This window comes from Catharus ustulatus, chromosome 3, assembly GCF_009819885.2.
Source record: "Catharus ustulatus isolate bCatUst1 chromosome 3, bCatUst1.pri.v2, whole genome shotgun sequence".
NCBI lineage: Eukaryota > Metazoa > Chordata > Aves > Passeriformes > Turdidae > Catharus > Catharus ustulatus.
In genome coordinates, this window is record NC_046223.1 from 93,655,376 (window position 1) to 93,727,464 (window position 72,089).

General features: G+C 38.3%; 1 protein-coding gene across 1 annotated transcript; it reads right to left on the reverse strand.

Moving 5' to 3' along the window:
• Positions 1-542: 542 nt before the first annotated feature.
• On the reverse strand, positions 543-50,379 carry FAM83B (family with sequence similarity 83 member B). The gene is made up of 5 exons (XM_033055561.1): positions 50,233-50,379; positions 45,185-45,688; positions 13,686-13,850; positions 5,136-5,260; positions 543-3,085 (listed from the first exon to the last, which is right to left on the reverse strand). The coding sequence occupies exons 2-5, from the start codon at positions 45,626-45,628 to the stop codon at positions 721-723; spliced, it is 3,099 nt and encodes a 1,032-aa protein (XP_032911452.1). The 5' UTR covers positions 45,629-45,688; positions 50,233-50,379; the 3' UTR covers positions 543-720.
• Positions 50,380-72,089: the final 21,710 nt, after the last annotated feature.

Sequence of the window (72,089 nt, forward strand, 5' to 3'; positions counted from 1 at the left end):
TATAAATAGTTTTTTAATGTTCATTCTACATTCACACTAGTTTAACCATGTAAACAAGTCCGTGAAAAGTCAGATTAAGGTAACTTTCAAATCTGTATGCCAAATACTTCAGAAAGATATCATGTTACACAAAAACTCAATAAAGTAAGATAGATCCATCTGCTGCCCAAACAGTTCAATAGATACTACGGGGCAAATTTTTAACAGGATGAAACCTAAAATAGGTTTCCAAAAATTAAAGATAAGTAATATGCAATGCATTAACATTTGTGTTTACCATTTGAAAGTGTACATAAATGCTGAAAAAATATTATTTACTATTCCTAGTGCTATCCTATTCTTGAAGGGAAAATCTTTGGAAACAGTATTATCTGAAGTTTAAAAACATCCCCCATCTCTTTCACCCCATGTTTATTAATCTTACAGTAAGCTAGTATGTATTTTCTTCACAAGGAAAACGTATAAAATTAATCTTACAATATCAACACTATAGACAACTTCCTTGAGACATCTTCTGGACACAGAATTTCTGTAAAGATTTAAGTACAACAATTCTGGAATAATTATTTTTAAAAATATGTACATTCATTCCAATGTCCTAGACCCAAGAAGAAATCCAAGTAAACTCTACAAAAGTTAGCCAGAGTCTTTGTCCAGTTAAGATTACGTCCAGCTTTGCAAGTTGTGCTGCGTTTCAATACAATTAACAAAATTATAAGGTTACTTGTTTTTGTGTAGGAAGTTCCCAAACTTCTGCATAAATCCTCTCAGCTTGTTTTCATTAGGCTGCAATGGGTGGTAAGCAGTAGAGCTGTAGCTGACCATATGATTACTCCTGCCATAATTATTCGCTAAGGTCTTGCTTTTGATATCTGATAGATGTGAACTGCTGTTGGCTGCATTTCCTGCAGGTTGGCTGGCATTTTCTATCTTACAGAATGGCTCAAAGCGACTATAAACACGTCTTTCACTCAAACGAGATCTCAGCTCTTCTTGGTGCTTTGAGCTTGTCAGCTGTGGTGTCACTGAACTTGCTCTTTGGAGAGCAGAAACAGGAGCACTTTCTGAAGTAGCATTTGTGGAGATTTCCTTTGCATCTTGATACTGAATCTGTTCTGTATTAAATCTTGGAGTAGATGGATCTCCTGCAGTTTCTATGAACTTACTTTCAAGGGGGCACAAGAGAGGACATTTTTTAGTGCCCTCATCAGATGGAGGTTTTGGAGATTTTGGTGACTTTGGTGACTTTGGAGACTTTGGAGACTTTGTTGGACTGCTGGTGACATCTTCTTTACTTCTGTTCAAACTACCTTGAGAATTTGATGATGAATTTCTTTTTCTCCTTGGGGAGGAATCTGTTTTATTTTCAGAAATCTTTGGTTTTTGATTCTCATCTTCAGAAACCAATGTGTCAGAACTACTACACATTCTGTAAAAGGCAGGACCTTTGTTTTTTGACAAGTTCTCCTTCTTGTCTGGTGTGAGATTAAGAAGTGACCGCAGTTTCTGGGATCCTTTCTTCAGAAAACTTGGGGAACTCTTACTTTCCTTCTTCGATGTGCCATCCTTACTAGACTCCTCCCTGCTAGTTTCAGTGAGAGCTGCCATGGAGACTGCCTTGCTGGTAGTTGGGCTCTTTAGCTCTCCTTTCAGGTCCTTTTCCTCCTGTGGTGAGTGGTTGGTCACACTATGCAAACTTTTAGCACTCTTCAGCATGTCTTCTGGAAGTTTTGGACTAATTGGCTGCTTAAGTCTATTCCTAGTCAATGTGCTGTAAACATAATTGGATGCATGTTTGTTGGTACCAGGATCCAGTATGGACTTGGAATTAAACATGGGAAAACTTCTCCTTTTGAGCATATTTTCATTTTGAAGGCTCTTCAAATTTTCTGCATGTTTGTCTGTACACAGTGTTGTATACAAATACAGTGATGAGTCACCAGCTGCACTTGAATTCACACTAGGTTTTGTGGTGTCTGCACTCTGAATTCTGTGGGCTTTTGCTGCCTCTGATTTAAGAGGAAAGTGTGTGCTAAGCTCCTCTGAAATATGACCTGTCCCATTTTCCACACTTGGAGCATGGTTAGATGTCCCTTTAGGTGTTGCACTTCCCTCTGACCCAATTATAGTAGAATTTGAAGAACTTGCACAGCTGCTTACTTCCTGCTGTTCCGGTAAAGTAGGCTGAAACACCAATGATGATCGCAAGCGAGAATGAGAGTACAGTGCATGAGCTTTAATATTTTCAGGTGCGTCATAGCTATCATATCTGTCACCCAAGGCTGACCCATTTGACTCTACTGGATAATCTGTCTGATCATTCAAATAGGACTTTATTCGCCAGTTCCGTAGGAATGATTTTGTTGTGTGCTCCAGGGTCGGCATCCTCTGCTGCAGATGGCGGATATGATTATCTGTCCCATTAAAAGACCTCCGCACAATTGAATTTCTCTCCGCAAGATTTACCTTTGGTCGCGAGAACTGATCAGCAAAACTCTGCTGGGGAATACTGTAGTTATTTGCATATCCTCCTTGTAATGATGACACAATACTAAGGCTATCAGATGGCATTTTCCAAGTATTTGGTTGATTGTTTGCTCTGTTAATAGCCCTGTTGAGCAATAGGTAAGGTGTCCTCTCTGGCTTCTCCCCAGCATAACTATGTCTTTTCCAGTGCTCATTTTTTTCACTAGGCTGATACTGCTGGAGTGGATTTTGAACATTAAAACCTGGATTAAATGGTTGCTTATTATAGGCTTGATTTCTCAAGACATAATTATCTATTTCGTTTACTGCATATCTTCCACGAGATTTCCAAACAGGATCTATCTTGAGAATATTGTCTTGCCTACCAAAAAGGTTTCTTTGGCTAGAAACTGAAGCCAAGGAAGACACTGAATGTTGGTATGTATCATTATCCCAGAGTGTTTTGTGACTGTTTACCCGCACCAATTCTGGGGCAAATGAGCTAGGAACAGAAGAACGGGCATACAGTGTCCTGAACTCTTCATCAAAGGATTCCACAAGCTGTCCTGTGATAACTTGAACCATACTGAGGTTGGTTTTTTCAAATGACCACATAAAGCTGAAAGAAGAACAAATAACTGTTAGATAGAGTTCTTTTGAGCTAAAGTATTACACTAATCTTTCTTGATAAGAAAGTTTTTATACAAACTTTGGGTTTGTAAAAATACCGTCTAAATTAATAAGTTGAGGACATGATTCACATAATTTGGACTCAGAAGGTCTCATCTAACACCAGGTAAATTCAGATGGAGATTTTCCATTGATTCCAGTGGAAGCAGAAATGAGTCTATAATTACCCTTATAACTGCCCTTACAAAAAGTATTCTAAAAAAGGATTCACAAATGCCAAACAGTAAAGTACAAATATCTAATGGAAAAAAATCACTTCTACAAAGTCTATGGCAGGACTAACCTATATCCACTGTATTGACTCATCAGTCAGAGAATGTTACTGTGTGATTATGCTTGAAAAAAATACATCTGAGATAACATGCAGGACTGCTTCAGCAATTTTGAATGTACTTCACTTTAAACATTTAAAAAAAATGCATCTAAGAATTTGAAAAAAGTTTACATTTTCTAATATGCACACTGCATTGGATATGAAAAGTTCTTTCAATTGCAATGAAAATGCTTTGATAATTTTTTTTCTCTTTTCTGCTGTAGAAGACTGAATACATGCTCAAAGATAAGTAGCTATAATTAATTTACAGCTACAAAATGAAACAAAATCAATTAACATGTACATTAAGGATGCTGCACAAGACTAATATCATGGAATAAAAACCACTATTTGTAGGTTACAATAAAGAAAAAATTTGTTTTGAAATCCTATTTTAATGGAAAAATGAAATATTAATTATTTACTTGCATTGTTTTCTAGGTGTTAGAAAATAGGTTAGTTTTGTTCATAAAAAAGGTTACTGATTAAGTTTTTTTGCTCTCTTTGTATTTTTCCAGAAGTTATCGTGCATCAAGACAAAATCAAATCATGCTGTGTTTTTTTCCCCTATTACTTCTCACAATTAATAATAACATATAACATTTGAAAAAACCCCTGAACCTTAAATTGAGTTCAGTGACAGAGTTCAGAAAGACTTGTTTTTCCTGTTACAAATCACTAGATTCTTTTACAAAGAAGGCCTAATTTCTAGAGAAATTGATGACTCCAGCCCTGTGGTGCAAGGTGTACAAGCAGTGCTGTTTTCCAAATTGGAATGACAAAACCTATCTCATTCTCACACACTATGACACTGTGTTTAGATGTCAAAGCATGCAGGCTCTCCCTGCAGTCTCTTACTCAGTAATTTATGAACTTGTTACTTACCTCACTACCATTTATACATGTCAAGTCTGAATTTGGGGCTGGCTGAGTCTTGGAGGAAATAAAAGATCAGATTTTCAAAAGCTTACAGTAGTGGAAATATGAAAGGCAGTGGTTGTGGATCTGGAACCCAGGCACTATGCTGGCAGAATCTAACTCACTTGGGAAAAGCACGAAAGTGTAGCATAAAGAGAAGGAAATATTTAATAATGTGTGAGTTAAGACTGCCTCCGCTTTAATTTAGGTTTTTTCCAGCTCTGCAAGGCTGTAAGTTCTTCAGCCTGTTTTGCACACATACACCAGAAATACAAAGGAAAACAGAACACAGAAACTCAACCAAACATATAGAGAGACATGGGCAAGTTTGAATTTGACCATCATATACTAGAGAGCCACAGAATCAGTTTCTAATGTTAGCTTTAGAAGATTACTACATGGAGGGACTATCTAAGATAGCTTATGAAATAATTTTGATACTCACTTTTCTGGAGTAAATGTTAAACAAGAATAATTGAGATAACGTAAGACAAATCAGGATTACTTTTTTTTCTCCAGCTGTAGCACAACCTACACCTTTATTTCTGATTTGTGAAAAATGAACAGAGGATCTCTTAAGCCAGTTAGTAATAAGTATTTATGAAAACTTGTTAATACAGGAAACATAATCAAATTTACCCATGTGATTCCCTAGAATAATTTTTACAAATACAAACCCCCTAAATTTGCTATAGCAGTAGTAATGAGATGACAAGTTTGCTACAAGCATTTCAGTGATTGATCTTACCTGTAAGAACCATATATGACTTTCTTACAGTCAACAAGAATAAATTTTTGTTCCATTTTTCCATGGAATTTTGCTCCTGTTTTAGAATAGTAATCTTGTCCTCTCACTGTCCGCACCCTCATATTCTGAAAAAGACAATCAAAACACTTTACTTCATCTCCTATAGTCCTTTTTTAGTGTCCAGGGGGCAAAAATTCAGAGGAACAGTAGGGGAAAAGTTACATTATTGCATATTAATAAATTCTGCAGGGAATCAAATGATGATGAAATTTATTGCCTAGGGACCCAAAATGGCCCGTTACTGTTTTGTCTTCAAGACTGATGAGATTCCCTAGGCCACAGAAAATGAAATTCCAGCTTTCCATAGCCACCACTTCAGAAAAGAGGTTTTGGCAGAAGATGTCTTCAACAAGAGAAAGAGGTATTGTACTGTAAAAAAATTTCTTTCCATCAGCTGATACACATGTTTGTATGATTTCCAAGTATCTCAGCTAATCATATAGATCATTTAAAAGAGCCAGGATCACTTTCATTTTAATTGAACAAAGCTGTTGTGTCCACAAATACATATACCCTACTCTGAGATAATCTACTGAATGATAACACTTGGTGCCAGAATCCCTTGCAGTTTTACCACCAATAAAATTTATCTATCAGCTTTGCACCATGAGATCAATCACATTTTTAATTCAGAGACACTAACACAACATGCATAGGTAGCACGAACTCAATGCAGCAGTTAATTTTGAATTCTATTAAGCTTTATTTTTTATTAATGCAAACTCAGTAAGTGGCACTTGGGAAATTTTCCACACTGATCTCAAAAATGTGGTCAATTTTTATCCCAGACTACTGATGAAACTGGTTCAGCTAAGTCAGCATCTTGAAATTTTTCTCTCTCTACTGCCACTTGTTTTTTTATGCTTACAGAAATAGAAAATTTGAAAAAGGTTGTTACTATACGTTCTAGACTACTAATAATTATTTTCAAAAAGTTCTTATGGGGATGTAGAAAAAAAGGCATTTAACAGAAATTGTGACACAAAAGGTGTTTACTTACAGAAAAACTAAGATTTATATTCAATGAAAACCAACCTACAAGCATCTACCTCATGTAACTATGAGACACAAAATGTTTCAAAAGACATAAAAGTAGCTTGGAATATAACTGTGAATGATCACAATATTTACTGTAGTTTCTGGCCTTGGAATAGTTTTCTTAGTAACCCTAAGTTTTCCAGTGGCAGTAAAATCCACAATTTAGCATTGGTAGTAAAAAACAAGAATCTACATGATTATTACATACTCTGTACATATGGAAATGGTGGAATGTAAAATCTAGGAATACACAGGGATGTGATGCTTCACAGGACTGCTACAAGGGCAGGCTGCAGATCATGGCAGATGTGCTCTGTAATGGTCAGCTCCAGGTAGGCGGGCTGTTCATGCAGCAAATGGAAATGACTGTCTACATGGCAAATCCAGCAAAATCAGGAGGATTAAATAAATAGGAAAGGATGGGATGAGATGGGATGGGATGGGATGGGATGGGATGGGATGGGATGGGATAGGATAGGACTATTTCAGATGGAAAAAATGTACAGTGATCATCTAGCCCAACTACCTGACAAATTCAGGACTGACCAGAAGTTAAAGTAAATTATTAAGGGCATTGTCTAAATGCCTCTCATGTACTGACAGGCTTAGGGCATCAACCACTTTCCTAGGAAGCCTGCTCCACTGTTTAACAACTCCCTCAGTAAAGAAATGCTTCCTGATGTCCAGTCTAAACCTCCTGTGGTGGGATGACCCATTCCCGTGCATCCTGGATACCAGAGGGAAGAGACCAACATCACCTTCTTCACTTCCCATCCTCAGGAAGCTGTAGAGATGTTCAAACTTACAAACTCATTTAAAATTCCAGTCTATAATGTATGACTGAGTTTGCAACACAGTGACATAAGCCTTCATTATCTATGGGAGTACTTCTACATTTGCCTAAAACATATGACGTTCTAGTTGATAGAGACTGTAGGAGTTTCAAGTTTCATATCTACTACAATCCAATGAACTTTATCTATCCAAACAGAAAATTCAAAAACTTAGGAAAAATACCCATGACATGAAAGCACATTTCCAAATAACACACGCTTTCTAAATCAGTGTATATTTCAGTTATCTTGAAACTTTTATCAAATGAAAAATCAAACCACAGAAGCAAGAGTTACACTTAAAAGCTGCTGAGCTGGAAAATTAGGGTTTAACTCAAGCTATCCAAGTTCTTTAAACTTCATTCACCATTAGGTGAGTTTTTGCTTTGCACTTTTGTCAAGCTTTGAATACAAATTCAACCCAGTTAAAATGTACAAAGCATTTGTGAGCTACATGTCTAGTAAATATAAAACATCTAGGAAATATGAAGTTTATCTCTTAATTAGATAAATAAAACAAGTATTATCTAGAAGTGCTGTAAAATTTTAAACAGTAAAAATTTTAAAAGCAAAAATACAGGTGGATACTTAGGTCTATTTTCAGAAAAAGCTACAAAAGAATGAATAACAACCCAATTTGCATTACTGAATGCCAGGTTAACATAAATTTGCATCTCTAACTGCTAATTACTTTTGCCAATCTAACATTCCGTCTTATTCTGCATCTCAATTAGAAGTTTTCTTATTGATGAAAGTCAATTTTCATGCTTTTCCAAAGTGATTTTGTTGAACTTGGAATAAGCCCATTCAAGAAAATAATTTTTTCACCAGCAGCTTTTCAATCTTTAACTAATTATATTAAATGCTTTTATTTGAAAGTAAAATGCTAGAAATAGTAATTCCTGAAAAAGAAGAAAATACTGAAATTTACGCATTCTAAAGATAACCATAATAATAACCCCTTATTTTAATAAAATCTGTGAATTAGTAATGAAATTTGCATTTACTTTGATGACTGTTTTACCCAGTTCTATATACCACATAATTGTAGGTGTATTTCAGACTTATATTTAATTATATTTAATTGTATTTATGTCATTATAATTTGAAAAAGGTAACTTGAGAGCAGCTTATACATTCTCAGGTACCCATAACAAGTAATGTTGGCCTAAAGATATGCCAGTTGAACACATTAAATCTTACTTAGATAAGGTCTGATCGGTATTGGACAGGATATCATTTAGGAATCCATGCTGGAGGCGCAACCAAGTCTAATGGTTTGCAAATTACCATACTACACAAAAAAAAAAAGCTTTGCCTTAGGTATATGTAAGTTGAAATATAACTTTTAAGTAGGCTTATGTAAAAAGGAATAGAATTATTTACATTAAATTCCTGGGGGGATTTAAAAAAAAAGTAGGCACTGTAGTCACTCTGTTCTCCCTTCTGTTTACCTTCTCTTCAGTATTCTTCCTCCTGTAACTTTTCCATCCCTATTCCCTTATTCTGAACTGTTTTCCACCCTTGGCAGGTCATCCATTACCAGATGGGAACATGACAAGTGGCAGAGATCATGCTCAGCCTTCTCACATAACACTTCCTCTTCCTGCACAGTTCATCCAGCATTCTTCACCAGCTTCAAGCCCTCAAATTAAGGTGTCAGGATTGCACCCTTTTAATAATCACTGAAAATCCCAAATCACCCAAACCATATTTGAGGATATATAGCAACAATACATTCCACTTGGTATTAAAAGCAGTAAACATACACATTCTGAATTACAAGCCCCATCTGACAGTATGACATGCTGGGCTTCACCCTCCTGCCTGCTTTCATCCTCAGGCTATAGGACTGTCCTAACAGCAGTGTGCCACTCATCACAGCATCACTGTGGCTAAAGCAATCATTCATTTATGAATGGAGAGTTTTGAAGCCAGAGGATCTTCTCTCTTGTCCATGAATTTAGGACATTCAGGAACATTTAAAATATCCAGTGGCTGCAGTTTAAGGATAGCCATCAGTGCTATCCAGTTAAATGACACCCAGTGATGAACAACAAAACAAGTTCTAACCTCTTTTTATGCACATTTTCTGTACGTTTTTATTCCAGGGAGTGCCACATAACCATGATTTAAAATTTTGAAGTATTATTCCCCACTACACCTTTATTTTCCTTAGTAAAATCTCTCCAATATGATAGCTAAGTACAGTGAGTATACCAGTCTCAAACATTTCATTTCAGCACTTTTTCTTTGTAGGCACTTCCTTCTATCAGTGTTCCACTACTTGGCCCAATCTTGCTGTCAAGAACATGCACAAAGAAGAAAATGGGTGTCTACCTAATATTTAGCCTAACAGTTTTAAAGACAGAACAGGTTATAGGATGATAGAATACCAGACTGGAAAGGACCTCAAGGATCATCTGATCCATCCATTCTTTGCAAAAGTACAGTCTGGTCAAGGTGGCCCAGCACCTGCCCACTTTAGTCTCAAAAGTGTCCAGTGTTGAAGAATCCACCACTACCCCAGGGAAATTATTTCAATGGCTGATTGTCCTCATTGTGACAAAGTTTTGTCTTGGAATCTCTCCAGGAGTAACTTGCTCCCAAGACCCTTCATCTGTTCCATGTGACAGGTAAAAAATAAGTCTCCATCCTCTCTGTAGCCTCTCTTTCCATGCTGGAAAACAGAGACAAGGTCTCTCTTTCTCTTCTCAAAACTGGAAAAAACTCAATTCTCTCAGCCTTTCCTCATATGGCAGTCTCCCAGTCCTTGGATCATCTATGTGGTCCTTCTCTGGACCTTCTCCAGCCTGTACACATCTTCTTTAAGCAGTGGGGATGAAAACTAAACACACTACTCCAAGTGTGTCCTGGTAAGTGTTGAGCAGAGTGGGACAATGACTTGTTAATCTCTGCTGGTGATGCCATTGCTGTGCTGATGAACCCAGTACACTGTTGGCTTTCCTGGCAGAAGCAGCATGCTGCTTCTTACATTGAGGTTGTTAACAGCAGAACCCCAGCTGGTTATATCCCAGCCTGTGCTGCAATCCTGGATTATGCTTTCCCAGGTGCAAGACTTTACCCTTGTCCTTCCCGAACTTCATAAGGGTCTTGTTAGCCCCTACAGCTAATCCAGGTCCTGCTGCAGGGTGGCTCTCCCTTCCAAAGTGCTCATTTACTCACTCACCAGCAAACTTTGTCAGAGTACACTTGATCCTCTCATCCAGATCACTTATGAGGGTATTAAACAGCTTTGGGCCCAGAATTGATCCCTGGATGACTCCACTTGTGACAGACTATCAGTTTAAAAAGTAGCTATTGACCATATATGTGCTGTACAAATGCCAAGTAGTTTTCAAGTTCGCTTCTATTCTGACTTTGAACATGACTCAATGACCACTCAAGACTTGACTGGAGTCTGGTCCTTATCACAGAAGCTTGCCCACGGATATAACATCATGCTGTGAGCGGCTATTCAATAACCAAAATTGCTTTAGATGTGGAAGTACTGGAAAACTTTTGATGATTTTGGTAACACTGATGAGAAAAAACAGGCTGCAAGCAGGTCTCAAGAGCAGCTCCTGCTGTGTATTTAAACATGCATATCTGGGAGTAGACTTCACAGAAGGAAAGTAAAATTAATTAGTGGTTACATTTTCCCCTTCCCACAATTCATTAAAAATGTTGATGGCATTATCAGGTAATAAACAGGTCCTGCCAAATTGCTTTCAGTATCGTCCTGTAGCAAAATGATTCTTTTCTTCATTATTAGCAGAAGAGTAAAAAAGAGGTTTCTCCAGAGCACAGAACCTCCACCATGTCTCACCTCATATCAAATAAAATACTTGCCAGTAGCAGAAAAAAAAGTAAAAAAAATTACCTATTAGTTTCTGAAAAATCACCTGGAAAAAAAAGAAGTTTGAATCTGTAGCAACTCTTCATCTCTCTATGCAAAGAAATTGATGACCAAGCAAGTCAGACCAGTGACAAAGTTAATCAAAGAAGCTTAGGTAGAGAAAAAAAAAAACACATTAATTACTGAGGACAAATGTAGCACAGTCAGAAAACTAATGAAATTGGAAAAGAGAAATTGGGTAGCACATGAAAGGAATTATTTGAGCTCCACTGATGGATGTGATGCCAAGATGAATATTAAGCAAAAAATCTACATGAAAAGATGCTGCAGGAAAGACTAAAAATAATCCTAATAACCCCCTGATTTCATAATTTCCTATAGGGAAATCACAAAAATAACAATAGAATATATGGTCCATCAATTGTTTCAGTTCTATGTTTCAAATAAAGAAGTAAACATGCCCTAAATTTGGAGTCAGTCTACAGATGAGAAAAACTGTCTGCACAGACATTTAATGAAGATTTATGAACAAAATCGTCTTTCTGTTCCATACAGAAAACTACTTAGTTGTAAATCTGAATTAAAAAATACCGTTTTGTTCATCACTGCATCTTGGTTTTTTTACCGATTCAAAGGGAGACAAAAAGAGACAGAGATGTTGAGTCTGAAAAGCTTTGCACCAAACTCATCACCAAGACTAAGACATCTGTACTCCAACAAGACTGAACCAAATCATGGCAGTCAATAACAAAACCAATGCTGCTGGTGCTACATCTTCTGGAAAAGTAATAGACCCATACAAGTCTGTTCCCTTCTTGCCTTCACTGAACAGAGGGGCAAGACCAGAAGCCAAGAGTATAAAAAGTTGAAGAAGTTTAACTTTTCTCTGAACCTCGAGTGATATGAAAAAGGGAAAGGGAGAAAACATCTTCAAAATACTGGCAGCTCCTTCACAGTCACCTGCATTCCCTTTTTATGCTCTGAAAAGGCACAGGAGTTAATGCAGGAGTAATAAACTGCTATTCTCAGAGCAACAGTCACTGGGAGTAGCCCACGGATGAGAAGACCATTAATTTGAACAGCTTTATTACAAGCTGAACTGGAAACTCAGTGCACAACAGGATTACTGCTTAGCTCTCTGGCATATATTTTTTTATTTTCTGATAAAACTCAAAATATTTTAAGTCAACCTTGCAGATTAAAGATGTATTTTATTTCTCCCACAAAAAACAGAAATGTATAAAACATAGTGTCATTGAAGAGGCTCCATACAAACCTCTCCAATCCACACTAGTTCATACAAAATCCACTCTAATCTCTGTATATTAATTCTTTCAACCACAGTATAAATACCTAGAAGTCTATAGAACTGCCTTGGAAAGAAAGCCTTGAATCCAAAGAAGGTTAAGCTTTTGAAAACAGCTCTGGATACACACTGCATGGAATTAATTTGAAAATGTATATGGCATTTTTGAGACATCACTTGAAAGGCACAGTCCTAATTTTTTTTATTTTAGAAGGACAAAGACCATTTCATATATAGACATAGACCATTTCTGGCAACCTCTACGGCATAATTAACCCAAGTAACCAGCAAATGATGGTATCTCAAGTTCTAGAGTATGCAAGTATTGCCAAATAATGACTTCATGAAGGCAATCACTACCAGTGTTTATAAAACACCATAGTTTTGGTATTTTTTTCCAGAAGTTGCCACAGCTCTGTCTATTAGGCCACCAGAGAGCAACCCCACACTCATACACAAGAAACGAGTATGGAAAGTAGAGTGGGAATACCTCTGAGGACATAAGTCAACACTCCAGAATAAAAATGGGTATAAAATAGAGTTTGCTCCAAACACCTACTAAAAAGTCTGCGTTATCCTCACAAATACACTGCATCTCTATCCGATTCCTGGACTGGGTTCTTAAAATAGGTGCTGCTAAAAAGAGCTTTTATAATACTTCTGACTGGCATGAACATAGATTAACTAGTTACAGAGGCAAAGAATTTCAAATGGAACTATGAGCTAAGGCAGTGCTCAGAACTTTGCAAGGAGACTCTGACAACATCCTTGGAACTTCCTTAGTACTGCCAGCAGTAGAGTTAATCTAGAAGTATTTATGAAGCACTTATGTCAGCTCAGTGCAGCTCATGGTTTATATTCTAATCCCTGATAAACATTTGGGCAGAGCAGGACACCTCGCAAAAATGTAAACGTCATGTTGTTATCTCTCTTACAGGATAAAATTACGTATTTAATGTGTAAAAGCAATAGGACGAAGCAAAGACATGAAAATATGGATCTTCAGGAAAACACTAATAAAATAGAATCTTGGGCCTACTAAAGTATTTTAACACATAACCTCAAAGAAGAAATCATAAAATGAAGTACACAACTTATTAATTTATCTCAGTTTTATGACTTTATTTGCAGGCAACTATAAGAGACAGAAAAAAAACCCTTAGTTTTTCAAACATGCAGTATTCCTAAATATACAATAATGGAAAATTATTTTATAAATTATATATGAAAATTATGTCATTCTATGAAATGCTCTTGTTTTGACACTTAAAAAAGATTCTTTTAAAAATATAAATCTGTAGAGAAATTTCTGCTGAGAGTTTACTTATTTACACCTGGTTGCTAATTTGAAAAATCAGTATTCAATAACCATTTTTTCAATACTAGTCACTTTTCAGTGGGCTGTGGAGGAGTAAGTAGTAAATGTTCATGCAAAAGAAGAAAGGATGCCTTACCCTGAGCCTCTGAACTTGACAGCCTTGTTTCTCTGTCATCTTCAGAAAATGGCTGAAGTTTGATTCATCAAGCAGGATATACACTGCAATCCCTCTAGCAGAGGCTTCCACGATTTCTCTAAAAATATCCACATCTGTAAACATATCCATAACAATGGCAATGACCTGAATGAAACAGGAAAGACACAAATTATTGTCTTGTATAAACTCAGTTGTATGCAGAATTCTTCATTGAAGTCTGTGCTGAGCAGCTAATACAATAATAATTCTTACACATTAAAATGTTCTATTTTCTATGTCATTCCACTTAACTTGAAGGCTTTCAAGACCACTGGATCTTCTTTCTGAGAAATCAAGTGATCACCTGCATGACATTTGCATTTGTCACAAGTACCAAAGTCCAGCACAACGTTGTGTTGTGGGTTGTCTTGATTTTGTCTGGAATCAAGCTGATTTTGTTCCTAATAGATGCTGTGGTTGGGATTTAGTATAAGAATAACGTTAATAATAAACTGATGTGCTTGTTGCTAAGTAGTGATTACCCCAAGTGATGGACTTTTCAGTGTTCCATGCTCTGCCAGTGAGCAGGTGCATAAGAAACTGGGAGGAAGCACAATTAGGACAGCTGATCCAAACTGGCCAAAGGGATATTCCATACTGCAGAATGCCATGGTCAGTGTGTAAACTGAGGGGAGTTGGCTGGGAGGGGCCAGTTGCTGCTCAGGGACTGTGTGGGCATCGGTCAGTGAATGGTGAGCAACCGTAATGTGCATCACTTGTTTTCTTGGGTTTTACTTCTCTCTCTTTCCCCTTTTACTTACAATTATTGTTGTAACTACCAATAGTATTCTTATATTATTATTATATTTTACTTTGCTTCAATTATTAAACTTCTTTTCTCAGCCCACAAGGGTTAACTTTCCAATCCTCCCCTCCATCTCACTAAGGGGGTGAATGAGCAAGTGGGTGTGTGGAACTTTGTTAAACCAATGACATGGGTGTGTGTAGTGATTTGGTTTATGAGGAAAAGGAAACCCAGTAAAAGAGAGGGAAAAACAGCAATATGAATGCTATGGAAAAACTTGCAAAATAAAATTACTGTATGTGTTAAAAAAAAAAAAATCAGAAAATTTTGTTCATGGGGCTTCTCAATCTTTCATCATTTTATCTAAAGCTAATGGCTCAAGAGCTTGAAGTAGCTAATAAGCAGATATTTAAGAGCCAGAGGCACTCTTACTGGGACAAAAACCTCCTCAGCTTGTGAGAGCTTGGCTCAGGAAGATCAGCATCCTGAACACCAGCTACCAACACCCTTCAATCCATAGGGATAAAGTAAATATGTCTGATTTGGAAAAGCAATGTCACTCTAGTGGTATTCTGGAGATAAATATAGAAATTTACTGTTGACATATCATTAGTAATTTGGGACAAACTACTGTTGAAACGTGAAAGGAAATAAGAGGAAGAACCAGTGTCTGTGTAACTTCCGAAGGTTGTACTTTTATCCACTAGTTTTCATGAAAGTTCCAATGAGATGTCTCGGGTGCAAATTCAAACCAGATAAAACCTTTCACAGACATTAGAGTAGGATTTACCATTTTCACTAATCTTTAAAATGCCTGCACATCAACTTTTAAGGTGCAATTGTTAAGTTGCAAGTGCTCATCTTATTGTGGAACTGAAATATTTACCTCATTCAGGTAAATGCTGTTGCACACAATCAGGTAAAAGTTATGTCTCCAGTCAGGTGCATGAATTACCTTTTCTGAATCCCACCTGCTTAGAACCTTAGAACTAAAAGTTTCATTTATGCCAAACGTATTTAAAACAATACAAATATAAATGAGAAATGAATTACTTAAAATAACAATGAAAACAATTAGATAAGGTAAAATGACAACTCCTGAATAAGAGAAAAGGGACTAACTTGGCCTCTTCATTACACGCTACCTGGCAATAAACAGTCTTTACAAATCTACCAGTGAGAGAGGAACTCAATAGCATCAAAGAATTCCATTCTTAGGTAATATGCCAATGCACCACCTCATTTTCTTTACCGACTTTTTGAAAGTAAAACCTAAACGTGTTTGTCTTCAGTATAGAATATATTTCTTTATCTAAGGACTGAAAACACAAATGTTTATCTTGACTCCAAGGATCTCATCACTTTCAGACTGCAGTTGCTGCTTGGTCTTGCTTCTGCGATACACAGTGTTACCTGAATAAGTTATTCACCCAATTTATTCATCCATCTTGTTTCACTTGTGTCTGAGAAGAAAACTGCCAAGGCAGATCAAGTACAGTAGGTAAAAAGACCCAAAAAAATCTGTTCTCAAATTATCTGTTTCATTGCCACTTTCCCCCTTCCACTGAATCCCCTGATTTCTTCCTAGGCTTTTCCTTTCCTTCAGATCTTCAAGAAATGGGTACTCACTCTATTCTAGGATCAATTTAAATGTAAGAGAAAAATCCTGAATGGATGCATTAGTGTACACTGATACAAGTACATGAAATATTCAAAACCCAAAACACAGCACTCAAAAATCTTTTTAACACTTTCCTAGGGCAGATATCTAAGATAGTCACGTGTTTGCAACATTTTGTGGTTGCAAAGATTACTGAACTGGAAAAAAATGCAGAAAAAAGCCCACAAGAATGTGTAATAAAAGCTAAAAACCAACACGGACTAGAATGGCCAAATCTACCTCTGTGAATAGGAAGGTAGAGAAACACCTAAGCAAGCAGGCTAGTAAGCTGGTGACGTAAGAAGGACACATGTGTACTATTGTGCAGCCATTTCATTTGGGAATGAACAGGGGACCTTCTTTGTCTCCACTAGTAGAATTGTTCTTAAACCATTCAGCTTATTAAATCTGGAGTAATTCTGCAAAGCATCAAGTAGCCTTGCAAGAAAATCTAGGTTTCACTTCCAGAGTTGGAACAGGGATTATATTTTGAAACCTGAAGCTTGTGCTGTCTGAAATGTCCTTAAGAGAATTTGAGTACATAGATGCAAAGCCACAGTCATGACCTGACGACCAAATGGACATCCATCTGTGCCTTCCCTAGAAACCAGAGGTGACTCTTGAATGTCCCCACTAGGCTGCCCATTTACTCTTAGCAACACTCAATTGATCTATTAAACACAAACATAATTAGGCTTGGCTGTTGGAGAAGAGTGCCAAATTTGAACAATGCATATGATGCACATACGATACATACAATATGTAAAAAGTCATTAACAGTGATAAGGTAACCTCTGCATACTGATTTCCATAAACCAAAATAAATGTTTGACCATAAACTACAGGTTTTGATTCAGAAAGAGTGGATTCCATAAAGGTCATGGGATAGTCTGGCCTTTAAGTGTATTAAACTTACTTTTTTTTCTCCTTTTAATAGGGGTCTGTGTACATTTCCCCAGCTTGCCTACTTTGCAACAGAAGGAAGTACTGCATATGGGAGAAGACAAAGCAAATACGGTATTCAGGGTTGCAGGTTTTCATCAATTAAGGAGACCAAAATTAGGAAATTACTTCAGTGAGGTATTCTGTGATGTGTACTTACCTTTAATTAAAGCTGCAATGACAGCTGCAGGATTAGATATTTGCTGCATCACTTCAGAAGAAAAGATTTCACTATTGTGTTTTTACATTTGTGTTTTGCAATTGCAGAGCTAAGTACCCTGGTACTTACAAGAATACAACAATGAATTCCAGCAAGGAAGAAAAACCTATATAATTCAAACTGCACAAAATACCTCAGAAAATTGTCTATTCCATAAATTCTGTTTTTTCCAATACTATCCAGAATTAAGAAAATCTCTTCAAGGCAGAAAGCTCTAGTGTCATACAGGAGGCTTCCTTAAAAACTGCCATTTTTTTTCCTAAGTATTATTTGTTTTCCACAATGCAAAGATCTTTTTAAAAGGAACAACTAATGCTTTTGAAGCAAATACTATAGCCTTCCAACCATTCCAGGAAAATTGGATGGGTACAGCAGTTTTTTAATGAAAGCAACAGAATTCTGGGAGAACTTTACAAACCTCGTCAAACTGATTATCACCCTGATCAAAAATGACCCTCATTTGGGAACAGCTAAGCAAGCATGTTACACCTTCAGGGAGGAGAAAATACTTGGTAGAGCAGACACTTGCTGTGCATAATACCACATAACACTGAAATTATGCACAGCAAGAGGGAACTATCACCACCTGGGTATTAGATAGAAGAGCACATTTCAATGATCAATTAAAAGGCAGTTCAGGAAACAGTTTTTATGCTAGTTTTCTTCATCCAAAATTAAACTTAAATAAACTTTCATTGTCACTACTAGTATTTTTATCTTATCTACCCATTCTTTTTTTTAAGTGATTAATGTTTTTTAAGCTTAAAATTTGCTTTTGATGACATCCTTGCAGAAAATCTGCTGAAGTCAATAAGCACAAAATTACTCCTAATAAATCTGACAGAATGCTCAACTTAACTGAAGCCAGCAGTAGAGCCACATGCTATCATTCTTCTTACTGTCTTGACACTAAGATGATGCTTTGCAACAGGAAAGTAAACTACACACTCTGCTTTGGCATTTAAAAAACATGTAAATACAGACAGGAAAGTATAATTTTGTTGAATAGCACTATTTTTAATGCAAATGTTCTAAACGATATTTTTCAGTAAGCTGGTTTATTTAATTTGCATACTGGCGAGGAAAGTACCATTTTAAAGCTCAGTATCCCAAAACTATCACCACTTTAATACAGAGTTCTTCTCATTCTTTCAAAGCTCTTAATAATCTCCAATTCAGTGACTGACTCCTATACAAAGTACCAGTGACACATTTCATGAAAGACACATACACATTTGTTTTGAAGGTTAATAAAACAGCTGTAGCTGTTTGTTTCAGCTATAGCTGAAAAACCCTGCATATCCCTGCTAAACAGGAGATTAAGTACATGGTAACATGGCAACAGAGTGGATAATATGACACCATGGAGGAGTAAATGGAGGCCAATGTTCCGTTCTGTGGCACCTATTATGCTACAGGACGAGTTACTGCTAGTTTGGGACCATCCATGTGTATTGGATTTGCTCAGATGGTTCTCACCTTCAGAAACCAACTCTATTCAGAGGCTTATCTATAAAGAAGTTGCCAATTCCAACAGCTGCACTAATCATTAAACATCTCCTGAGCCTGTCCAGGGGATGGCCACCAAGAGGGCACTTGCCCTGTGCAGATGACATGAAGGAGCTGGGTTGCTCAGCCCGGAGCAAAGATGGTTTCAGGCAACCTTACAGGAGGTCCCAGTACTTTACAGGGAAGTTCTCGAGGGACAAAGTCAGGTTCTTTGTCCTACAGTGGCGGCAGGACAAAAGACAATGGTCAAACTGAAACAAGAACAGTTCTCACGGGATACAGGGAAACCCCCTTATTCCCACAAGGACACCCCAGCAGTAGAGCAGGTTGCCAAGACTGGTCCAGTTTCCATCCTTGGAGGTTTTCAAGACCCAGCTGGATAAAGCCCTGGGAAACCTTTTCAGATACTACAACTAGCCATGCTTTAAGCAGGAGGCTGGGCTGGAGACTTCCAACTGACCAAAGGTTGCAACTCAATGATTTGGAGATCTTCATTCCCACCACTGTCAAAATGAAAGCAAATTTTGCCATGTTTGGTAGTAATTATAAACTTTGTTGTGAGGCCTAAAGAAAACAGAGACTAAAGAAAGAGAACATTGAGAAATAAAGGAGTTCTTCTGCTTTACTTCTTCCATTTTTGATAAGAAAAAATAAGTGGATTTTATCAAAATCAACCTTTTAATGGTGTGTGCTGAAATTCAAGCACAAATGCAACAAAAGGCTTTACTGCTAGTGCTCAGTAAGTCTATTCTGTGAAGCCGTGACAGTTTCATTATCTCAGCATTACAACTTCTTTCACAAATATGAATTATGACTCTCTAGGTTATATATCGCAGCATGTGTCATTTTAACAACTCCTTTGCTATAAACAGTGAAAATACAGGAGTCCTCTACTAAATCTGCCTCCTTAGGGCAGGCTTTACTAGAGACACCTATCAATATCAATAACCTAGTAAGGAATAGTGCTGAAAACCATACCCTACACAGCAAGAGTATTGATTTCTTGTAACCTACATGCGGTTTACTTCGGGCATTACATGACAAAAATCCATACTGCTGTGCAGGGCTTTTTAATATCACCACCCTTTCTCACTCCAAGAACAAAGAACCACATCTCTGACAGAATTATTAATTCTACTTTCATTGACCTTTTCGCTATTACTCCAGTCCCCATTTTGCAGATCTCTGTTTTGGGGATGATGTCCTTGAGGCACAGACTCAGTGCTATCTGAGCTGGCTTTTCTCAGAGAGCAGGCAGTGCAGAAGGAGGATACAGTGCCGTGTACCATGCTGCTAGGAACAAGAGGCAGGCAGTAAATTGACTGGTGAGTTTCTGGCATCATAAGAGTCAAATTTGGCAATCAATGCAGACAACCTTCCCTCTAGTAAGCTGTATAATATGTCCCACAAATTATTGTGGGTTTTTTTTTTTCACTTTTATTATGTTGGGTTTTATGGTTGAGGGTTTAGATCCAGATTATGATTTCTGCAACTCATATTAACAGCTCCCTAATAAATCATTTGTTATCCTTACTTTCTGGCAATGTTGCTCAGACCAGAGTGATTCTAAGACCAAAGTTCATTAATTTGGTATTAATTTGCAAAACTGAAGACAGCCCTGAAATGCTTTGCACAACACATCCTTTTATTGCAATGTCTACTTTGAAACCATCTGTGCTGGATGAATTGCTGAGGTCTCACAACACAGTAACAGATGAGAAGTCTTGCAATAAAGTGTCAAAGTGTAATATAATGAGGAGAGCCTTGCCAGTAAATACAGCCTAAAACAATAATATAAATAGTAATCAACCATCTGAGTATTATCCACTCTCCTACAATTTCTGTGGCAATATAATGGAACAAATACTGCAATGATTTATACCTATGCAACATTCATGAAATTAATGTCACTACTTGTTTCATTGTCAGTACTATCATCATAATTGACCCCCTGACATCTTATTTAATATATTTAATTTGGCTCTACAGACACAGAGAGATATACAGTAACTATGCAATGTACTCAAAAATATTCTTTCATTATTGCGTTTTTTAAAAGCAATTTAATTAACTACAGGGTGAAGTCTGGCACTTCATTATTACAGGCAGCTACACCACCTCAGAATCAGCTCTCCTAACCCTTTTATCCTCTTTTCCTCCTCCTACTCCAAAATATTTCCACCATTTATTCTGAGGATAGAAAAACACAGGCTCTAAGAACCAAGTACACCTTCTGTTCTGATCACCAAGCCTCATTTTATCCTGTCATATATCACCTACAAAACCTAAGAATTTTAAACTAAAAACTAAGTTTATATGGATTAAAAATTAACTTCCAACATGTACATTAGCAGTCTTCAATAATCTCAACAGCCTCTCTCTGCAACAGGATGTCAGAGAAGTTCAACACCAACAAAAATTCGTATAAATAAGTTCACTGTCCCGAAAACATAAACTAAACTTTTAGCTATCTCCTGCAAAACAAGAAAAACCAATGCAAACTATTAGAAAATTACAAAGGCAGGTAACCACATAAGGCAACTATACAAACAGTTTTAACAGTGTTTACCTGTGTACTGTACATGGTAAAGCCTTATCTGCTCTGTCCAAGAAACACACACAAAAGATGTACAGTAGGGGAACTTTCTAGCTATCAGTAACAGGAGAAAATGTTCTGTTGGTGAAGAATAGTATGACAGTAAAAACAGGAGTTTTGAGGAAGGATTTTACTTTTACTTTGAAAAACACTGGGAAGATCAATTTTTTACAATGAACTTAAAACTACACGAGAATTCTGCCTTTTGCTCAATTTAGCAACTTTTGTACAGCCTAATATCTCTAAAAAAAGCAGATCAGAAGACCAGCATTAGTTCTTTGAAAGGTGAAACTAAAACCAGAATAAAGGTAAAGTTCTCTAAAATAAGACTCTTTTCTCTGAAAAGTGAATGTAGAGAAGCCTTCTGCATTACCTTTGAGAAAGCTATTGCAGGCTAAGCTAGGAAGTCATACATACACCACCTTAAAGTGATACCCTCTCTATTACCTCTTGAAATTCACACAACTGGGAATTCTATCTTGCAAAACTTACGGGAGTGAGCTACATTAATTCTATAAATGTGATCTTTATCTATGGGTTTGGTAGTTGTTATTCTGGCTGAAGGATTAGTAAGAACTAATCGTGAGTTGACCAAATTACAGGAGACACCACCTCACTCTGGCCAGCAGCAGAGGCAGTAATTTCTCTGAAGCTTTACTTCCACATGTGCAGAGTTGAGTGGCAGCAAGTCATGGCAAGGAGAAGATGGAGGGGGATATTCCAGGGATTCTTCATGGGGACTTTCCAAAGAGCATTTATAAACCTAATCCTTGGAATGAAGGATCTGCAAAGAAACAGCTGCTGCTCAGTGCTGGCACACCATAGACAAGAAAATACTTACCTAAATCTGCAAAAATCTGTCATGCAGTATTAAAACAACAAGTGTTCACAATGCTCAATTTTAACACTTTCGTTCCTGCTTTCAATGCTCCCATCAACAACTAAAATGCTTTTGGTATTTAGAATGCAAGTTCTGTTCTGTCACTGACAACAGAGGTAGGTAGATGTCCTACAGAGAAGGACATAAGGCAGCACAGAAAATCCTTGGCAAGATGAAGAGAACTCATTCGGGACCTCACTCTGCCCTTTCTTCTCTCACCATTGATATCGTTGCTGTATTCCCAGTGCCATGTGGGCTGCAGCTGGTTGGGTAGCAAGATTCTAATATCTGTATTTACTTCTTCAGAATGTTCATATTCAGTTGTTATGTTGAGGAGCTGCCAAGTTCTTTCTAAGGAAAGCAAACAGAAAGGAAATGCCAGCATTTCTGACAGCCTATGACTCTGCTATACCACTTTGGAAATTCATGACAAAAATGAAAGGTACTTCTCTAGCCTCTGGCTTTCTCTGTGATCAATTTCAGACTTGCTGCTTCAGAAATATTGTTTTTATTTATTTAAAAGATTATCAACAGCTTCAATATGCGGGTTCTTATGGGATCCCTTAATATTTAGTGAATATTTAGGCTACTTGAATTAATATTGTAATGTTATACTTTATATTTTAAATTTTTTTATAAGTAGAAGCACTTACTTATTCATGTGTACAGTATTTAGTGACTGCACAAAAACAAATAGTGCACAACTAGTGAGATAAGCCTTAATTATTTTATTTAAAAGTCCCAGCAGTATGATTTGACCACTGCAAGGTTAAAAACTCTTTCAGTACCTGAAATTATTATCTCTCACCTGAGAACAAGGGAAAGTGACACCTCAAATGCAGGAGGGACAGGGGGAAAGCAAGGGGGACAAAACCACTTTTTCTAAAGTACTAAAATTATTCTTTCAAATTACTCCTGCTTAAAAATGCTCCTCATGCCAAACTAGATTGGACATTAATGCTTTTACATTAATGCTCTTCCTGTCATTTCTTTCAAGAAGTATTAAAATAATTTATTATCAAAAAGTAAATGTATGAGATTATAGCTAATTTAGATAATAATTCTAGATAGAGAATATTTTGGGGGTTTGCCACTTTTGACAGTACATTTTGGTAGGGTTTCTTAGATTGGGAATGGAGATGTTCTGAGTCAGTCTGCCATCCCATTGATCCACTTGGTTTTCTCAAGAGTCCTGTACCCATTTTCAACACTAAGCCTCTCTTCCTTAGCATTTATATATCGAAACATGCTAGACAATATATAAAACTCCACAATATGAATGAACATTTACAGACAAAATCATTCCTTACAGAACTTTGTTGGCATTTGTTAATTAGTCATTTAGAAACAATGAAAGATTCTCTTCATCAAAGGCAGATTTATAGGAAGAAGAGATGATTCAGACCAATTTTTCTAGACCAGGAAGGATCATTTTGCTTTTAAGTTTGCTTTTGCAAGAGCTGTGTACTGCTTGTCATCTTTGACACTTTAATAGTAAACTTGTTTCTGAAACTAAATTAAATGGGAAGAGCTGAATATCTAATATTTGTATTTTATAAATAAGCTACATATTTAAAATATCCTACATGTTTCAATGCTTCTGCTAGTGAGTATATGTATCAGGAAAAAAAAAATCCAGAAAACATAACTACATAGTTCAATTGTATAATACTACTTGAAATCCCTTGCTCTTGTTAACAAGAATAAGTAGGAACAACAGGTACAACTTGCACAGAAGAGAATCCAAAAAGAAAGGCAGGTATATAATACAGGGGCAGAAAGAGCACTGAGTCCATAGTAGATGCTGGAAAAGAATGGAGTTAGATGAAAGTAAGTGTCTCAAAAACAGGAAACACTTATTTCTGCATTTCTATGCAAAGAAAATTTTGGTGTATCCAAGTCAGCAGACAAACCTGACATGTTTCAGAGTGGCTCATGATTTGGAAAGATAGACTTTGGAATGCTTACTGCTTATATGCAGTATGTTAAGCACAGTCCGCACGCATGGCCTATCAACACTTTCAGCAAGTGGAAAAATAAAAGCAGACAGCTGTGGAGGACTTGTAAGCTGTGCACTGTTAAGTCCAGGAGTCTTATATCAGGGTGACCTTGCATCAGATAAACACAAATTCATGCAAAGACTAATATTCTCTAACACTGAAGACATTGCATCCAAACCTATTTTTGTAGGCAGTACCCAATTTAAAAAATACAACCAAACCAGACTAAACAAACAAGCAAACAAAATTAAATCACCAGATTTCAAATCAGTGAAAGGCTACAGACCAATGAGCATGACCTGATTATATACCTGACTTAATGACCTTGCTGAGAAACAAGTCCTAATTATATCATTAATTGTTGAAGGCTAGTCCTCTATAGGCACACAAAACTTCTTCCAAAAGGTAGATTGCATAAGGAACACTGGTAGAGAAAGTGCTTCAGAGATAAACGTGGAAGAAAAAGAGGAATAAAAAATTGGGAGTCTTTGCAGAAGACACTGTTGTATGTCCATAGAACCCCAAGTGAGATTAGAACCAATTCTGGTTAAAAACCTCCTCTAGTTTTTAGAGGTAATAGAAGTAAAAAAACTACCTAGAGAAAGTAATACCAAAGTGAAGAAAGGAGGCTGCAACAGAGGCTCCTGTTAGTCTTTGGAAAGTAGTGGCATAATTTGTCTTTTAAGAAGGTTAAGAAGGAACATTACAGTCTACTGCAGTAGCGTAATACTTGTTGTAGCTGCAATTAGCAGACCCGTATGGTTCACATGCAAGACAGCAAAATAATTTTGCTGTTGGTCTTTTAATTAAACTTTTGAGTATCAGAGAAATAATGCTTATGGCCACAATTCAAAAAATGGCTTGATGACCCAAGCTGGTTGCTCAGCTTGACTTCTGAAAGGAAAACTACAAGAGTCAATTAATACAGAAATGAAGGCTAATCACATAGTTAGGGAAGGGTAAATAGGAAAACAAATATTTGCTTACTAAATCCTTGTTTGAAATAAAGATTTTGTATACAGCTTCATACATGTGATTGAGAGTCAGTAATAGACACATGAGGTATACACACTTAAGGACTGGTTATTGGCTAGATGTTTAAAGCAGTTGTCCAATGAAAACATTTTCATTGCATTTACTTCTAGCACCTGTAAGGCCCAATGATACTAAATATTTTCATATTGCTGTCACAAAAGGGGAAGCAAACCCATTATAATTTACAGATTATTATGGCCTATTTCTCTTCCTCCTTCCCTTTCTACTGTGACTGCCTTTGCCTTACTTCCCTTTTCCCTCTACTTCCCCCTCTGACCACTTCACTCCCTTAATTCTTTCTTTCTCCCTTCCTATCCCTTCTTCCCTCTTTCCCTCCAAATTCCTTTAAGACTGAAAAAAAACTGATATTGGATATTGAATGTGGGGTTAAAATGGGCTCCTATGCATTTTGTACAAGTGTAAAAATACTCCCCTTTTTCTTCCACATTTTATGACTTTACCCTTATGATATTCACAATAAAGATTTTGATTCCTGCTACAACTACTATTTGCTTCAATGCCACTAATTTCAAATTCTATTGACGTACTTAAGTATGTTTAAGGAGGTCAACTCAAGCAGTAACATGGTTAGAGTTAAACCAGAAAAATACAGAACACAGGCTGTTTAAGATTACAGTAATTTCACGAACACAAGCTGCACTGAGTATAAGCCGCATCGCCGGGTGTTGGCAAACATTTTGTTCTTTGTCCATAAATAAGCCGCACCTGAGTATAAGCCGCTCTGTCGGTTTCAGCGCGGACCTGCGTGCAACAAAGTTGCCAAATAGTAACAGAATTGAGGCAGGGCGGGGTTTACTGGCTCAGCTCGCGCCATGAGGGCTCGGGGCTGCTGACAGGGTTGAGTGGCCCAGCTCGGCGCTGCCGCTTGGCGGGGCCGCTCAGGGCCGGCCACTGCCACCGCTGGGCTCGGTCACCCCGGCCTGGTACTGCCCCGCGGTGGCAGGAGGGGCACAGAGCCCGCTGGCACCTGCAGCAGTGGTGGGAGGCGGGGATGGAGCTGCCCCGCTCCTGCGGCGGCGGCAGGCGGAGACGGGAGCCCCCCGAGTCGTGGAGCCAGCAGGAGGGAGATGCCCCTGCCTCCCCCGAGCCGCGGGGCCAGCAGGAGGGAGCTGCCCCGCCTTCCCCACACCCTGTGCTGCCTGCACAGAGCAGCTCCACCCGCCGCGCAATAGAGTAACCAATTTGTAACAACCACGTAAATGCAGGGTTTTACTGGCAGGCACTCGACTTTGCAGTTTGCACTGACTCGGTTTGCATTCCCGAGGTTGAAAATGTCAGAAAATTATTCACATATTGGCCGCTCCTGAGTATTAGCCGCATTTCCGGTGTACGAGCAAAATTTTGGTCAAAACGGCGCAGCTTGTATTTGTGAAATTACTGTACTGCTCACAGGTCAGCGATGGGTCAGTATAAAGGAAAGCCAGTGATTCTCTGGTATAAATTAGAAAGGATGAATAATGCAGGGTTTCGCTCTGCCAGATTCTCTGTCTTTATAATTTTTCTAGTTTAGCTACATGACAGAGTAAAATGCATTTATAAATAAAAATAGAATGCCTGGACAACACTTGCAGTAACATTTATGTTGCAAAAAAAGCAACAGCAATTATGTCAGATCAGTATTCTGAAACATGTATCACAAGACATAATGTATGCCTGGATGAGTTCATATGGCACATAGTTACATCTGAATGCCAGTAAAAAATCCAATCAGATGAATTAAACTATTTACTTTTTTAAACATTCTACCAATTGAGCAGGAACATCCCTTAAACTCATGAGAAGCAGATTGCACCACCTGCTCACAGAGCAGCCACAGCTACTTGTGCAACATATTGCTAATGACTGTGTGCTGGCAGACTGCATTTCAACTTCACCTATTTTAAAGACAGGTTTTGAAACTAATTAATTAATTGTTGTCTGCAAATCATGTTCAGGTCCTCAGGTGAAATCCATTACCCTGGCATGCTAGATTATTTATTATAGATAGGAAGGAAAAAGGAAAAAATAATTGCAGACTAGTCTGAAAGCATCGACAGAATGTCCTAAAGATAAGAAAAGATTAATCTTGTTAATAAGTAATTATGTGCAGCTTTTCAGGAAGAAAACAGATTCAAATTTTTATGCACAATAACATATGGAGCAAGATGTCTGAAATAGTAGGGAAGCAATATAAAAACCCTGCTCAAACCTCCCATGAAGCAAACTGAAATGAAGAAGATAAGTAATGCTGCAATGCTTGCAGCCCCAGTGGAGTTAATAGTGAATTGGAACTAAACCAGGTACTAAACAGAATTTAATTCCTGAATCCAATGCAGCACTTAAAAAACAAAACAATAAAAGAATTACAAGTAAAATTATTATTAAAATGTTATAATTTCAGTACCAATGCTACGCTTTAGAAACATTGTATTTATAAAAATTATTTAAATTTTTAAATCCTTTTGAAGCTTTTTAAGTGAAACCTGGCAATTCTTGTTTGAGCATGAATCTTGCACAGGTAGTGAGGTATTTGAGGGAGTTGCAAGTCAAGAGATAAGAATGGAATTCAAAGACACAAGCAAAAAAAATTTAAAGAAACATTTCTTTCTTACCAGTTTCTGCCAGGTATTTGCTCAACTGATCTTTTGCCTCTATGTGAGCTGACTTTTGATTAACCATCTCTGTCAAGCAAGAAGCAATACAGTCGTAGAATTATCTTGGTGACACTACTACTTTGTAAATGCAGGTAGCATCAGCTTTCACTGATCTGCATAAAGCTCTTCCACAAGACCCTACAAGTATTAATTCATCACTTGCAATTTGATACTGCAATTATACAAAATCAGAGGAAAGATTATGTGATCCTTGTGATAAAGTCTTATCAGGTATTTATAATACTCCATCTTTGCTATCTACTACTCTTTCCATTTAAATGTAAAAGTCTGTTTTTAATGGTTACAAGTTTATTAAGTGTATTCATAATGTTTTCTTAGATCAGAGCCCTAGGCCACTTCCAGGACACATCTGGGGAAGAGCAGATGCTCAGCCAGGCTGCAAGACTTCCTTCCACAATCCAGATTCCATCTGCCTCAGCCACAGATGGGCACTATGGTCTGCTCCTCTCATTTTTCTCATTCTCACAAGGATAGGATGCATAATGAAGCACTCATTTAAGAATCATTAAAATGAACAATTATTCAAATAAATGAGTTATCACTGTGCAAGTAACTGAACCCTTTATACTCAATTGAGCTAGTGACCAAGTGAATGGCAAGTTAAAAGGCTTTTTTTAATGGGTAGAAGAGAAACATGTTACAAGTCTTCCACTGCACAGCCTCATGTATGTGAGAGCATTCCCCTTTCTACAAAATATTCCTCCCAATGTGCATTGCATGCCAGTTCACACACACACACACCTAACCTCCATCTGGGTAATGATAATCAGAGATCTAATCAGGAAGCCTGCTGAACATCTGCAAGAAATGCAAAACTCCTGCTAGAGCAAGGTGGTATTCTACAAAACATCACAGCAGATACCTGAATTTAAGAATGGAGGAAGAAGAAAATCAGTCTCAGGGGCACCTACTGCAGCTCTTCAGTACCCTTCTCTGCAAAATTTGCTGCCTATTTGTGCCAGTGAATCCCCTGCAGCCACAAAACATTCCTGCTATCTGCATACCTCAAGGGTATGTATGCTAGGAAACAGCATGAGGGGCAGAGAGGAAAAGTCACTTATTTTGCCATCAAAAGCAGAACCTTCTAATAATAAGGAGAGAAAGAAGAAACACCACTGAGCAAACCACCCATGGATTTACATTAAGCCATGTTCTGTTGGCAAATTTGCTCTGCTAGAAAATGTGCCAAGAATGCTAATAGCTAAATATAATAGATAACTTCAGTTGTTTGAAGGATGGAGATGAGAACATGCAATATACATCTGTGGAGGAGAGTTGAACATTTTATTCCAACAACACTTTGTAAAGTGTTGCTTCTTGAAGCAAAATAGTGCCTTTCAAATAAATATTTGTTCTTACAAAGTACCTCCCAGGTCCTAGGAAACATCTTCCCTTGAGTAACCTGCCCACCGCAAGGTTATGCCAGAAAACCTCTCTGCATCCCAGACTGCTAATGCTCCCTGTGCCTGTGTGCATCCATGGAATCCACACTGTCTGTAGCACAGGGTGCACATGTACATGCAGAGGATTGCACACGTGCACACACACTGACTGAAAAAAACATATTTTATTATTTGCTTTTGTCCTTTAGGAAAAAAGTTTCAAACCAGCACTATATGGACAAAAGAACAAAAGAGCAATCATTTCAGATGTAGTAACATGACAGTTTTCATCCTTTTCTTGCTCACTTAAAAAAGTATGCATCTTTTCCTGTTCTTCAGAGTCTTTCCCTGTAATTCTGAATCTGCTTTCAGATGGTGCAGTGTGCACTCACTCAAGATTTGAAGTACAGCTGTCAGGAAGGAATTTTTTAGAGAGTCTATTATAATTTTTGGTTTACTGTGACCAGCAGTTGGTAACTAAAAGATACTCCAGTCTCTTTTTAATCTTGGAAATGCAATATACATAATTTTCACTGACACAGGAACAATTTTTGCAATGAAATAAGAGTCAGGTATGCAGAAGTAAGACTTTCATGACACTTCTGTGAGTGACCGAGCACTTGCTGAAATGCAACCTAAATTAGAAACACTATTTCAAGTGTACAACAAAAAGTTATTTTCCTGCTTCTCACTGATGCATAGAGGAACATTGTGAGAAAAATGTAACATCAGAAGATGGGCACATAATGGGAAAGCAAACAATTCTGTTTCATATTCGGATATTACTGCAATATTTCTGCTTGAATACTCTAAAGCAAATAAACAATCTCATGGACAAAACAAACACACAAAAGGCTGATGCAAAATATAAAGTTTTAGACCATTAGAAGCACCTGAAACAGGTAAATTTCAGCATAAGTTCTTGAAACTGTGCTCCCTACACCTAGCATGAGTACCCCAAACTATCTGTACGTCTTCACAAACCACTCTGAGATGATGTTCACATTTATAGATGAGAAGTCTGTGTTCTACAAGGAATTTGTATACAAGTCTTCTAAGTCCCAGACCAATGTATTTAATCAGAAACTTTTTATATTCAGTAAAAATAAAAACATACAAAACCCTCCATATTTTTAAAAGGATGTAAAAGACCTTTGAATGGAGACAAATGCAGGGAACTAGAAAAACAAGTAAATCACACCCATTTTATCCAGTTCTAGAAGATATTAGCATAGAAATATATTTTTAATAATGTTATTTACAACCTCCCAAATCATCCCTGGAGCAACTGAAAAAACAGAAACTTACTGAAATCTGTTTCTACTATTTCTCTGTCATAAAAGAGTCCGGAAGAATTACCAGCAAAAATAAGCATCTTTTTAAATTCCTCTTAAATTAGCACTTAAATGCACACAGAAAGCTTTTCCTCTGTAAAGCACAAACCATCCCGTAAACGTAGGCATAACATATATATCTAAGTAATACATATTATTTAATAAAATATGTAGCTATTTTTAGATATAAAATAATTTTTAGAAATACATACATTATCAAAATATATCTAAATATATCTACTTTTATCTGGGAAACTGAACACACTCAGGGACACCTGAGTCAGCCCACTGCTAAAGAGCTTTGCCACTGGGAACAGCCTGGTCACTCTAAGGGGATGCTCTGAGGAGGTGAAGACACCCTGCTCCTCACAGGTCCTTGTGATCCCTGCTGTGTGAGCAGATTCTCAGAGGCCAACAGCCAGGGCTTGTGGAGAGGTTGAACATCCCAAGGTCCCTACAAAAACAACCCCTGCAGCTATAAATCAGCCGGAGCCTCACCTCCCCCTCCAGTCCTGCATTTAGAATTCTCTGCGCCTTCTCTCTTGGCTGACTGTCATGTTGAGTGATGAGATACACAAGCAGAAAGCTCAAGCAGGCTTGGTCTGGGCTTGCAACCTCAGTTTCCTCAAGCAAATTCCATTATTTAGAGAAAAGTGATTGTCCAAAAAAAAAAAACTTCTCTCTTGGGCAATTATGAATTAGTTGCCCAGAAGTGTTGATGGTAAGACTAACACCCACCTGTTTTAAGGTCAGATTTATTTTTACTATCAACACTTTGAAGATGCAACACTGTCAGGCTTGTGTTGTGCAGGGAGTCAGATGTCATTATCATTACAGTCCGTTCTGATATCAAAACCTGTGAATCTCTCAGTCTCTGCTGATTCTGCGGTCAGAAATGGCTACAAAGTTGAATAGGGAGAGGTCAAACAAGCTACAAGTTTTTAAAGGCTGCAAACACTGATCACAGGCTCATGTTTACCCAGCTCTTTTTCAAAACAACTTCCAGTAAAATCAATCAGAAAATCATATCTGAAAAGGAAAGCAATGACAAGGCTCATGAAGAGGACACATGAACACAGTACAAGTACTGGCATATAACCAAGGAGTACAGAAGACTGCTTTATACAAAAAAAAAAGCTTGCCTTAAAATACCAGAACAACTGCTAGTCCTGGGTGAGATCATGAGTGAGCTCACAACTAAAGGACTGCCACTGGGATTTGAGGGGAATGAACCTGAAGCATAGGAATTCTCACTAGATAGAGTGCAAAGAGTAATTCGCTTCAAATTTCCAGGCACAGGGAACCCCAAAGCATGCCTAAAAAAAAAGCAAGGAAGCAAAAACTGCAGATTCTGTGAAACACCGAAGAGTATCTCCCAACCCAAAAACAAATTAAACATTTAAATTGAAATTTTCTCGGTTTTGTGGTTTTGAAGAAATTTAAGAATGGAAGGAAAAAAGAGTGTAATGGTTTATTACCATTAAAATCCTTCCTGGACAACCTGATGACCTTCAAAAGCCAACCATGACTTTGAAATTAATTAAACAGTCCTACATGAAATACCATTCTCCATTTTCATAATGCATTAATTTAGTTAACTATGTTCATAATTACAATGAAAGATTTTTGGCATATATCATATTCACAGGTGTTCTCCATTTCAGCCTGTGGCAGCTGCTGACAGCAAGCTTTTCAATGAAATTCCAGTGTGTGTGTGTGTGTTTATTTATTTACATAAATATTTTGTAATCTGTTAATACAGATTATTTAAAAATATTTAATGTCAGTTTTGACTTCTTTATTTTTCAACAGGTAAAATGATTTCTCTTATTTAGTTTATATATTTTATAAGCATAAAATATAGAGGATGCCTTGCATTTTTACTGTTTCAGGCCAAAATCCCATTTAGAGCCACAGATCAGCAATTTAAAAACAAGACCAGAATAGTTCAATGCTTATTACTTACAATGTAATTGCTTCATTCATAGCTGTTGAAAAAGAAAAAAAAATACAAACCAGTGTATTTTTACAGTAATTTAGGAGAGTCAGTGGAAGTACTAAAATTAGAAAAGAAAATAAAGTACTGGATTATTTCTATGTTACAATACTTTCTATATTTCCAAATTTCTCCTCACCAGAGAAGTAGCTTAAAGTCTAGTCAAAGTGATTTCTTTTATAATCTCCAAACTGGAGTATATTTAGCATAATTTTCAGAAACTTCTGCAATGTTAGGACAGCAATGCCTCCACCAGGTATTGAAAAAACGGGGGTTTGTACCATATCAGGGATTTATTTTCTTTAGGGAAAATTTTAGAATCTTTGCCAAGACTGATCAAAGAGACGGCTCAGATTTAGATCTACTGAGTAAGGAAAAATTATCTTTAAACCTGTCTGTTTCTTTTTGCATGCACTATATAGATTATGAATCCCCACACAAGTTGTATGACAACAAGCAGCTCTAAGTTCCATCTGAGTTTTTAAAACTAGAAAGTCTGTGTGAACGTCTGTGAAATGAAAGGTCAACAATGCCAATGTTACTTCTTTAAAACAAGTCAGAAAGATTTTCTGTATTATTAAAATGCCACAGCTTTTTGTTTCTCATTCAGTATCATATTTCCCCAACAGGTAACTATAAATGTTGTCCTAGAATGTTTCAACAAATGTACTTAGCTGGAAATCCCCCCACATCTTTGAACACCTAGCTTTTTGTGGTAGTTTCAAATTACAATCTATGGAAAAAAAAGTCTGACAAGGATTATCTTCTAATGAGGCTTTTAGATAGAGTACTCAGCTTCATAACTTTAGTGCCTGCATTAAAATATTGTTATTACATATTTCAGAAGTTAGATATTTTCCCTTTTCAAATTATCTGTGTTATTGTTATGTGCAGTCTACTACCTTAAAAATAGGTAGCTGGGTTATGAACTAGACCGTAACACATTAAAATGTTTTCTTCTTTTACTTTGTATCTCAAAGGACTACTTTGTATAATTAAATTTAGCAAATAACCTCCTCAGACAGTATGAGCAATGTCTCTGCACAAAATTTAGCAGACTATGAAATTCTGATCCCTAGAATTTTTTGAAACACCACTAAGAAAATTCAAAATAGGTAGACATACCTATGTACACACCATTTTGTATCAACATGTTTAACTGTCCATTTCTTGAGGTAACTGTTTTGTTTCAATTTAAGAATGTGGAGCATTTTAAAACAAAATCCATAAGCTATTTTGGCTAGTTCTACCACAATAACTAAATTCCAGATATTTGCTTCTTACTGGATTTTCTTTTGTTTTTCTTACTTGCATGCCAGCATGCATGAAAAAGTGCACGTGTGCTTTTTGCAATGCATTTTGCAATCATTTTTAAAGCCTTAAGAGTACAAACTGAGAAACTTTTCCATGGAATTTTCCTTTCCTTTCCTTAAGCTCAGCAAACATGTGTAATGTGGCAGAATATCATAAAGGCTGTATCCCCCATATAAACTGTTGAGGTTTGCTAGCAGAGGACTTAATCATTTCTGTTGAGGCTATGTATAGGAAACTACAGAATAAATTGTTCTTTGCTAGATATTCTGTATTGGCAAAATCTGTTCTTGCTCTTTATGTATCAACATGAGAAATTAAGTCTTGCTTCTGTATTTCTTTTGAAGGGACCAGCCTATCTTCTGTAACATTCATATGTGCACCCATCCCGCTTCTGCAGGACCTGGGCCTGAATGCAAGGACCAGTGAAGGCATGGAATAACATCTGGGGAAAAGAAAACCTTCCACTGGTTTCATGGCTTTCCCTGGCTTTCAGAAATTCAGTTATTCAACATAGTTTTTATTTAGAATAAAAGAATTACAGCAATCTGCTTGGACACATTATTATTCTTTTAGTTGGTCACAGTGGATGCAGTCACCTGAAGATGCAGCTTATTTTGGACTACAAATGTACTGCAGCATGATTTAAGAGAAAGAGATTAATTAAACATTCAAATCAGAACCTTAATGATACATGGCCATATCCCTAGGCATCAATTCTGCAAACATATGCATGTTAAGTTAATAGAACTTCTCATGCTCACAAATTACAGTATTTAAATCCTCCCAGAGTTACAGATCTAATTTTGCTTGAAGAAAAAGAAATGCCTTCATTGAGCAAATATTATATTTGTCTCTCTGCCCTTTACTGAATATTCCCCCAAAAATTCTTTTCAAGTGTTATTAGATGTATAGTTTGATAAACTATGATGAAAAGCAATTGTGTATACAAGTCATGATTGTAATTAAATAGCCTACTGTCATTTCTGATACATAATTTCTCCATCTCTAAACATTGTCATTTTTGCCAAAAACATTAGTAAGATAGTCCTGTTCAGAAAATATACCTTCCTAATATTTATGTCAGATAAGCAATTTATAACAAAAATCAGAAACCTGGCAATGAAATGGATTTGACCAGCAATTCAAAAGCACTGCTGTGTTTGTAATATCATGTTGGTGTTTTACACATTCTTACTGGGAGTAACAGAGGAGGGAAAAAGACACAAACACTGTACTGCAAGCACTGTCTTCAGGTATGCTGACTGGCACCCTACAGGGCAGCCACATTTCTTCACTGACCTAAGAGGGAGATACTATTCCTAGATGTCAGACCTGGAACTGCTTCCCACAAAGATGCCAGAAGTGTAGAGCAGGCAGCAAATGTTCACCTCTGTCTGAGGTGTGCAGTGAAAGGAGAAAGGACAAAGGAGACAGGGTTGTCCAAGGGACACAGCTGGAGAGGGGGGCAAAGAGGGAGGGAAAGGAAAGAGGAACTACAACCAAAAATGTATGTATGATGGTTTCCTGTCATACTGCAAGTATGGTCGCTTCATATGCGCAACTTTCACATCTTACTCCCACCCCTTTGATACAGATTGTCAGGGAGTTATTTCTGATCAGTGTTCACCCCACAGAGTAGAGAGCCCATCTGATTCAAAGGTCTCTGCGTGTCTTAAGCTGCCCCCTTCCACTCCAGTAACCTCAAGGTGCCAGCATTTTCACCCTGGATGCAGGTTCCAGGGTGTTATAGTGCCTCAGAAGGTCTAAACAGTGTTCAGTTGCTGCACTGGTTTCTAACAACAATCAATTAAAAGGACTGGCAGGATCCCTGCTGCTATGACAAGCCTCTTTCCCAACACTCAACAACAGCACATCTTTTCCTTCCTTTGCCCTCCTTCCTCCAAAAAGCACCAGGAGCTCTGGCTTTGAAAGGCTCTAGCATGAACACAGAAGAGCTCCCTGAGCACTCAGAACTCATTGCAAAGACCCTGTTTAACTCCTCTAACTTCAAGAAGAAGGACAGAGCCTTTACGTGGGGCAGAAAGTGATTGCAATATCATATCATTGCACTTCAATTCTGGACTGAACTTTCATCATTAAACTTATGCATCAGAAATCGAATAATCTGGCTAATGAGATTTCTGGCACAAGAAGCTTACTGATATTCAGTAATACAGAATTCATTAATAGACTGATGATAACATTACTGCAATCATTTTTTTGCATCATAACATCCATTAGAAAATACAGTGATATTACTAGTGCCATATTATGCCGAAACACGAAATAGGGTGATAGCAAATAAATAAATAAATAAATAAATAAATAAATAAATAGAAGAATCAGTCATAGTTCCCAGTTTCATCTCTATGCTCAGTCTTCTCATTTCAAAAATATATCATTTGAGTGAAATAATATTGTTTAGGTTATATTTTAAAGTAACTTTCTGTAGACTTGTTAGAGTACACACTGCTGTAAAAGTTAGACCTGTAGATAGCTGTATTTTTAGGCCCATCCTCAGCAAACAAAGGCTACTGATCTTTATCAAACACATTCTATGCAGCCACATAGGCCTGCCTATCATTTAAAAAAAATCCCACACCCTTAAGAATGACTTTTCAGGCAATTATTGCATGCCTGTGCTAATCCACCATTAGTCAGTGACAGGAAATTATCAGAACAGCAGAGAGCTTCAGATATTACTGTGCTCTGTCATGCTGCATGGAGACCTAGTTGCTTTGACAAGCAGTATCTCTCCAGCATTTGAAGCAAATCAGTTTTGCTGGCTTGACACTGCAACTTGTTTGTTGCCTCTGATGTCTCTAATCAGAAGGCACAGCTCACTAGCAGGGTATTCTGCACAGCTTAAGAAGAGCTTAGTCCCTTAGTGGGCATTCCTTGAGAAAAGTCCCACTGGGAATCACAATTTTCTTCTGTGCTGGTTATTTCATTGATCTCATCCTCAATATTATCTCTTCCTTATCAAGCATTAAAAGCCTAAAGAAAAACACAAAGTACAATGCCTTCTGTGGGTTGATGCCACTCAGATTGACCTGAATTCAAAGGTGGTATCTTAGTGCTTAAGCCATAAAGGGAACTTATTGAGCTGAAGTGTAGCCCTCTTGGCAAAGAGTGCCTGCAGCTCCAGGAAACAGCATGAAAATAAGGCTGAGATGTTGTATCTGCTGTCTGAACTGAAGGCACACCTATTTGGCTACCTGAACACACAGTCCTGTGCTACTGTTGGAGCCTGATTGCTAGTGGATGATGCAGATCTCAAAGTTTTCTTTTCATCTCTGAGAGATATGGTGCATAACTTCTCGTATTATCCTATCAGCCAGCTTCGTCTCTGACAGCAAGATCACTGGCAGAAGTGAAAAGGCCTGAGGAGATCTGGTGCGGCAGTTAGCAAAAATCCCTGGATAAAAGATGCACCAAGAAGCTTTCTGAAGTTATCTACATGCCCATACTCTTTGCTGGGGAAGGCAGGGGTCACCATGCACTCTGTTTTTGAGGAATTTGTTCTGTTCCCTCACACCCTACATCATCTGGGTAGCCAGCACAAGCACTCCAGACCAAGAGACAGAACTGGTTAAGATAACCCACTCCTAGATAAGGTATCAGAACACCCTGTATACGTCACACCCTCCTTATCTGAAGCTAAGAAATGCTTCATGCTTTTACAAATATATTTGAAAAGTAAGCATTACACAGCTACAGTTTGCAACTTTTATCAGGGAAGTACTGATGTTCATCAGGAATTAGTCTGCATAATTACAAATGCACAACAGGCACTGTTATCAAAAACTAAAATCACAGAGGCAAGAAAATAAAAAATGTCCCCTACTTGCTCTGAGTACTGTTTGCTAATGTGTAATATTCTCACACTTTTGGTTTATAACTGCGTCTTTAAAAATAAATTGTGATTTATATTCATTTAATGCTCAGTGTGTCTCAGGAGTCTCACTTACAAAACCGCACACACTTTGGTTTTTGTGGGCTAAGGATAAAGGAGAGCACACAAATTCTGAATCTACTGTTTATACTGTAGTAGTGGTATGTCTGTACTGGCTGGCACCAAGCAGGAGCAGACTACAATACCAGTAACGTGTATGATATACAGACATGCAATGAAACATCATAATGTTTATTGCTTTAGAAAACAAACACCTAAGATATGGGAAAAGATGACAAACAAGGGTAAGGAAAGCAGACACAGAGAATTTGGTTGCTTATAATTCTGTATTTATAATGCAAATAACACTACTATAAATTCAGCTGGCTTACTGATCAGTGGGCCGTATACTGAAAAATTATTAACTGTTGATCAAGCAAGCCATGGTCAGATCTTGCAATTATTTATTTTGAACAGCTCTATTGAGGTGAGTCATTTTATGGATGTCTGCAGATCCTATGCTAAAGTATCAAGCTCAGCACCAGTTACACCCTGTTATGGTTGTGACAGCCAATGCCTCCTTCCTTCCAAAGGTAAATTACAGCAGGGTTTTACAAAGCAAAAGCCCTCTGAGGTCTCAGGCACGCTGACAGCATTTCTGTGAGTGTGGACTTTAACTTGTCTTGCAATTTCATTGTATCTTTTCTAGAAAATGGTTATAGGCACACTTTATCAACAGGCTAAAATGGAAGGCATGACTACACAGCTATCTAGGGCAAGGTCTGCATTTCTTTTAGAGAGGTAAATAACAAAGTGTACTTTGACTCTTCTGTCATCTGTACTGGAATACTTGCAGTACTCCTCAAGAAAAATAATGCAGCATTAAGCAAGTTGTTCTGAAATAATTACAAGTGAAGTAGATACTTGTACTCAGATCTGATATACGAGGAAACTTAATACATGTATCTCATTGGCATGCAATCTCACTCCTCCTAAACAGAAGAATAGGAAATTTTGAACTTTTTTTGTTTTGTCAGCACTTCTTCACTTTCTATATAGATTCTATCACACTGTGTTACACAAATACTGCTTCAGTACTGCATGTATCTGGACACCAAGCTATACTCATTTAAAATTCTACCACAGATAATATAATATTTTAGTTTCCAAATTCTGATATATAACAAATTCAAAGTTTAAAATTGCCCAAAATGTGTCCTCCTCAGAGCATCACTGGCTGTGCTGGAAAGCTATCATGAGTTCAAAAGCTATGCTAAAACTGCAAAAGATTAAAAAAGGCTTATGGATTTATGAATGTTAAGTGATTAAGACTGTAGTTCTTCAGGCAAGATTGTTTCCTGCTAGAAAAGAAAAGCAGAAAAATGGAGATCTCTCCCAGGAGAGGAATTGAGATGAACAAAAATAGCACTTCAACATTATAAGTATTTTTTGGACAAGCAAGAAAAGGAGAGGGACAAAACCCAAATACACTAACCTGGGCACTGAAAGAAGAATTCTGGGCCAAATTATTTTAAGTCAATGGTTTTGTATTTATAGTGTATTTTGATCTGTAATTGCTTTAGCATAATGTAGTGCCAAATTATTGTTGAGTATGATAAAGAACGCTTTAATCTACTGAATGTGCAAAAAGCATAAATGATTTCTTAATGGCACTTTTGTTTTGACTGACAGAGATTTATGTCAATGAGAGAAAATGTTTTAATGAAAGGAATTGCTACAACGCATATGTGCATGCTTACTTCTCATATGCATGTGAATGAGACAGACATTAATAAATAAATACAGCTGCCTGCAATATCTGGCTTTAATCTTCCCTATTCCATTTTTAAATTCATCACGGAGGTGTGGTATTTTGATAACACATTAGCACAGTTCTGACATAAAAATGGTAACACTTATAAATTATTTAATTACGTATTTTAATACAAGTATTGAAGATGTCAAAAGCCTTGCAAAGACAGAAAACTTTGAATAAAAACTACCACAACTAATTAAAAATTACGTTCTCAAAGATTCCTACTCCCCAGGCTCTGCACTCTCAGTTTTGGATTCCTTCCTAAGTAACAGGAGCACTACCAGGAAAAATTGTGGGTTTCATGTTGAGAGCATGAAGAATTGGATTGCACAAAAGTCCACGTTTTCCAGATTAAAAAATTGCTTGCAGATGTGTCCCATCGATGGCAGTCCTTTCTGCCTGCGCTGAGTGCACTGCTATGACTACCCTTCATGGGGAGAGCAGGACAGCAGGGAGAGAACAGACTCTAAATCCAAGCAGAGAAAATGCCTGAAATAATTCCTTGTTGTGAGCAGCACTACTCTGTGATAACAAAAGCCTGATACTGGGTCACACAGTAACAGCAAGAGGAAGACACTTCCTCTTCCAACACATGGCATGTACTCTGGGCGATTAGAAAAAATGGGACATGATCTCACTTGCTGCAATAAATCTACCACAAACTAAAAACTATGTTTCACCTGGAAACTATACACAACTGCCATGTTGGTTTTCAACCATCAGGAAGTCTTTTAACAGAAGCTGAGAGGAAGTTAATGATGAATTCACCCTTCAGCAGAGCAGCTGAACCAAAAGGCTCCTGATGAAATCCTTGTGGGGCAGAATATCTTGGCAAGGAAAATGCCGCCTACATGTTTTCAGCTGGAAACTGAGTATTTCTATGTGTTACTCTCATCTTAAAAAATTATATCCACTGATTATCTAACACTTTAGAGATAGTACAGAAAGTGTCTGAGCAGGACAACTACTGCATTTATCGATTCTTTCTCCCTGAATTCAGCAGATTGCTCTGGTTTTCACGTACAAAAAGGTGCAGCCCCTCTCTCATCTGCTTGAAACGATGCAATTAGTGAGCTGAGACAAGCACTGCCACAAGCACAATTCATTATCATTGTTCCAGTCTGTGTTCAAATTATATTTAAAATAGTTGGCAAAGAGTATTAGTGAAAGAGAAATAAGGGATTGCTCAACACATCCATATTTTACAGGTTATTTTCTGTACAGAAACATTACTCTTCATATAAGCACCTAAGAATTTGATTTTCTTTCATACTAGACTGCAGCCAGTACTAGACTATCATTATTGTATTATACACATAACCAAATTAGATTAACAGTAAATAATAGTGAATTAATAATGAACAATAATGAATAATAATTAATAGCAAATAACAATGAATTAATAGTGAATAGCTTTTTCTGTAATACAAACCTTTCACTCTTGCCTGAAACAATACACAAGAAAATAAAAAAAAAAAAAAAACAAACTGAAAGTGAAAGAAAATAATTTCCTTCTTATGTATTTGTAAAAGAGTCAACTATTTTTATTTTACAAGGACCACTACTGCTTACGTACAGTGTGTCCAGCAAGACTAATAACAAGTTACACTGATTCATAGTGTATAATGTAATCCTTTCCCAAGGGTCCACATTTTGCAACTTTTCTCATTAAAAACCCCAATCATAAGTATTTCAGCAAAAACAACTTTCTTAATTTTCCAAAATTATAATACACTAACCATTCAAATTTTTATTTAAGCTTCTAAACAATTATATTTTTAAATAATTCTTACAAATATCACCGACTTCATGAACCCAGGCTTACAACTGCTAGTCTATTTGAATAAAATAAAATCAGTGAAAAGTACTACGTATTTTTTGAATAATGTGCAACCTCATATAGTCCATCAGAAATCCCAAAAGTATGTCAGGAAAGTCTTTAAGTGTTTTCTGGTGTGTGCTACAAACCAGTAACCCTTGAGTTTTCTAAACAACATGGCTTTTTAAAACACAGGTTTTAATTCTCTCCAGGAAGAGCATCTCCATGGTCGACAGAGGAATCTAGGTACTGTAAAAGAGAAAAACACACTGCCAGAAGGTCCCTTTGGTGCCTTTTCCTGTCCCTTCCCGGCTGTCTCACCCTGTCAATCATAGCTGAGAAAATAAATAGGTTTCTTGCACACACATGTATGAGCCTCATAACTGACGGTTTTGAGGCAGCTCTTATGAAAAGTCACAGAGGGAGAGAGCATCTCATTATTGAAGTCTCTGTGTTACAGTGTACTGAAAGAAGGAAGCTTCCTGTTAACCAGCATCAACCCCCTACAACCTGACAGAGATGAGTAATGATCTTGATATCACTTCCCAGATGAATAATCCCAGTAAAAACTGCTAAACATTATCAGTTGCTGTTCAGACAGCCATGGTGAGTCAGGCTGTAGGAGCACCTCAAGCCTCAGAGAAGCCGGAAACCTGCCAATGATTAAAGGTAGAAGCCTCCAAAACATAAGAGAAATAAGGCTACCAGCTTGTTTACAAAAGTCTCTATCATTAAGGTCAGACAGACCTTGCAGTGCTTTTTCCTCACATGGTTATATCAACATGTGAAAAAGACTTGTGTCTCCCCAGCTGACACAGCTACGCCAAACAGCCTCCTTGTGTGAACACAGGTTATGTTGACAGAGGAGGGTGGTTGGCAAGCTGTATCATTTAGAGATGAGGTCTAGTTACACCAACTGCAAGCCCATCTTGTTGACATCTTGGTTTGACCTAAGGCACTCTGCTAACATCACATCTATCCCACAGAAGTGTTGTAGTACATAGGTGACAATGTAATGCCATGCTGTGTACAATAGAGTTTCCCTGCTCTAACAAAACTTCAGAAACAAGCATGGATTCATCTCATTAAAATGGTTAGCTCATTTTTCTAGGATTTAACAGAATTGATCCTTTTTTTAAGATTTCCATCATTATATCACCTGTACTTTATAATGAAGGTGATGTCTACAATTTTTATGCTGCTGTATATTCCAGAAATATGTGACAAGATTGCATTACAACACTTTCCTATAGTCACTGGTTTTATTCTAGTGTAGCATGGCCTTATGAATGATTTTCCTCTTTAGTCAAGAAAAAATCAGTCAGCAAGCAAGTTGCTTAATGTTGTTTACACCATCTTCTTAAGGTCAAAATTAACATACATAATAATCATTTTAAGGAGTGACACTGTGATGCATCAAGCAGGAAAGAGGTCAAAAATAAGTCCATTAATAGTGTCGTCTTATCCTTATATATATTCCAATATTCAAAAGCATATTGGTTTCAAGTGGTCCAGTCTCCTTCATGAATTTTTTGGACAGTTTATACATATAAATATACATCAAATGTGTTCCTTCATGGAATCAATCAGTGCAGAAACATTCTTCCTACTACATCGAGTTCTCAGGTAGCCCAGGGAAATCAATGCCTGAACTCAGACACTCAGGCTTGGTGCTTAAATTTAAGTGGTATGAATTTGCCCACCTCAAACAGCCTGTTTATTTTCATACAGAAGTTTCCTGAAATTCCCATAGATTTTGCTTAGAGCTGTATTGGTTGAGCATAATCTGCTGATCTATTCTTTACAGGTTTCTGTTTTCCATGTGTAACAATATCCTATTGCCTTTGAGTAGTCTCAAGACTACACATCTCCACTACTACATAACAAAGAATCCTGTTTAATATAACTACATTTTTAAAGTGGTTTAGCATAAGGACACTAGGCTGTCAACAAAGGGCTTACCTACTGTAAGCATGATTTAAATACTTTACCTTACTTAGAAATACTTTAAACTTTTCTATGCATCTGCAGACAAAAGAGGCTGAACAATACTATGTCTCAGATTTAATTGCTGGTCCCTGAAGCAACCAATCTGTATCACTGTACCAAAAGTGTTATGGTTCTTAATGCTGAGGTTGTGTTGATCAACTAAACAAACATTCCAGCTGTCAGATTTGACAGTGACACACATAAAACATCCTCTTTATAAAGTGGAAGCAACACAAGCACATCAGGGAGCCAATATACTATGCATTCAACCTTCTTCCAAAGCAAAGTAAGAAGAACACCTAATTTTTTCCTACAGCTGCATTCAAGGAGCAACTAAGGGGGAATGGCCTAACTTCATGGTATTTCAAAACTTTGAAGCAAAACCGACCTAGTCTTCTCAGCAGAGTTAACAGTGTTTTGCTTGTTTCCCTTATAGTGGATACATTAGTAGGACAGGAGCTGCAGTTGACAGAGTACCAAAACAGAAAACACCAAATCTCACTCAGAAAGGGATAAAGAGAGAATTAATTAACTCTTCCATGAACATACAGTCATTCTAAATTATAAACTGTAGGATAAAAGGCCTAGTGATAACTCTATTATGGAAACAAATTATATGCTTTATCTAAATATAGCAGAGACATTGTAAAAAGACGCAGTCCTTCCCTGCCCCACCCTGTTCAGTCCGTTCCTATTGTATACATATTTCAGCCACTGAAGCGCTTACACATGTATGTGAGACAGAGCCCATTCTACCAATTTAAAGCTCATAGAGTCATGCAAAACACAATTGTATTTCACGGGGAAAATTAGAGAGTGACATACTTGCCAGAAATACTCCTGAAATTTTGTCATACCTTTTAAAGAAGTATTATGACCCAGTGTCAAACAGATCTGCACACTAACACTTTTTCAAAAATTTTTTTAACTGACATTGTTTCAAAAATTTAAAACTTAGAAGTTTTAAACTGACAAACTGAGAGCAAAAGTGGTTTGTAGATACAACATTCTGTCACTAAGGTGTAAGCTGAGTGTGCTGTAGGAAACTCAAGATTTAAGTGCTCCCAAGTGGAGACAAGTATATCTGGAAAAATGTCCACATTTTCTACTCATTAATCAGAAATACAGGCAAGTTTTCTTATACCTCTCTGTTACGCCAAACAAATGCATGCTGCCACTGATGCAAGAGAGAAACACTAGTATAAATCCTGAAGTTATACAGAATTGTATCACTTAATGTACATTCAACTGAGGTCAAAGAAAAGGTAAGCTGATTATTTACAAATTTCTGATGCACTGGTCAGCACTACAGTAAAACAGTAATCTTTCAGTTATTACTGAAAAATAACCAATACTGTAGTTATTACCAACTACAGTAGTTATTCATTATAATGGTAGTATTAATCCCTCAAATTAACCCTTGATCCCTCAGAATTAAGGTTAATAACACTAGTACATGTGACACCAAAGGATTGATTTCAGTCTGGGAAAACCTTTCTGACTGAATTGTGAGCAACCAGATAGTTTTTTCCTGCCAGGACAAAAATAAAAATAAAAAAAAACTTGTAGTAAAACACCAACTAGACTATTATTATTGACAATTTTTTTCCCGACATTATTTTTCATGTTTACCTTTCTTGCATCTCGTATCATCTTCCGAACAGTTTCCTTTATGGTGTAAGGCTGTGCTCGTGGCGGATGAAAAAGCAGATCAATATTTGTGCCACCAGAAATTCCAGGCATCAGATAGGGCCAACCTAAGTCAAGATTTGGAGCTTCCACATCTGATTCAATGGGCCAGTAGGTTCCCGAGGAAGAGGTGTCATCGATGGCATGGTTAGAGGAATAAATTGTGTTTTGAGGAAGTTTGTGAACATTGTTCAAAATATAATCAATTTCCTCATCTGCTAGGAACTCTGAGCATCTCTCTTTGGAAAGAAATTCTTTGTAGGCTTCTAAACCTCCTTCAATCAGAGCATCGATAGCTATTCGGTACCACTCCTTGTAATGAGGTTCAATATAGTTGTCTGATCTGCATTCATCATGTAAAGAGGACAGCAAGGATGAAGTTTCCATTGTCACATGTGTTTTGTGTAAAGTCTTTTAAATGTCCATTCATGAGCTGATGAAATGTATCTGCAAAGAGAAAATAAGTAATAAAACAATAAGAATATTTCTAGATATCTATGATATGCACACAGTTGTTAGCTGAAATACTTTTCTAGTAAAGTTGCTCTAAGTTTTTCTAGCATCTTCCAAGTATTTAAAAATATTTTGAAGGGGGTCAGGGACTACTATTGCCAAAAAGTAAATATTAAAGAGACAGATAAATATTACATAGATAGTGTTATATTAAAGAGATAGACAAAGAACTTTTACATAAAGTAAACTAAACACATAATTCAGTGATTTTAGGAAGTTCTGATATTACAAGCTATGGCAGAGCTCATAGTACACCAAACATCCAGACCAGTAACACCAACACATACCCAATGCATGCTCCAGTACACTATCACAGGTTGTGTTTCAAAACCCCCTTCGCAACAACTGACTGTACAGACACACTTCAGAAACCAATTAAATTTCCTACTTTTTGATACACTACTGTCTCTGGATTCTTCAAAACCACAATCATCCAGGTACTTCTCCTTATCTATCTATTCTCCCATGCTGATCTAATCCATTTGTTGCTCTCAAGCAGGACCAGCCTACCTCATTTCAGTGAGTTATGAGGAACTCCAGAAAGATTTATCCTCCCACATCTGGGATCATACTCTGAATCAGCAATTTGATGTCTAGCTTCCACCCTGCTCATCCCTTCTGCCAAAAGGAGCGGCTGCTTTAATCTTTTCTTTTTTTTCAAAACATTAATAACAAGTTGTTTACTGCTGATGTTTTATAAATTCATTCCTATACTTTTAAAATTTCATTTAACAAAGTCTGAGAGGGTTGCTTTGTGCTGTGCATTGGAGGTTTAAGAAAGAGGGAGAAGAAATACCCAATGTAAAAAAAAACGGGGGGGAAGGTGTTTCATGACAGCAGCATCAGCATTGCCACGTAAAATAGAAAGATGGTAGCACATCTTTCAGGGCGAGGGTGTGAAGCTTAAGAGAAACCCTGCAAAAGTAGGAAGAACATCCAACAAGGCAGAATAGTTAGAAAAAGCTTGATAGCTTGAAAGTTAACATTGGGTTTTCCTACAAGCCTAATTAATATTACAGCAGTATAATAGCAAATAGTCATATGGAGTTCTGATTTCATTTACTGGCATATAAATGTAGCTTAATTCCCTCTTCCCATCAAGACCTTCCAGATATTTTTGCAAACAGTGCAATTGCTTTCCACTCTCTTTTGGGAACAGTTTAAATCTTCCCGAAAGGAAATGTAAATTAGCTATATTAACCTAAAGGAATGAAAATAAAAATCTCCGTAACTACTGATACTTCAAAAACCAATTAAATGTTCAATTAAACCAAGATTTATAAGGTACTTGGGAAGTTGGAGGTTAAAAAAAGATGAAGAAATAAAAATCCAGATCTGAAGCTGGCATCAGCATGTCATATGGAATAATTCCATTTGAATCCTGTCTCTCAGCCAAGTAGCAGGGCAGATCTTCCCAGATAGGATTGCTTTCGGGCCTGAGGGAAAGGAGTGTTCCTGGCTGCTTCAAGAGTAGCTCTTTGTGGTGAACTGGAAAGCAGAACACGAAAGGGATCTGACTGCTCTCCCCCAACTAAGAGCTACATGTATTCCTTTGACAGCTACTCAGGCCTTCATTCTACACTGCTCTCACAAGAAGAAATGAAATGTTATAAAACAGGAGTGATACCACTTCCCTTCTCAGGGAAATGCAGATGCAGATACAGCCTGTGGCAGAAGGTGACAGAGAACCAAGCACACAATACAGGCAAGACAGACAGACTCAAAGATTAAACTCTTACCACACTGTAAAATTAAAACAGTCTTATCAGAAACAGCCCAATCATCTGGACCAAGTTTTCATGACATTTTAGATACAGAATGAGGAACAACCAAGAGTACAAAATACTCAGCTGAGTTGTTCTCAAGAGTCCAAACAGTAATAGCGATGACTTCATTGAGATTCCAATACACCCCTCTTTTAGGGCCCTCTAGGACAAGTCATTCTCTAGTCACTGTAGTAACACAGTCAGTCTTAAAAGACAGTCATCATTATGACATGTAAGAACAAATACGATTTTACAAAGGCAAGTGAAAGATATTTCTAAAATTCTACTCTGGAATGGATATACTTCCAAATCAGAAATATTTCCACCGACAGCATATATACAGTTGAGAAGGATGTGTTTATTTCAAAAGCCTGTCTGAACTGATTTTTCCTTCTTCTCATTCTGTCCTTTGAAAACAACTTAAGGGAATAGGACTATACTTAATATGTAACATTGTGCAATATCAAATATTGAATGTTATGAACAAATAAAAAGCAAAAACGTGTGTTCTGCCTCATGTGCATTTCTTTAATTTGGTTTGGTTCTTCACTTGTTTTTCACAACAGTATACTATACATTGCTTGACTTTTCACTGAACATAATGAATTAATTAATTGTGGCATAGGTCAAATACAGCAATTTATGCTCAGACATGCTGAAAGCAGGGTATACATATAAGTAACTGTGGACTGTAAAGGTGAGACTTCTGGTGAAGCATCTTTCAAACAAGAATAGTCATTTTACAGTGAACATCTTTGAAGTTGATGCATGATTTACAAGTGTTGTTTACAAAAGAAGCTTAAAGCAGTGCACATTAATTTAAGAAAGTAAATGTAAAATTTGCCAGCATGGAAATAAATCGCAGAACACTTGAGACAAATGAAAAAATTTTAATCCTGGTTTTTGAAATTAAGGACATCAGCATGAGACACATTCATATGAAACAAAAGAGAATTCCCAAATTAAAACAATGGCTTCAGGTATACTTGACAAAAGCTCTAGATGTCTTGACACAGGTATTCTCCTCCTTAGAAGGTAAGAGCTACTGTGCAGGAAATGAACCCATGAAACCATGTAATTCTAGATAAAGAGGTAGAGGCTTCGACAAAATTCTTAATAAACTTTTTGGTGTCTTCTTCAACCACGTATTGTTATTTCTGCATAATAAACTTGATTCTTCCCAGGTCTTCCTCAGGTCACCAATCACATTAGCAAGGTTGTGCAGAATGAGGCCCATCTCTGGAGGGTAACAGATCTTTATCACACTTTAAGTACATGATCCCAAATTTTACCAGCACCAGGAAAGTTGTCACTCATCCTCTGAGAAATAACCTTGCCTGTTAACCCCAGTCCAGCATATCAGTCATTTTCTCTGCTTGAACATAGGGATCAGACACTTAAAACTTTTTTAATAAATGCCATTAATAGCCTTAAATTGAATTTAAACTCCAATGGAGCTGCTAAGACTGAATCTTCTGATGAAGAACACAAACTCTGAACCCTGCATTGATGTGATCATCTTGTTCTTCAATTAACAACATGCTCAGACCCTTCTAATGCCATTATCAGGAACCCAGCAAGAAAAGACCTTTTTCTATAAGAAAGAAGTAACTGTGGCTTTATACAGAAAGAATTGGAGAGTATCCCAGACTTCACAGGTGCAGCAGATGACAAATGTCCACTAAAGAAAATTATGCAACATTCTACAGGGTTTCCAGACTAATACCAGAGACAAGGAACTTCCCTGCCATAGTAATATTCACAGGATTTGAAAAATTTCCTATTCAGCAACTTTAGGAGCAGCTCTAACCTCAGGCTCGCACAGCCGGTCCATGGTCAGGGCCTGGCCATGGTGCTGTCCTCAGGACGTCCTTATCTCTTTTCCAATAGAAGTGTGATTACTTTGACGGTTTCTGCATAAAGTTTCAACCTTGCCAAGAAATTTAAACCAGGGGAACAGCTTGTTGCAAGCTGTTGCATAGTTTCAGGTATGGCTTTCGGGGCATCCACCTGAGCGTCTCTAGCCCAGGGCTCGGCCAAGGAGCCTCCCCACGGCTTAAGGGCCTGGCACCACCAACCTTGCACAGACCAAACGCGCGTTCTGTGACACCTGCCCTCCACCAACCTTTCTATTAAAGAACTCTATCAAGAATAAATAATAATTACCTTTCATTAAGCAGTGACAGGCAATTATTTAATTATTAATGAAATTACATTTTCCGTGAACACAAAGGGCATCAAATCTAAATGAAAAACAACACCGCAAGCTTTCCTGCTTCTTTCCCTCTTTTCTCTTTCTGTTTTTGTTTGTTTGCCTGCTTGTTTTGCGGCGGGGTTTTTTGTCTTTTTTTGGTGGGGTGGCTTTGTGTGTTCAACCAGAAAGTTAACTTTCCGGGCAAAACAAGGGCAGCGAGCGCTCCGCCGGGCGACACCGCACGTGCTGCAACCCCGGCCCGGCGGCCCCGGGAGGGAGTGCGGCGGGAGAGCCGCGGGGGCCGCGCCCGGACCGGACCGGACCGGACCGGACGGGAGCGGAGCGGAGCCCGCCCGAGCCAGAGCCAGAACCGGCGCGCCCCCGCCGCTGCCGCCCGCGCTCCGCGACCCGCGCGGCCCCGTTTCCAACGCCCCGCGGCGCCGAGCGAGATGTTGGCGGGACGGGACACTGCCCTGCCCCGTCCCGTCCCGGGGGAGACTGCGGGGAGACCCACTTACTGCGCCGGTGCCCCGCGTGGGGTCTCGCCTCCGGAGCGGCGGGGCGGCTCGACCCGGCTGCTGCGAGCGCGGCGGCGGCGAGTCACGGCGGCGCAGCGCTCATCGCAGGTACTTCCCGTCGCTCCCAGGCGCGGTGGGTGTGGAAACCAGTTACAACATGTCAGGACGGTGTCGCACCAAACCCGCCGCCTTGGGAGCGGGGCGAGGACTTGTCTGAACTGGGGAAGCCCGGCCCTCTCCCGCGGAGCGAAGGGCAGCGCCTTCCCCGGGCCCCCCGCCCCGGCCCGGCCCGGCCCTGCCCTGCCCTGCCCTGCCCGCCGGCCCGGCCGGCAGCCGCGGGAGCCCGCGGGGCAGGGGCGACCCGAGCCAAGGCATCGGCAGCCCCGCGGCGGGCCCGGCAGCGGGGTGTGCGTGGGAGATTAAACTCAAAGTAAACGTTGGCTTCAAGAAAAAATAAACCCGTCAGCCTCGAGTCACGGTTTCCAGGTTAACTCCGGTGGAGCAAGTCACGGCAAGGCAGCGATACCCTTTGAGACCTTCAAAGTCGGATATATGGACAAGCCCCTTTTCCACAGCTCAATTGCTTTGAAAAGGCTCTTCTTTTACTCTTGATGTCTCGGATGAGAGAAATGGACCTGAAGGCAGGGCCCCCCGTCCTGGCAGCGATGCACCTGGGCCTTCCTGCTTCACTGCTCTCCGCAGCAGCAGGCTGGGCGCTCCGCATGGCCATCCACGTGGTGAAACCTCGCAGACCCTCTCTGAAAGGCTCTTGGAAAACACGACATCTCTTCAGCAAGATCTTGAAACCACCGGCATATCAGCACATCCCATGTGCATAACCAGCACACTGAGGGAGTTTGGTAATTTGAGACTTTTTGTGGACTTTGTCCACATCATACCTAACTGCAGGCAGTTTTTGTGGCGTTTAAGACCATGCAGTGTAACCCTAACAGTTAGACTTTATTAGCAATAACTCACCCAGTCTGGCTTTAAGCACAAACTCTTTTTCTTAATCTTTACTGCCTAATAGTAAGGGCTGGATGTATCCTGTGCTGTGACATTTCGATTATGCTTTCTGAGAAGAAATCAGCAATATCTGCACAACAATATATATATATATTTAAGTGTATAAGTCTGGCCATCAGGGTGAGTTTTTTACCTGTGCAGTTAATTCAGGTGGTGGAATGCACAAGAGGAAATAGTTGGTGTTAATATACTCACAGACTACCCTTTACAGACAAAGGAGCATCTGGATTAAATGATTAGTCTCTTTTCACAATCAAAAAAAGAATTTCCCTGGTTTTGATAGAAAAAAATTGTGAAAACTGGTTTAAAAACAAAGTTTTAAAATGTGCATAAAACTTTATAGCTAGTACACAGCACTTTTTATCCTATGAAAAAATGTAGTGAGGAAAGAGAACCTGTTTCTGTGGAAACTTTCCCATGAGGAGGTGAGCCTACCTAAATTTTTAAAAGAGCAGATCTATTTTATAAAATTATTTATGAAACTGTAGGAAGGTGAATGGTCACATAACTTCTTTTGATCTTGACTGAATTGATTGGACTTTTATTGCACAAAATTTACAAGCCTGTGTCTTCTAGAGAAATTAAGTGGCTGAGTATAGGCTTAACGTGAACAAAAAGCTGTAATGAGACCAATGACAGCTTGCTAAATAAGGAAATCTGCATGAAGGAAAGTGTGTAGGTTTTTTTGCTTCATTAGTATCTGTACAAGAAAAGGTTTTTTTCTGCTCCCTTACAATTTATCAATTGAAGCCCTCCAGTAGCTATACTAGACCAGACACTTCATAAAACCTAACTTGGGCAATGCATTTTGGAAACTGTTAGCTGTCAAAATAAAGAATGTTTTTACCTAGAAGGTAGCACACTTCTGTGTCCTGCAGCCACAGGCATCAGTGGAAGCAGACGGTATGAGCGAGCTTAAGCAGTAGGACAAATTCTTAAACAATAGGTGTAAAATTGTATTGTAGAAGTATGAGGCAGGAGTATGTGTTCCTTACTCCTAGAGTTGTGGAACTGCAGCAGTATGAGGGGAAGGGACTGCAGAAATTGGGCAGCCCTCATTTGCCTAAACCGCTTTTCCTTTTGCCATTGTAAAAGTAGCATTGGGCAGGATCAGTTGAAGCATCGCATTGTTTGGAATTGTTTTACTGTAATCCAACTGATTCATAAGGTCTGAAAACTACAGAAGACGTTTTTAGACATAACTTTCATAAACTACATGGGATAAAAGGATCAACTCAATATGTTTGATATCACCATCTTCACAATGATTGTCTTAAGTGACCTGGGTACTTGGGTACCCAGGTGAGATGATGTTGCTGATGGATGATCATCCCTGTTACTCCCATCCATTTCCAGTTCTGAGACTTTTTTTGTGTTGACAGATCATCTGGCTCTATACAAGTCTAGCTGAATGCAAGCAGAAGATAAAAGATTATTAGCACATATGCAATGGCACCAGTCCAAAGGTTTATTATATGGATGATTATTAAGGATAAATACTTATATGGGTTATATTTATATTCCTACTACATGCTTACTAAGATTTCATTTAGATTTACTAAAGGGAACATTGACTTGGAAGCAGTGGATGTTTATACAATTCATGATACCTATGAGTTGAGCTTTTATTAGATTTTAAGAGATGAAGAATAAGTCCTGAATATCCATACTATTTACAAATCAATGGCCATCTAATCTAAAGCATAAGCACAGAGACTTCACACGCTAATCTTAAAATTAGAGGAAATATGCTTTTACAGATAAGAATATAAAAGGAGCTGTGCTGCATTTATACAAAGGTTGAGGGGTAGTGGTATAAAATCCACACCTTTCATAAAGTAGCAGAGAGAAAAATGAGATGGAAAACTATAAATTAATGTGGAAAAGCAGGTGTTCTACTCTCAGTACATCTTTTTCAAATTAAATAAACATAACTTACTCTATTTGGTACCATACTCTTAAATCAAGAATACATCAATTTGGTCCTTGTAATGTTAAGGAAATACTTGGCAATGTCCAGTCACTGGCTAGTGTGCCAGTTACTGTCAAGAAAAGGCCAGTAGTCAAAATACAAGGTATTAAAGCCAAGGTTTTTTACCAAGAGGATTCCTAACCCATATATTGTGTCTATGTTCTATATGCTATATGGTAGATTTTTGTGTTAAAGGTCCTGTGTTAAAGGCTTGTACAAACCTTCTGGAATTACTTCAGGAAATTCAATTGTGTGAAGAGAATCTGTGTGTTTCCTTTGAGAAATTTATGGTAAGACATGAATGAAGTTATACAAAGTACGTACATTGGTTTTGAGACACAGGTAAATAAATAGAAATCCACCAGTCTTTATTTTCTGCCTGCAGTGTAAGTAGCTGAGAGAGAGGGTAAAAGAGCAGAGTGAGAGATGATCAAAGTGAAGAAGAGTTGCCATCTGAGGAAGAGTCACACAGTCTGGGACTCTAGATTCAGCCTGGGATGGTGATTGAGGCTTCCTGGTGTGGTTCATTACATGATGTGTAGCTCCAGTGTACAACAGACCCGAATACAGAGAAGGAAACTCCTCTGAGGTCAACTTTAACATGAAGCCAGTATCTCTCTCTCAGTCAGTTCCAAGACAAGAAGTTCTAAACTGATGGAGGTTGACAAAGTGTTCTCTGCTTCTATACTTCATTCCTCTCCCTTTCCTCTTTGCCACTAGTCTGCATGTGGCCATGTGTCTGCAAAGAGCATGCTAAAGCCAATGCATAAAGAAACTGTAGAACAGATTTCTTACTTGGAATTCATTTCCTTCTCTGTAGGTCAGAGAGGTAGCTCCTCTTGATCTTCTTACAGGGTTGAGATATCAGTGTGTGCCATTAAATATTATTCCACCCCTGCCCTTGGGGAAGAGAACTGTACAATGGGCAGGTTTCTCTGAGATGTTATGTTTTCTGAGATTTTAAGTGTGCTTGTTATTCTATGTCCTGGAAATTTTTCTGCCCAGGTGCAAACATTGTTGTTTTAGCTTTCAAGACACATACTTCAGGATGGTTCTTGTAATTATTTTTTCTTTGCTCATTTGCTCTTACTTTAACATCCACCTTTGACTTACTTTGGAAATAGTGCTGCTCATTGTACTATTACCACTACAAGCAGGCAGTAATCTAAATTTTGACAGAAAAATAAAGCAAAAAATTAAATGCATCTTATTTTTCATTTGATTGGAACACTTGTATCTTGCTCTCCATTTGCTCACTTTGCCAGTGAACTTTCTGGAGTATCTTCCTGACTGGACTTCACCTGTTCTCCTCATCAGATCTTCCCAAGGGATGGTGCACTGCCAGAGTTTGAAATCTTAACCATATATTTTGTGATCCAGATTCAGTACTTAGGGGTTTAGAGGTTAGGGATGAATGAACTTGTGTCTTCAAGTCAGATGTGTTTTAGGGTAATGTGAAAATGACAATCTTATACTAATTTAGTTAAAGGTAAACCTTTTTAAAACAGCTGTTTCTCCTCATTATAGATTCCATGAATGTCCATCCCCATGTGGGAAGGGAGAATAAGTCCATTATGGAATGGCAAGTTACCTGCTGTTGATCTTAATGTTTTAACGATCTGCAGATCCAGATCTTGCATCTGGATCTTTGGCCATCACCAAAACCTCAAAACAAGTACAGCAGGTTCATAGAATCATGGATTGTTAAGGTGTTGGAATGGGCCTTAAAGATCTAGTCCAAAGCCCTCTGCCATGGGAAGGAGCACTTCTCACTAGACCAGGTTGCTCAAAGCCTTGTCCATCCTGGCCTTGGACACTGTCAGCGATGAGTTGCTCTTTTAGTTTGTACCTCCTTGTTCTGTCACTACAGTTCCTGACAGAGTTTCACTCCAGCTTCCCTTAGGTCTTTTCAGATCCTGAAAGGCTGTTGTGAGGTCTCCACAAAACCTTCTCCAGTCTGAGCAGCCCCAACTTTCTCAGCCTGTCTTCGTAGGTGCTCCAGTCCCCATCAACTTCATGGCCTCTTCTGAACTTGCTCCCATAGTTCCATGTCCTTTTTATGCCAGGGACACAGAACTGGATGCAGCACTTTAGGTGGGGTCTCACAAGAGTGGAGCAGAGGTGTAGAATCACCTCCCTCACCTTGCTGGTCACACTGCTGTGAATGCAGCCCAGGGCACACTTGGCTTTCTGGGCTGTGAGCACACACTGCTGGGTTGTGTTTTCATCAGCCATCACCCCCAAGTCCTTCTCCACAGGGCTGCTCTCAATCCCTTCTCTGTCCAGATTCTAGTAATGCCTGGGATTGCCATGGCCCAGGTGTAGGACCTTGTTTTTCTCTTGGTTGAACTTCTTAGGCTTTGCATTGGCCCACGTCTCAAGATTCTCAAGGTCCCTCTGGATGACATCTCCTCCGTTTATGTAGACTCTTGCTATATAGCCATAAGGGTCTTTGAGTCAAAAGGAGAATTCACAGCTCCTAGGTATCTTCTGACTGAGAAAAGAGGTTAGTCCTGTAAATAAATTCACAAAGAAGAATTAGATAGGGCTAGAGGGAAAAAATTTTGCTTGATTTGCACATTATTTATTTTCAAAGCTGTAACCACTGTGGCAGTGGGTTGACACTTACAAGGACCCAATTTTGGCCTAGAATTTACCTCTCTGCTTGGAGGTGAGGTTGGCAAAAGGATGAAAGGTCTTTGTCTCCTTCCAAACCCAAAAGTGCCTGGAGCTAGTTTTCCTAGAGCTGGTTACCCTAGTGTTTGCTTGGGTGCTCCTGGTCCTAATGAACTTCATACACCCAGGCCCATCTTTCTTGTAAACCTTTTCTTATTCTAAAACTTGGGGAGGATTAAAGGTCTCACAGTGCCTTTGGAAGTCATCAAAAGTAATACTGACAGAAGTAGAAGGGAAAAATAAACCAGGGAATAGACCAGCCTATAATCATGTAATAAAATCACATTGAAGTCTCAACAGCAAATGAAGTGATGTTAATATTCTAAGGTACCAACATCTTAAGTCTGAATGCAGTTGCTAGAAATGGCAGATTTACTCTTTCCTGGGTAGATTCCCAAACTGCCAATGAAGTTACAGCCAAGGAAGTTATTACCAATAACATAAGTGGTAAATGAGTGCCAGAAATAATCCATTCTCAAATACAAGGTTTTCCTAAGTGTCCACAATGTACCTGTCCAGAAAACCAAAATGCACTATGATTAGGGAATGTTTATTGTCTGAATGGTACACAGCAAATGCTGGAGTCCACTTGTGAGCATTAACAGCTTAGCAAATGTTTTCCCATGAATTTGGTGCTTTATAATCAGTGTGAAATTGTTAATTTACAGGTAAAATTAATTAAACAAATATTCAAAAATTTATTCTGCATTTATCAAGGTGTCCTCACAATTAGTGTAGTGGTGACCATGATAAACTAGGAATATCTGTGATTCAGATTTTTAAGAATAGGTGAAATCTTTCATCACAGCATCTAATGCTTTTGTGGAAAGCAGACAAGCTTATGGTCAGTGAAACATCTCCAAACCTGGAATAGACACAACAAACTTCAAATACAAGTACAATTTGTGAACAAACAACTGCTCTGAGTTAAACTGGAGCTGTTTCAACTACAGAAGAGAAAAAATATGCAAGTATAGGAGTAGCTATACTAGATCCATCTAATTCAACATCACGTCTTTGACACGATTGGTTAGAAAAAAGTATTTGGGTGAGTTTGTGGTCTTACATCTTCATCTCTTAGCTCTTTCAGAGGCGTATGTGAGTTGGGGATGATGGATCCCCATCACTGTCATCCCCAAAGCGTGCTCAAACCCCAAAAATATCTGACTTCCCAAGCAGATATAGAGTCTCTTGTTTCAATATGTTTCCTGCTGCAAGGCTGTGGGAGAAAGGGAATACATTGTAATGGCACTTAGGCAGTGCTCTCTGTGACAACGAGACAAGAAGATGCAAGAAACACAGGTTGCAGCAAGAGAGATTCTAATTGGGCACCAGGAAATTCTTTGCTGTGGGGGTGGGTAAGCACTGGGATGTGCTTCCTGGACGGCGTGTGGGATCCACCTCTGTGGAGGTTTTCAAAACGTGACTGAACAAGTCCGTGGATATCCTCATTTATTTTTTCAGTTAAACTGACTTGAAGCAGGAGGTTGAACTAGATGACTTCCAGAAACCCTTTCCAGCAGATTTTTTCTGTGATACTGTGATTCTGTCCTTATTTTCCTTCCTGTAACATCTGACAGATGTTATTCCATCCTTAGAATGGTAAAATTCTTACCTGACTTTTTGGAACTAGTGTTTCTTTATGCATCTCTATTGTGTGTTATATTATAATCCCCAGTCTTTAACTGTAATTACTTGGATGGTAATCAAAATTTTGGGTTTATAAGTTTAACAGTTTTACATTAACAACGCTAAAGAGCACTGCAGAAGTTACTCCTAGTGAACTGAGGGGGTTTGCCACATCATGTGAGAATCAACTGAGAAACAGTGAGAAATAATAATTTGAGGTTATGAAATAATGTTATTATCTGATTGTATTTAGAGGTGTTATCAATAACAGAATGGCTAACTTTTCTGATACTTAAATTGGCCTTGAAGTTAAAACAGCAAGAGCAGTGGAGACTGTTGTTGTCTCCTAACACTGAAGTCTTCAGCTGTTTATGTCCTTAAGGTGTGTCTTGAAATCCTGAGGCATCCTTGAAATCCTGATAAATACATAATATTTCTAAACACCAGTTTAGGTCTGGAACCGTAATTGTGTCATGGCTACGTGTGTTCCTTATGTATGCAGTGCACATGACTATCACTTACAAAACTTAAAGCAAAACAAATACTGTCAGATTTTAACTGTTGAACTATCTGACATTAGAGAGAAGCTCTATGTCAAATGTTTACAAACAAACAAGATGAAAAGTTTTTGTACTTTATCAATAAAAATTATATAGCTGCAAGACATTGTGTTTCAGTGTTTAGAATAATGCTTTGAGTTGTCTGTAATCTTTGTTAAACATACCCATAATTTCAAATGTTTGCAAATTCTTTCCATTCCCTTCACCTACCTGAAGTGGAAAACCTGTGTGATGAAGGCCTAGAGGTGGGTTTGAGCTGTCATCATATATTTATCAATTATGAGACATCATGTGATCGCAATTAATTTTGATTAAACAAATACATTAAGATTTAAGTAGCAATCTTAAACTGACTAATAAATAAATAAGGGTAGTTCAACTCAGGTCAAAAAATGAATAGATGAGGGAGCAACTGAGTGAAAATGGAAATTGGCAGTTTCCTTGCCAAGAATTAAACTTGTTTTTAAGTGGAGTTATTTATAAAGGAAAAAAGAAAGTGTTTAGAAGATGGAAAATACCTTAAGTTCAGTCATGCTGAACTATGAATGTATCACATGGTATAATGAGGCAGACTATCATAAAAATATTAGCCACCATAAAAGTCTTCTCCAAATGAAGTAAATACTATCCTTTCATTTCTTTATCAAAGCCCAAGGAATTCCTGAATGAAGTAGCCAATATGATTTCAGCTGTTACAAGGGGCTCTGATGACTAGCATAGAATTTTAGACTGTGGAAAGTTGCTCATCCAGTAAGCTCTTCTCTACTGTTATTTTAAATTGGCTCCAGAGAACCTTATTTTTCCTTTGTAAAACTCTAGTGTGCCTGTTGCTCTGTGCTTGTGTATACAAGGATCTTGGCCCTTATGTGCACCTTCACACCTAACTTATAACTTCTTAGTTAGGTGTGAGATCTTATGAGATCTCATACCTCATCAACTTCTAGAAGCTTTGAATTCTTCCTCTCGCATCTCACATGCGGATCAGATCAAAAGGTTCTGAGGTACTTCAGTTCTCTCTTGGCTCTGGTCGTCTCAACTAGATTTCAAACATTCCAGTTTTTATTTACTGTGATTTACAGTGAAATCATAGAGAATGCTCCTAATTCAACTTCCTGCAGTCAGCTTTAGTTCAGGCTTTTAAAAAGCAGCACAAATCTCAACAGAGACTTGAGCAGAGCTCATCAGAGGAGGCTGGTGCAGGCTGCAGTGAGTAAGGAAGGCTTCCGGTGACCTCAGAAACGTGAAGGGCTGGTGACCTTCTGCAGCATGAACCAGAATGCAGCATGTCCACACCCACAGGAAGAGCTACAAATGCAAGGTCACGTCCAGTTGTTGTTATGCGTATCCTAGTGCTAGGAAGCAGTAAAAGAACAGTGGAGCTGGAAGACAAGTAAACAACAACACTTAGATTTTGATCAATAACCTCCAAATTGGCAGTTACGTTAAGCATTTAATTGCTATATTATTCATAGTAGAAGCAGCTTTTTCTTGAAGGAAGGTTATAATGAATCATGATCTGAGTTTGGGAAACTACTGCCCATGTCAGAAGTAACATAGAGTGAAGTAACAGAGTGAGAGAAAAAAGAACTAGTGAGAAATACCAATGCAAGTAATTGTGGTGTGATAAGAATTGAAGTATTCCTTAAAGGCTAGTTCATAGGCAAATAATTTAATAGCATCCTCTGTCATCTCACTTACCCCTAACTGAATGTGCACCTGCATCCTGTTTTAATATACCTTCTCAGCAATGTAGTTTTCACTGTCAGAGTTTTGCTCTTTTCCTTGTCATCCTGCAGTTTCCCAATAAAACCTGTTATTCCTGAAAAAAAAATCATTCTCCTTTCTTCTGTTAGTTTCTTCATTACTATTGCAAAATATTCCTCAATGACCTAATAAAGTGCAAAAGTAGCTCTGTAGAATGTCTGTAAGTTTTGATTTCATTTCATTTCATATTGGGCATCAAAGAAAGCCAGATACAACAAACAATGTGTAATAATCAAGAATGTTTATGGTAAAAAGTGCCTTAGTGACTATGAGTTTGACTGAATTGTTCTTACTCCATTGCCAGTGGAGATGATCATGTTGTCAGCAGACACATAGGAGTCACACTATCCACAGAAGAAGCCTTGAGAGTTTCCTGATAATGCCTGGCAGTAAGGGTGATCTTAGCTTTGAGGATGGAAATATGAAGATAGGAAAAAATGAGATTTGTACATTTAATTCTGTGTAGTGTAAAATTAAAGTTCTAGTTCATTGTTATTATTCATAACAGCAACTGGAAACTGCTAGTGTGTTCAGGACTGTATTAACCAGGATGCTGAGAAATGTGGGGGAGTGATTGGCTGCTTTGAGAAGAGCTGTCAGTAGAATTGAGCAGATTACTCCAATGAATTTCTGGCATCACAATAAATGGAAATACAGATGAAAATACAATTATTCCATATGGAGCTTAAAATATACAGTTTATTTATTAAAAATTAAAAATTAAAAAGAGAATTAGATAGAAGTGGTGATTTATTTAATAAGAAAAAGTAAGTAATTTATGCATAGAACTAAATACATTTGTCCAGAATATGCTGGTACTCGTGTTTGGAATACAGCTCTTCTTCAAGTTAAGATTAGGTATTGAGAGGACAATTAAAGACGTTAATGCAGGAAAGATTGTAATGAATTAAGGTCAGTATTTTTCTTTATTTGGACATTTATTGTGCATTTACATTGGACAACTTTCTATTTCAGATGTTGTACCCTAATTGTGTTGGAATGTGTTAAATCACTTTTAGTGCTGGTAAACTTACTTAGGTCTGAATTCATATGTACTACAGTCTGCATTTAAGATGCATAAACAAAAAGCATATTCCAGTCAATACGAGTCTAGTATCTTATCCGTCACCGTTTCCTCCATCACCCTACAAAGTTTTTCGGTAAGCCTTGCCAATAGTTCATGGAACAGCAGGTACATTTCCATCTGGTCCTTTTTCTCCTGAAGGAGAGTTGTTTACATTTTGTACTGCTCAGTTTTGTGGAAAGAGTTGGGGATTTAAAAAACAATCAAACAAAGCTAACAAATACCTGGTATGTCTTAACAGGAAAATTTAAGACTGAAGAGACATGCATTGCACTTGAAATGCAAATTGCTAAACACACAGTCATTATTATTTTCTGTCAAAAATAATTTTACACTTCCTGGAATGCCCTACAAAAATATTCCATCTCTTGGAGACTCACTTTATTTACCCTTAGGCAAAAAGTTGGACTATTGTGCACATAAATTCATAAGAGCATTGTGTTGAACAACAAATCACATTTACAGCTTTTTGGTATCAGTTGGATCTTTGAATGAAAGGTGTTCTTTCAATAATATCAGAATTCTATTTTTCCATCAATTTAATTGATTCTACCTGCTTCATGCATTATGTAATGAACTGCTAAACTTCCTAATAAGTTTTCAGAAACAATAATGAAAGTAATAAATGAGTAAAATGCTTACAAAGAAATAAGAAATACACACGGAAAATAAAAAGGACAATCAAAATAATTTTATTGACATCGTGTGAAAACCAGAACTTTCAATCTTTTAAACTACTTTGTGTAACAAACTCTTCATATAATTAAAATACACTTGCCTACAGGGATAAATCATGCTAAAACAGTGATTGGAAAGTGACGTGCTTTAAATGTGAGGAATGTTTTAAAAAAAAAGGCTTCCTGTGCAAATTTCAATCTGCCCTTTTTATGTTTACAAAAAAAAATTTTAAAAATAAAAAGCTATTATCAGATAGCTTTTAATTACATGATTGTATCAGTATTGTTTCTTCACGTTTAGAAATCCTACCTTATTCAGTAAAGGAGTAGTTATTCCTTATTTCTGCTTCCTCTAGTATTTGATATCAGATCTTACTCAACATCCAACAGGCAGATCCTGCATCAAATTCGATATTATCTAATATTTTCAGGGATGATTGTGTGGTGTACTTGCCATGGCATGCAAGTGCTTAATAAAATTACTTAATCTATGGTTCCCAACAAAATTAAGTGCCACTATTATCCTCATTTTATAAGTGTGGAATTGAGACATGTAAAGATTAAGGTCGGAATTGCCAAAAACATTCCCTGATTTTGGATGCTGAACACAAGATGTTTCATGCTTCATTTTCAAAGCACAAAATACTTTTACCATGCTTTTTGTCTTCAAAGTGCGGCGTTAATCAACTTCAAGTTGATCAAGTTTAAGAACAGTATGGTAGCTGTGTCTCTGCCTGGAGAGACTGTGGTTGAGTGTTTAGTAAATGGATTTATTAGCTCTGCATCTGGGAGATGGAGTACACTGAGTATTGGAGTAGGCCTTGCCAGAAGAGGAAAATGGTGCTTCACATCTGTTCTAGGCTTTGGAAGGGATCGTGCTCTGATAATTTAGGGCACACATTTGTGTGGAGTGGGTTTTACAGATACTAAGGGAGTACCACTTGAGCTGCAATGTCCACATGATGCTGTGCGTATTAGGAAATGCAAGCACAGTTCCTGTACTGTCAGGTAAGTGGTGTCTTTATATCAGCATGGTGACACACCTCTACTAACAAGCCCCAATTTTCAGAGGGGTGAATTAGCTCACACACAGTAACTTAATGGCAATAGTTACCTTGTTTGGGAGCCAGCTCACTCGTCTCACTCTCCAAACAGGGTAGGCTGCCCACAGAAATATATGTGTGTGCTAACCTTATCATGACTGATGCCACTCTGTTTACCCCTGTTTTGTCACAACAGAGCATCTGTATTCCCACCTTCCAGTTTTCCATCAGTCCCAGAAATCATGCCCCTTTCTACCATTACTGGTGCTCAGAGTCCTGTCAAGGTTATCTTCTCTCAGTAGGACCCAGGTCCTTTATTTTTGGTGTCAAGTGTATCAGCAAAGAGACCAGAACCTCTGTGAACAAAGTAACTGTCTGATATCTCTGTATAGGATAGACAAAAAAAGGTCTCAGGCATTCTACAAAGTAACTCTCTGATATTTTAAAATCCATTTATTTCTACAAATCAAAAACAAGGCCTCTTATTCCTTATGAATGACTCTTGAAGATCAATTTTCTTGCAATGCTTATTTTTTTAGTAAATATGTGTTCCAGGTCAAGCTCCTCACTTCTGTCTTATGTACAGCTCCATCTTATGCAGTAATCTCATCTATTTTCTTAAGATCTGCCCAAAATCTAGAATTTGTAGATAGACAGATTCTTGCTGGCACATTTTAAGTGCTCAGTAGTAAAGTGTAGTAACACTAAATCATGGGAAATATACTGATGAAAGGGGAGAAAAGGCCAACTTTTTATTTTTTAATTTTTTTATATTTTTAAAATTATTTTATAATTGAAGCAGTATGTTGGGAAATTCCTGCTAAGGAAATACACAGGTAAATGGGGAATATTTTCTGAATTAATTAATATTCCTATGTTTTAATGGTTTGGGACCTTTAATGGCAAACAAAGTAACTGATCTGAAGTAAAATGATCTGTTGATAACTATTGCCCAACTCGTCTAAACTTGAGACAGACATCCATAATTACAGTAATTTCACGAATACAAGCCGCAGCAATTTGACAAAAATTTTGGTGGAAACCCGGAAGTGCGGCTAATAGTCGGGTGCGGCTAATATATTAATAATTTTCTGACATTTACAACCCCAGACGTGCCAGCCAGAGTGCCGAGCCAAGCACCGGCCAGTAAAAGCCGGCATTTCGCAATTGTTACAGTGTTACCGTGTTGCCCTGGCTCCCTGCAGGCAGCACGGGGGGCGGGGAGAGAGGCGGGAGAGCTCTCTTCTTCCCTCCTCTGCTGCAGCCCAGGGGAGGAGGGGTAGGGGGCGCCGCCATTGCCGCGGCCCGGGGAGGAGGGGGGGGGGGGCGGGGGGCGCCGCCATTGCCGCGGCCCGGGGAGCCGACGGGGGGGGGGCGCCGCCATTGCCGCGGCCCGGGGAGCTGACGGGGGGGCCGCGCCGCCATTGCCGCGGCCCGGGGAGCCGACGGGGGGGAAGCACCGCCATTGCCGCGGCCCGGGGAGCCGACGGGGGGGGGGAGGCGCCGCCATTGCCGCGGCTCCGGGAGCCGACGGGAGCCCCGCGCCGCCATTGCCGCGGCCCGGGGCGGGGCGGGAAGTGCGCGCCGCCATTGCCGCGGCTCGGGGAGGAGGCGGGGTGCTTTGTCCGCGCCCGCCGCCGGCGCCACGGGCGCGGGAAAGCTCCGTCCCCGCCCGCTGCCGCTGCCATAGGAGCGGGGAAAGCTCCGTCCCTGCCTACCACTGCGGGGCAGCACTGACCCGGGGTGACCGAGCCCAGTGGCAGCGGCGGCCGGCCCCGAGCGGCAGCACCGGGCTGGGCCACCTGGCGCCGTCAGCGGCCCCTAGCGGGCCGAGCCTGCACAGCCTTAGCTCAGCCAGTAAACCCCGCCCTCCCGCGGTTCTGTTACTAATTGCACGCGGGTCCTCGCTGCGAACGACAGAGCGGCTTATATTCATGTGCGGCTTATCTATGGACAAAAACCGAAATATTTGCCAACACCCAGAGATGCGGCTTATACTCAGTGCGGCTTGTATTCGTGAATTTACTGTATGTTAGCACATGAACAGACTCAATTATTTTCAGATGTAAACACCTTACTGCTATAGAAGACACTGATACCTTTTTGCATTACTTACAATTCACCTGGAAGCAGTCTTCTCTATGGCAGATCCGTTCACAGATGTCCTAGTTTGCAGGACAGGTGTCTGCTAAGAAAGGCAGGAGCCTCAAATATTTTATAACAAGGAAAAGTGATAGCAACATATTCCTGCAGCTGAAAACACCAAGAAAAAATTATCTCATGAATTCAGGAATTGAATGCAAGCTTAAGTTAAAGTATTTTCATTCAGCTATTACCTTCTTTATTTCCTTTCAAGATAAGCAGTAAGAAACCCTGCATGTTCTTACTGTGGTACTTTAAAAAATGGTTTATCACTTTCAGGTGTTACCAGTTTTACTTTCTTTATTTCCTTTACATTTCTTCCTCTTAGAATTCTGTACTAGTAGCCATATTAAATCTGTGTCTGTCATTCTTACATCTTGCCAATCCATATGTTTATTTTACATCTTTAAAGGTCTTTTAGGGAGATAAATATATGTTTTGTGACTTTTTTCAGTATTTTTATTTCACTCACACTTTGCATTAAAATTTTTAGATATGTAGCATGTCTACCAATGACTTAAACCTTTCTTACAATATCTTTTTTCTATCTTTGTAGCATAACATTGTGTTTCTACAGAAAATAATCCTAGTTTTATTTGTTCCTTCTCCAAATACTGTTGACTACATGGTGCTTTTGACAGCTTAGCAGGACAGGGGCTATATTGAAACATTCCACCTCAGGAAAAGCAGGATGAAGGACTTTGCTGCCTTCTTTCAAGGATGGTCTTTTTAATAAAAGGGAATATCATACTACATATTAGACACATAATAACACATCTATTTCTTGTACCTTGTTTAAAATACCAGAATAATTTGGTTTGATTGATGACTGTTCCCTGTTGACTCTTTTGCAGCCATCAGAGCTACCTTGATGCCTTGCTAGGGTCAGAAACACTAATTGTGTCCTGGTTTTTGACATATAAGACGTGCTGGAACTTGGAGGTAATTTCTGAAATATTAGGGTGTTGGAACTTAGCATTGACCTATTCTTAATTATTTTGCCAAGAAAAAGTGATTTGTAAACAAGAACTTGGAAAAATATTTAGAGCCACTGGAGCCACTGCTCTTCAGTGGAATGTTCTCAGTCCTGGGGATCTGGACTGATTATTGCAATACAAATTTTTTGACAGGGCTCTAGTAAAATGATAAAGATTTAATTTGTTTGTGAAGCTTCCCTTTCTTTGTCAGCTGCTTTAAATTTCTGCACTTATATCTGGTTTCTGAGATATACTGCGGCACAGGTTTTTGTAGTTAAAATAAGACTGTACAGATCTATAGCTGTACAATTACATTCTTAATGTGTTGACAGAAAGATTAGTTCACCAATTGCCAAGCACAGACTTGTTGAAGTGATTTGTATTGCCAGCAGGTTTGGTCATTCACCACCAGTATCAAGCTTTCTACTTGGCTGCTGCTAATAACTTAATTAATTAACAGCAACTGATGGTCTCCACCAATGGGTAAACTCTGAGCCAGTATGTAAGTGTCAGCAGATAACCAGCTGGTACTATATTCAGCCCATTACCTGTATAGTCTTTTCCTATTGTGAAATGAACACTTTGGGAATTCAGGAGCTTTGAAAAATGTTTTACATTTATTCAAAGATTTGTTTGTGATGATTTTGCAGTGCTGAAGTGCTGCTATTTGTTATTTAGAAAATAAAAAAATTGAGATATTTTTTGTTTTCTCAGTTCTTACAAGGTCGCAAGGATATCAAGACATTACCTGCTGAAGCAAGGTGGACATTCCCATTAAGTTCAAATTAAATCAATGCAAATAAGGGCGGTTCTTAAGAGCAGAGATTTGTAAAACTTTGCTTTAGTTGGCCGTGATGATATAGAAATGAAAAGACACTGATATTTGATAAACAGATCCCATGATGCATAGAATTTAATTCACCCTAAGTTATCATCTGTCTCCCTGTAGCTGGCATCAAGTTGGTGCACCAGGAGGAGTCTGCCTTTTTCAGGGATGTGGTCATGCATGGCTGGTATTCGGAATGGTGAAATCAGAGCCTCACTTATTTCCCAGCTTGTGTAAACACTGAGTAGCCTTAAATTCCACTTTGCCCAACATTGCAAACCAAGAAACAAGCTCAATTAGAGATGGAAGAAGCATCTCTAAATTGGCAGTCTTTTTAAGCTCAAGGATATTAATCAAAGCCTAAAGTATTTGAAGGATAAATTCTCCAAAGGCTGTTAGATGTCTTTGGGAGTTTAGAACCATTTTTATAAAGGGTGATAAAAGTGATAGGAAGTGCTCTCTGCTGACACTTTGATGGGATGTGAAAAGACATATTGTTTTAGATATAATAAATTAGTGAGATTTCATATATCTACAAAGGTAAATCAGTGAATGCTTCAATGACAGTGTGAGGCTAAAAGACTTTTTGTTGCAGTTTTAAATTGTCAGTAACACACTTGGCCTTCACTGCTTGTATTAAGCTGAAATTGTGTTTGGATGTCGCTAATCCATTAAGAAATAGATTTAATTTGCAACTGAAATTTGTTTAAAGTAAAGAGCAGGGAAAGAATACATCTGGCAGACATTGATGTTTGATGGAATTATGTAAAGTTGGCACATACAACATTTGGCATAGCTTTTCTCTGAAATCGGAAAACAACTAGCTACAATTTTCCTTGGGCTCTGAAATGACCATCCATGCTTTCCAAGTTGTGTGTTTTCAGTAGTGTGAAATAAGCCAGAAGAAAAATCTCTATTTGTGTGCTTTCAGTAGTGTGAAATAAGCCAGACAAAAAATCTCTATTAAGTATTTTTAGACAAAGAATTCCCCATAAATCCATAATTTTCAATACTACAGGTCAAGGAGGAAGGTAAATGCTCATCAAACTCACAGACATAGATGGATGACTGTAATAAGGTCCCTATAAACCATGATTGCAAAAGACTGGCAATGTAAATGGAATATGTTTATTTGGAATTGTATAAATTAATCCACTGATCAAACTAAAGAAATAATTTATTTGGAATACTATATGAGATCTATTGAACACTATTAATCTGGGCATCAATGTCAGATCAATCTCCCTGCAGTTAGGTCATATAATATAAATAACTGGTTTGGTTTGGTTTGGTTTGGTTTGGTTTTCAGTATGCAGGGATTTGCAATTTCAGTCTAACACCTGTGAAATGGCCTAATGCTTCCTCTGCTGCTTTTTTTTGGGTGAACCTTAACTGCAGTTCACTTCACTTATGGGCAAGTTAGTTCCTGAATCATTTGTACTTCCTCCTAGCGTGGACCTGACATGCACCCTCTGAAGGCTGGCTGCAGGCTCAAAAGCCCATCTAAGCTAGTTTTAAATGGATGAGGTGGGTGTTGGCATTCAACTCCTCGCAGGGCAGGGCAGCAGTGTAAAGCAGTGTGTCTTTGTCAGCTTCTAAACTATTTGTTCAGCTTTCCTGGCGGATTTTGCAGCCTTGCTCAGGTATGTCAGCACCATCTGCAGCCACAGAAAGACCAGCAGTGTAAATATATTCCTAACCTGAAATTCTGTCCCGCAGGTACTAATGCCAGGTAGTCAACAGGGCAATAATTCTTGCACAAACAACAGGAGATTTAACTTCAGCAGCATCAATTGAATACTAACAATACTAACAATTTCATAGTTGTGAACAAGAGCTTCCAGGACATATTACATGTTTTATGAGACATTGTGTAAGTCACTCCAATCAGGAAACGAAACTCGACTTACATAGAAACAGAATATTTTAGGGCAGCTTTTTAGTCAAACACAGACAGTAATAAAGATTTAAAATGCCTTCAATGATGTGTTGAAGACCCTGCTGTCTCCAAAAACACAGAATTCTTCATTTAAAAAATACCAAAATTTTGCAGTAAAGTTAAATACGCTAATAATAATCTGAAATTACTAAATTGAAATTATAGTGTTTTGACTGAGATATAATTTCAACTATTTTAAGGTTTTTTTCTAAAAGTAAATTGGCAAATATCTACATTTATAAAAATTGTTTTGTATTTGAAAGAGGAAACATGACATTCATATATGTCATTAAAATAGAATCTGGGTTAAATAGAAATTGCATATACCATGTAAACAATTGTTATCTGTCAGGTTCTTTTATTTTAAATCCTCTATATTCACAGTTTTCCCCTGCCAATTGTATTACATAGGCCTGTTTAATATACCTATAACTGCCCTTAAAATCTAAAAGCCATTAAGTTCAACTAAAAATAAACTTGAGAATTGCAGAACTGTACAGTAGCTAAAATATACCTAGATTCTGTGATACCAATAAACCTAATTGAATTTTGGTTTGAAAAAAAAGGTGCAAAAATAGTCAAAAGTACTGAATTCCAACTCTAGGAGACTTCTACTGAAATCACAGATCTCGTGATGTTGGCACATAAACAAGAACATTTTAACAGCATGTTAAAATGAGCACTGTTTCGCTATGGACAGCATAATTTTATTTATTAGCCTTTTATGCAGCTTTTAATCCACATGTTATTCCAGATATTAACCCAATGACAAGATACTACTTGAGCAAGATGATGCAATGCTAGTCAAATCTTCTGACAGAGCACAGAGAAGAGATGGGTAATGACAGATGGTAAAACACTACTTAAAAAAACCTATAAATCTCTGTTCCCAGGCATTTACACGAAACGTGTTGAATGTGCAGGATGGAAGTGCAGGCTGCAGTGCCAATTGTTTTTAGATGTATTTGTCATTTTTAGTACTGTAAACACTCACTAAAAAGGTAGCCTTCAAGACATTTCCTCAAAGAGGAGCAACTGTCTGAATCTGAAATTGCCCTAACTCACTTTTAAACCTTTATTAAGGTAAATTTTAGTAATGCTAAAATGAAATCACTCCTTTTCTACCTTCTAGAACCAAATTATTCACTGTGGTCAGTCATTAGACAAATTTTACAGTTTCTGCAAAACACACATTTCATAGTTCTGCATCTTCTACTTGCTTGGAGATGGAGTTATCTGCTATGTATTTTTTTCCTTGATCTCCAAATACATATGGTCATAATCAAACCTTCCTAATCAACAGTGGGGCTGTCCATTGGAACCAGTATATGGCATTGGTTGAAATAAGTTCCTGGAGTAGTTCCTCCCAATGTCTACTGCCACAAATCTTGTTCACGCCAGTTAAACAGAACTTAGTCACCATCACTTCCAAGCCTGCCAAACTGATTATAAAAATCTGGGATAGGAGACAGAACAAGGATATGATGTTATCTCCCTTGCCACTGGTGTTGTAGTAACTGAGTGGATGCACATGATGAAGGGAAGTAGCAGCTTGGCAGTACTTTTAATCAGTGTGATAAACGTCCCCCTACAATTGCTAGAAAAGTTCTGAAACTGGGAAAGACATAGTGATAGTGTGGAGCACTGACACCTTTGACATGCTTGTTTTCAGTGCATGAAAGACATAAACCAGACTGACCACATTTTAAGCCCTCCCTGTAGCAAAATGTCTGGAAATGAGCCAAGGGTCTGTAAGGCTGCAACAGCTAACCATCTACCCTCACTTCACCTTTGCAGACTCATCCAGCAAGATAATTTTATTTGGTAGTGAGTCAGCAGGACAGTGACATTGATGATACTGCTGTATTTGTATGTCTTGGAGAGAAGTGCAAACCCAGGTCAAGTGTGTCAGGATTTATTAGATTAATTATACACCGTATTTATTGATCAAGACCCATGAAATATGTCAGTGTGTGAGAAGCTAATCATCTCTACTTACACTTTATTATTCTGGGAGCCACAATATAGGTATTTTAAATGAGGCAGGAATATTTTGGGAGTGATATTATCTTTTCATGCAATCTTATTCTCTATTAGATTGCACAGATACAGTACATCAGGAAAAACTTTTGAAGTGTGAGATCACCCTGCTGCAAATCATACATGCACTATCAGTGCAAATGGAGGTCTTAGAGCTGTAAGCATCTGGTTAAATGCTCCTAGGCTTAAAATGTGTAGGTGCTTAGTCGTGGCTATCAGTCCCCCTTTCAACCATTATACCTACATGTATGTCTCTCTGCTTAGATGTCTGTGTACACCACATGAATGTGTGCTTGTGTTAACATTCACCACACTCATTTATATAAGCTTTCAAGTCCCTTTTCAGATTTTCCTGCACATCCATGCAGCCAGAATGGTGAGTTCTTGCTCGAGGCTGCTTCTTCTAGTTGTTGACTTCCCCCAAAATTGGGTCCTGTCACTGGTCACCAGAGGGAAGAGCTCAGTGCCTGCCCGTCTGTCTCCTCTCACGAGGAAGTGTATGGGTTTACCCTGGCTGGACACCAAAGCCTCTCTGTCACTCCCCTGTGCAAATGGACAGAGGAGAGAGAATATAACGAAGGGTTCGTGGTTTGAGATAAGGAGATATCGCTCACCAAATACTATCAGGGGCAAAACAGGCTGAAATTAGAGATATTAATTTAATTTATTACTAACAAAATCCCAGCTCGATGTCCTCCCCCAGCAGTGCAGTGAGACCAGGAAGGGGGGTTACAGTCAGTTCATCACAGGTTGTTTCTGCTGCTGATGAGGGAGAGGAGTCCTTCCCCCACTCCAATGATAGACTCTCCAACATGAGTCCATCCCACCAGCAGCAGTCCCCTCAAAGTGCTGCAGAGTGGGTCACTCCCATGGGGTGCTGTCCCTCAAGGACAGGCTGCTCCAGCGTGAGTTCCTCTCTCCACTGGCTTCCCATGGGGTCACAGCCTCCTCCTGGGCATCCACCCAACACAGGAAGATAATGCCGTGAGATGTCTTGCAGTCTCCCTGTCCCCTGTTGTGATTTCTTTCCTGTTGGTATCCTGCCACCACTTGACCCTCAGAGCAAGATGGGTTTGACTACTAAACCACAAAGAAAACTGACCCGAACATTATTACATTAGCCTTGAGTATACATGAAATCTGTGCCTCTCAAACACCACTCTCTGGCTTTATCACAGCACTTCTCTAACCACCCAGAGATGTCACAGGATGACACTTACATGTGCTGTGTCATGCTGTGTACCAACCCTGCACTCATATATTTTTATATGACATCTAGGTTCTTAGTAATAGCACTGGATCGGAAATAAAGTGGGAAGCACACACATTAGAGGTCTCGACCTGTAGTTATTTACATACCAAGCTTCAGGACAGTGTGTAGCCCTGCTAATAATCAATGTGATGTCTCATGTTAACAAGTTCAGTGTGTATATAAATTGCTGCTCAGCTGAGGGCTGTATCTGATTTAGACTGAAAGTTAATTGGATGTGGATTTTATATGC

Coding starts and splice junctions, on each gene's coding strand:
- FAM83B (XM_033055561.1), bottom strand. CDS start 45,628: ATGGAAACTTCATCCTTGCTGTCCTCTTTACATGATGAATGCAGATCA. Junction 5,261..13,685: donor GTCAAGTTCAGAGGCTCAGG/GTAAGGCATCCT, acceptor TGTCTTTTTCAG/AATATGAGGGTGCGGACAGT. Junction 3,086..5,135: donor GTCATATATGGTTCTTACAG/GTAAGATCAATC, acceptor TTCTTCTTTCAG/CTTTATGTGGTCATTTGAAA.